This window comes from Gallinula chloropus (genome assembly GCF_964237585.1).
Source record: "Gallinula chloropus genome assembly, chromosome: 1".
Lineage (NCBI taxonomy): Eukaryota > Metazoa > Chordata > Aves > Gruiformes > Rallidae > Gallinula > Gallinula chloropus.
The window spans coordinates 106,597,703-106,669,791 of record NC_140085.1 but is presented as its reverse complement, the minus strand read 5'-3'; the positions used below and the strand labels follow the sequence as shown (position 1 = coordinate 106,669,791).

General features: G+C 42.1%; 3 protein-coding genes across 3 annotated transcripts; 2 read left to right on the top strand and 1 right to left on the bottom strand.

Annotated features, from left to right (window-relative positions):
• Window positions 1–2,146: 2,146 nt before the first annotated feature.
• Window positions 2,147–8,339, top strand: HSPA13 (heat shock protein family A (Hsp70) member 13; the record flags this gene model as incomplete). Its single annotated transcript, XM_084270844.1, has 5 exons — window positions 2,147–2,171; window positions 3,729–4,069; window positions 4,997–5,210; window positions 6,107–6,274; window positions 7,476–8,339. 5 exons carry the CDS (start codon window positions 2,147–2,149, stop codon window positions 8,144–8,146), a joined length of 1,419 nt encoding a protein of 472 aa, XP_084126970.1. The 3' UTR covers window positions 8,147–8,339.
• A 17,909-nt stretch (window positions 8,340–26,248) lies between these two features.
• RBM11 (RNA binding motif protein 11) lies at window positions 26,249–35,121 on the bottom strand (the record flags this gene model as incomplete). Its single annotated transcript, XM_084274202.1, has 5 exons — window positions 26,249–26,581; window positions 28,453–28,546; window positions 29,280–29,358; window positions 30,252–30,414; window positions 35,020–35,121. 5 exons carry the CDS (start codon window positions 35,119–35,121, stop codon window positions 26,249–26,251), a joined length of 771 nt encoding a protein of 256 aa, XP_084130328.1.
• LIPI (lipase I) lies at window positions 35,120–58,507 on the top strand (the record flags this gene model as incomplete). The annotated part of the gene is made up of 11 exons (XM_084279130.1): window positions 35,120–35,181; window positions 35,285–35,646; window positions 43,753–44,129; window positions 45,763–45,871; window positions 47,648–47,749; window positions 49,182–49,271; window positions 50,327–50,494; window positions 52,606–52,698; window positions 54,046–54,157; window positions 54,493–54,666; window positions 58,208–58,507. 11 exons carry the CDS (start codon window positions 35,120–35,122, stop codon window positions 58,308–58,310), a joined length of 1,752 nt encoding a protein of 583 aa, XP_084135256.1. The 3' UTR covers window positions 58,311–58,507.
• Between the last annotated feature and the right edge of the window lie 13,582 nt (window positions 58,508–72,089).

Genomic DNA, 72,089 nt, shown 5'->3' with positions numbered 1-72,089 from the left:
GTGTCAGTAATGTTTTTAAAACCATCCCTGCCTATCTGCATCCTGCAACGTGACATCACATGGTACCTATGTATTAAAGCACCAGATTGCTATTAACCATCAGAATTATGAGCAACATCCAGGTTACTGTATGCCCTGTTTACTCTCAACCATTTTTTTCTCTTTGCCATCCACTGACAGATAAAATCCAGCGTGCCTGGGCTTGAGTTACACAAGTGAAGAAATACTGCAAACCGCAATTACAAGTTTTCCTCCACTTAAAGAACTTACCAATGAGCACAAGTACAATGCTCCCACCTCAAGAAACAGGATTAAAGTATCCAACTCATGTATGGAAATTAGTTAGGTATGTAATTACAAAACAGTCAGATCACGAGTTAAGAAGGCTGAATGGTTTAACCTCCTCTTCCCTTAGCAAGGAGTTTCCACCTTCTCCTGCAGACCATGAACCACATCACTATGTTAACCACAAACAGAGTATGCCTATATTTTAATCTCTTTTGCTAGTACTTGCTGCTCCTTTTTCAACAGAGAAACCATTTCGAAGAAGCTCCTGGGAATTACTTTTGGGTTATCTGTCTTTCCATCACTGAGGAGAGATACCAGAGATGGTAACCGCAGTAGAACTTGGCGTAACTTTTCTTCCACTATGCTGCTTGTAACCAGATTTTCATTTATCAATAAGGTGTGTTAAGAAAAAAACATTCTCACAATTAATTTCTACCTGAAATGGAAAACTGATCTGCAAGAGCCAGAAAATTCATTACTCCTTACAAGAGCAGACCTTAGGAGAGGGACAGCTGACAAAAAGCAAACCCACACTGTACTTCACACTGCATTTCTTGGATTAATTACTACTTCTGCTCCTCCAAGATGCATTTGAGGGACAGGTACAATCTGCATTCTTCTTGCCTAAATGTCAGCTGGGCAAGATGGGAATCTCCCCTTAACCACTCATAGGAACAGGTAAAAGCTGCCACAGCGTCTCACTGTTGAACCATTGCATTCAAAGAACTCTGTTAAGATGCAAAAGTGCATCGGAGCACTTCAGGGAGAGGAGATGAAATGTTTATTTAAAAGGAAAGTGTAACCTCAGCCCAGGTGCTCTCTCCAGAGAGAGGGTGAGAGAACAGATGTAACTCAGCTTGAGGTCAACAGGTTGGGTCAAAACCCCTTGCTGGGTCCCGGACAGTCTCACTCTGCCACCAGGACTGGTAAACATCAGGAGGGTTTCCTTGGCCACCGCCAAGGCCATTTCACCACAGCACCCAGCGCTGTGACCGCAGCGGCTGCAATAACCCCCCAGCTGTGCAACGGCCGGGCCCACTGCCTCGCTGCTTATGCCCAGAGGCTGATGGGGCAGCCACCACCTTGCCCTCAGAGGGGTTCCAAAGAATGCTTATCAATATGGTGACAGGCGCTTTGTATATATATAAAAATATATGTAAGCAAAACACTGCGGAACACGAATGGCAGAAGTAAGAATTAACAAATGGACGGATAGAAAGGGGAGCTGGGGGCTGTGACCGGTTCCCGAGGCCTGGCAGCCGCAGCCCGTGCGGGCCCGGCAGCGCGGGACCCGCGGTCTCTAACGCCTCACGCCGGCAGGACGGGGCGCTGACACCGCCGGCGGCCGCCCGGGCCGAGCCCCCGCGTCGCATCCCCGCCCGGCGCCGCGACGTGCCGCCTGTCCGTGCCCCCGGGAAGCTGGGTGTGATTACCGGCCCAAACACCGGGCCGCTGCCATGGCGCCCAGCGCACCACACACACAGACAGACACACAGACAGCACCCCGATGCGTGCCCCACCACCCACAGCCCAACTACTGCTCCCAGCAGGCACCGCGCCCCGCTTCGCGCATGCGCCAGGAGCGGGGAGCACACTTCCTCCTTCGCCACTTCTCCCTCCCCTCCCCTGCTGCCGACTGACCCGCCTCCCAGCCCGTTGGCTAGGGCCCGCCGGAAGTAGCCGCGCCCCAGCGCCCCCTGGGAGATGTGGTTTTCCCGGCCCCTGCGCTAGGCGCCTGCTAGCGGGGTGGGCGGGGCGCGCGCACCACCGGTCCCGGCGTGCCGCGCGGCGCGGCGCGGCCCGGAAGGAGCCGTCAGCAGTGGGTTGCGGCGCGCGCTGCGGGAGCCGGTGCGCAGCCATGGCCGGGCAGATGGCGGTGCTGGGTGAGGACGGCCGGGGGCTCGCGGGTCGCGTCCGCCCCTCGGGCTGCTGAGGGGACGGTGCCCGGGGGTGGGTGGCGGTGGGGCCGGCGGGGCGTTGGGAGAGCCCCTGTCCCGCCTGCGGCGGCTTCCCCCCGGCAGGGCCTCAGGCGGTGGGCGCTGGCGGCGGCTGCTGGTTGTTCCGGGACTCTCTCGGGCTTCCTGCCGGCGTTGCCGCCCCGGGCTGGCTATACGGGGCGGCGCGGCTTCCTGCGGCGTGTTCCGCCTGTCTCCTGCCAGCAGGGCCGGGCAGCTGTTGTGGCGCGCTGCTGGGAAAGGCCTCGGAAGGCTCACGGCCAAAAGTAGCCCCCTTCTTTGTCACTGGTCTGTTCGAAGCGCAGCCGGGACCACCCTTCCCTGCTGAGGAAAAGAGGTTGCCCCGCGTCTTCCCTCTCCCCCCGCTCTCCCTCCCCCCGCCCCCCGAAATTCAAGCTATTTAGAGTTCTTAAGGCTTTGTTTATAAATGCTTCTCTTTTTCTCTGGTTTTTTTTTTTTTTCCCCTTCTCTGAGGCATTGCTTTACCTCCAGCTTCTGGAATTTTTTCTTTGTCGATTATATATAAAATTAAAGTGAAAAAACACCCAACCAACACCCAAGCACAAAACCTACTCTACACTTAAACTAGTCTCCCGCTTGATTTCAAGGCATAGAAAAGGTTCAGGGGTGTGGGAAGATGCTTTTTGGGAGCTATGACTGGAATAGAAGTAAACATGGCTTTGCATCTTCTAAGCTTTAGATTTCACAGAATCATAAGGTTGGAAGAGATCTTTGAAGATCATCAGGTCCAACCGTTCCCATCCTATGCTAAACCGTATCCCTAAGTACCTCATCTACCCTTTTTTGAACACATCCAGGGAAGGTGACTCAACCACCTCCCTGGGCAGCCTGTTCCAGGCCCTGACAACTCTTTTAGTAAAAAATGTTTTTCTAATATCCAATCTGAGCCTGCCCTGGCGCAGCTTCATGCCACTTCCCCTTGTCCTATCTCCTGTCACCTGGCTGAAAAGACCATCGCCCACCTCTCTACAATGTCCCTTCAGGTAGTTGTAGGTGGTGATAAGGTCTCTCCTTTCTAGTGAAGTTATTTTAGTCAGGAGCTTTTAATTTCACTGTGGTTTTGTGCAGCCTCGTTAACTAGATGTCCTTTAGAGGTCCTTTGTAGGCAGTTCCTCCTGAAAGATATTAACCTACATTTTTGAAGTATGGTGCAGAGAGAATTACTACATTCTGCTGATAATTTTGACTTTGCTGTACCTCTTGTTTAGGGTGTTGGAGTTTTTTTTAATGGTTTAGTATTTAATACATAAGACTTTGCTACTTTTCTAACCACTTTTTGTTGAATTGACCTGACTCTGCTGCTGACCTTTGAAGAAACTGAAAACTAATTAGGGTAATTAGGTAGTTGAACGGCTTCAGAGTCCAAAACAAAGCTGCAGGAGGTGTAAGGTCTAATGCTGTGTGATTTGTGGTGACTTTTAAATTTTCAGCAGTAGGTACTCTAACCCTGTGTTTGTGTTTCAGGCTCGGCTGTCCTGGCTCTCTTGTTAGCTGGCTACCTGGCACAGCAGTATCTGCCCATGCCGACACCCAAAGTAATTGGGATTGACCTTGGCACGACTTACTGCTCGGTCGGCGTCTTTCTTCCTGGAACAGGGCAGGTGAAGGTTATTGCCGATCAGAATGGGCACAACAGCATTCCCAGTGTGGTCTCCTTCACAGCCAGAGACGTGCACGTGGGCTATGATGGCCTCGAGCTGGCCGATGCCAATCCTCAGAACACCATATACGATGCAAAAAGGTTCATTGGGAAGATCTTCTCCTCAGAAGAACTGAGGAGCGAAGGCAGCAGGTACCCATTTAAGGTAAATAGCCACCTGCTTCAGTTCTCTCTCAGCAGTATTCTATCAGGAGCGTGAAACGTGTAGTAGGTGACTGGGTTTTCTGACCTTGCTTCGTCTGGCTAAGTCTGATATGCCTGAAGACCTTGAGAGTTGTTCAGAGAGCAGGGAGGAAACCACTGTGGAAGTTGCCTATCTCTGCATCGGGGCTGGCAGTGGTTTTCCAGGGGACCCAGTCCACTACTGTGAAATGTACTTCTGGGTAACCTTCCAGACCCTTCTCTTGGAAGTACATATTTCAGCTTGAAATTCTAACTGTGCTCTGCTGAAACTTCATTTTTCCCCTGATACTCTAAAACAAAGAAACAAAAACTGTAGAAGTTACATATTTTCCATCCCAGTGCATTTTTCCCCTTTCCCTCTAGCACTTTTCAAGTGCTTGCTTGACCAGTAGCAGATTTTGAAAGCTGCTTTTTAAAACAAAAGAATTGTATCAATGTAGCATAGTGTGGCATTTGCTGAAAGGAGACAGATTTTCAGGTACTGCAAGCATTCTTTGAATTCTTTTTAGGAGAAGCTGTTCCTGTACCAACCTGTTTGCTTCCTTTCAAAAAGAAGAGCCTGTGAGGAGCTTTATCAGTGGGGCAAATGATCAATCAGCATTGCTTTTATCTTTGAATGTGGTGTGGAAGGTGATTATGGGGTTGCTAGGTCTGTTTTAATGTGTCTGGGCACAGTAGATGCAACTACTTTGGAGATACTTTGCCCCCTTAAGCTGCGCAATACTTGTAGGCATGGAGTAAAGGTGATTCAGGAAGCAGGAAAAGCACATTCCTGTTTTTTCCAGAATAAACAAACTGTGTGTGAATGAAACGTTTGGTGGGAGCGGGATGGGAGAGAGTAAGAAGAGAAAACTTCTCACCTGTGGGTTGTGCTGCTTTTTCTCCTTAGATTTTCAACAACAATGGATCAGCTGAATTTTCTGTGACAACTAATGAAACCTTTCATGTCACTCCAGAGCATATTGGCTCTCAGCTGCTACTGAAATTGAAGAGAATGGCAGAATGCCATCTTGGCATGCCCATTTCAAAGGCAGTCATCTCTGTGCCAGCAGAGTTTGATGAAAGGCAACGGAATTCTACCATTAAGGCAGCTAACCTTGCAGGTGATGTGTCTTTATTCTGGAATTTTTCTGTCAAGCCTTAAAATTATCTATAGTTCTATTTATAGGATGTTAGCTGGGGAAGAACTTTTCACAAGGGAATGTAGCAATAGGACGAGGGATAACAGTTTTAAACTAGAAAAGGGGAATTTTAGGTTGGATATTAGGAAAAAGTACTTTAGTATGAGGGTGGTAGATCACTGGAACAGGTTGTCCAGAGCCGTGGTGGAGGCCCCATCCCTGGACGTATTCAAGGTCAGGCTTGATGGGGCTCTGAGCGACCTGATCTGGTGAAGATGTCTTTGATCACTGGACTAGATGACCTCTAAAGGTCCCTTCTAACCTTCTGCATTCTGCGATGCTATGATTTCATTCATGGTGAAGGCTTTGGGGAGGATATATAAACAGTCAATCCATGGTAGAGAACCTTAGAATGGATTGTTATTTTGCAGACTGTTAACAATTGCGAGGAACAGCCAAGAACTCTTGGGTACCAACAGGTGCAGTTAGATAATGCAGATATAAATAGCTAGAAGTAAGTTTTACTTTGAGAGGAAAAGTAGTCCATTTGGTAATCTTCAAATAGAGAGACTATACAAAGCACCCTTGGACAATAATTTAAATAGAGAATGTGTGAAATAAATCTCCTTGGCAAGAATCTTCTGGAAGAAATGTTTGGGCAAATCACACCCTGAAACTGACGAGGTCTTAGGTTAGGGTTAAGTAAGGAAAAGAATTCACTGAGTATTACTATTTTAGAAGCTGATTTCCTTTAGGTGTCATGTCTTCCTTACAGTAAATTTGGGTCAAAACCCCCCCAACTAATGGTAAATGTTATTGCTGTGCGAGAACTGCAGTTTTCCAACCTGACTATTGCATGTTATCTTTGCTCTTTGTAGGGCTAGAAGTTTTGCGAGTAATCAATGAACCCACCGCTGCGGCTATGGCTTATGGACTCCACAAAGCTGACGTGTTTAATGTCCTGGTGGTGGATTTGGGTGGAGGAACTTTGGATGTGTCTCTGTTGAACAAGCAGGGGGGGATGTTCCTCACACGGGCCATGGCAGGTAAGAGAAATGCTTTATTATCTCAAAAGTGGGGGGAAGGGAAGGAAAAGTGCACCTGAAGTCACCATTGGAGGAGCTTTTTTAAAACATCCCAGCCTTGTCACAAAGTGTTCTCAGCTGCCTTTCATGCAAAATTAGGTTTGTGACTGGCTTCAACAAGGAAGATAAATTCACAGGTTTTGGTTAACTTAAAGCAAGAAGTGGTTTCATTTAATCCCAGGCTATTCTGTGCTCACCAGTAAAAGTGCTGGTGTGTGTTACAATTACTCTGACTGGACTTTTGGGGACTGGGAGTGTTACAAATGTTTCTTACCTTTGTCCAAACTGGAAATGCTTGTTAAATCACTGCCAGTGCTTTAGAGCATCCTTTGCCTTGTGTTTGGCACTAGCTTAGTTGGGGCAAGGTTTGGGAGCACACATACTGTTAACCCAGAAGTGAGTTTTGTGATGTGGATATGCCAGAGTGATTCCTCGCTTGGCAGAGTTCTGGCAGTGATGTTTAGTGAAAAATACATCTGCTTTTCAGGTGACCAGGATTCAGACAGGTCTGAGATGCAATGCTAACTGCCTGCATTGTCTTGAATAAAACAGTTTTGAGGTGAGCTGCTGCCGAGTCCAGTCAGAGTGGGACACTGAGAAATATTCAGCAGCTTCATTCTGATTTATTTAGTTGAAGGTCTGTAAGGGAATTCCTCCTTTCAGTCAAAAGAAAACAGTGAAAACTGAGAGCATTGTTCAATACAGATGACAATCTGCAGGCCATTTTTTTTTTCTAAACTCTGTTGAATGGAAAGAATGAGCAGCTGTTTGAGAAGTTTTGGAAACGTGGTGCAAGAATAGTAGTTCAGTAGAAATTGGTTATATATTGCACTTTTTTCTTTTGGTCTCTCTCTGAAAGTGAATGTAAGATATGCCTGTCAATACCTCTGTGAGTTAACAGAAAAAAGCAGTGGTTGTTACAGTGTAATAGAGCAGTTGCAGGGGAAAAACATCCAGGCAGATAAATGCTAAAATAGTTGCTAAATGAAAATCTGGAAATCGCTCTTCATCTTGTGTTCTTCAGTGGACAACAGTTGTGTTTATTTTTCCAGCTCTTTGAGCTCTTGTGGCTCTGTCTCTTGAGCCCGATCTCCCAGTAAGGGAGAAGCTTGTGAAGCTTTGAAGGTGGTGTGTCTGATGCCCCTCTCTTCTGATGTTTCAGGTAACAACAAGCTCGGAGGACAGGATTTTAATCAGAGGTTGATGCTGTTTTTATATGATCAACTCCGCCAAAAGTATGGCGCTCTGCCAACAAGGAAAGAAGAAATACATCGCCTCAGGCAGGCTGTGGAAGCAGTTAAACTCAACCTGACTGTCCACGAGGCAGCGACGCTGAGGGTGTCACTGACTGTGCCAGAAAGCAAGCTTACAGAAGAACTTCCAGAAAGCGAGCTGAAAGCAAACACGGTGCTGAAAGGCCGGCCTTCGCACGAAGCAGGAGATCTAGAAAGCCTCGGGGACTCTTCAGGAGCAGAGAGAAACTTTGTCCAAGTCATCTTTGAAACAGAAATCTCTAGGAAGCTCTTTGAGTCGTTAAATGAGGACCTCTTTGAGAAGATCCTTGTCCCCATCGAGCAGGTGTTGAAGGAAGGCCACCTACACAAAGAAGAGGTGGATGAAATTGTGTTAGTCGGAGGCTCCACCCGGATTCCTCGGATACGCAGAGTGATCCGGGATTTCTTTGGAAAGGAGCCCAACACCTCTGTAGACCCTGACCTGGCAGTGGTAACGGGCGTGGCCATCCAGGCAGGAATTGTTGGTGGGTCCTGGCCCCTGCAGGTCAGCGCCATAGAAATTCCTAACAGGCATTTACGGAAGACTAACTTTGACTGAGCGTGAACTCCTTCCCCATTGCAGCCCCCCTCTCCGGAAGCGTACTCCCACGGTACCTCCTTCCCTGACGGGCAGCGGAGCCGACCCTTAGCCATACTATCTGCATTTTTTTATCCATTCCAGTTGGGTGCTGCTGGGTGCCCAGCTGTGTTACAGCTCAATGTTACTTTAAAGGTACGACTGCTTTTCTGAACATCCAACGTGTCCCGTGTCTGCCTGTCCATTGGGTATCGGGTGAAAACGCTACTGTCGGCGCACACTTTCTTGCTAAATTTTATTAGCAAATCCAGAAGGGGGGGGAGTGGATGTTTAAAACATAAAGGGAGTGGGACCAAAGGTCAGAGGTCACGTGGTACAGTACTGTAGGTATCTGCAGGTCCAGCACACTTGCTTTGAAAGAATGTGAAGCAGTGTCAATGCACGCAGCACTAGCAATCTTGGGCTTAAACTTATTTATTAAATGGAGTCATTTGAGCATCTGTGCACCTTTCTAAAAGGCACGTTGCAGCTTGAATGAGTCTTAATGCATCCGCTGGATTATTCCGCTGTTGGTAGCAGCACAGTGGTATTGCTGAGGCTGCGTGGCAAACCTGTCTGTGATGCAGCCAAACCCTACTAAGGAGTAGCTCTTGCTGGTGTCGGGCTACTCAGTGTGTCTCCAGGGGCTTCCTTTCTGCTGTGGTTTGGATGGCTGGTGTGCCAGTGCTGCCAACGTACTGTTCAACCTGCACCTATATGAAAAGGCCAACGATTCTCCTGGCAGTAGGCCTGGTCTGTGTCAGTGCCATAAATCAGTTGTGCTGATTCAGCTGTTTGCATAGCTATTGCCTGAGCATATCTTTGAAGTAATCCAATTAAAATCCTCTCAAAATGAATCACAGCTGCACACAACCATTCTGTCAGCATTGTTTGATTTCACAGAGGATTCCCAAAATATTGCTAACATCTGTTTAATCTCCCTGAGTTGCAAACCAAAGTGATTTTTTCTTTTAATTTGAGGATTATTATTTTTTTTCCATTTGTTCCTCTTGGAAAGCGACCCTGTCTCGTAAGTCCAGACAGAACTTCCAGTTATGTGTGATAGTGTGTTCAAAAGTGACAGGCAGCGAGCAGTGAGGGACTGAGATGAATATAACTGCAGCTCCTGCATTCAGAGAAGTGCCTCTTCATGGACCAGTGCTGACACACAGCACAGTGCTCACATGCGGTCGCTCCTTGGGGCCTTGCCTTGCAGATATAAATGTAGGCATTTAATTCAAGGCTTGTTCCAGTGTCTTTGGAATTACTGTGGCCTTTCCTTCTACCCTGCTGTAAATTCATCTCAGTCTACTGGCCTTGCAGTAGGTCTTTAGTCTTATTTTTATTTTAATTTAATGCACTGCATGACATGAGCAGACCTGCATAAAAATAGGAGCACATAACAGTCAAGCTGAACTGTTAAAAGCTTTTTGCAGTTTTGGGACAAGTGAGACAGGAGTGTGGGAGCAACTTTAAACTGTTACACTCTCAAGGGAAATAAATGAAGTAGGTTTGTTTGGGTTTCTTTCTCTTTCACGTATTCCTTGGCTCTGCAGGAATTAAATGTCCCTCAGTGTTAATCTGGGAACTGTAAGGGAAGTGTGAGTTGTTTACAAGTTTTAAAGAAAATAGGGTATTTATTCACATTTCTATATAGTTGGGGGGGGGGTTAGTAGAGAAGATAATGAACGTTGGATATCTCACAATGCATCTTTATTTATTGTTTTTCTGAATTCTGCAGTCAAGTTATTTATTTTGTAACTTTGATTTTAATACTGTATTTTGGCACAAGCCATTGAATTGTGAAGATGAGTCCACTGGCCTAAGTGGGTATTTCCAGGTATGCACATGCACTGCTTACCTAAAGTCTCTCTTGAAACAAACTGGTATTTGAAGGCTAAAGTTTTTCTGCCACCAGCCCTTGAATCTGAGCGTGGTTACCTGTGGTGTTAGCTGTGTAACAGATTTCTATAGCTAAAGCTTGTTTTGTGAGTTGAAATTCTGAGAGTATAGGATGCCTCACCAACTGTAAGTTCCTGAATTGTTTCCAAGTGCAGATGATGACATGCATTTTATAAAAATACCTTTTAGAATGTTTCTAATAAAAGCAATTTCTGTCCCTCGGGCATGTCTGTCTTCAGTTTCTCTTGGCACTACTGTAATAGCACTATTTCCCTCTGTCTTCCTCAAATTCCTTTGAAAGTTGGAGGATGAGGCTGTAACCCCTCAACCCCTCAAGGGGTTGCTGTATCCTGGAGTGACAGATCTTCCCCAGGAAGTGGCACAGAGAAATATCAGGTACTGGGGTAGGAGGAGAGAAAGAAAACCCTTCCTCCCCAAGCTGCAGTGTGGAGTGGGAGAACAGCACTGAGACAAAAAGTGCAGTTGGTACAAGGAAAAGTAAGGAATGACAAGGAAGAGGGAGGAAAACCCTGGTCAAAGTTGGGTGACAATGAACTCCTGTTGGGAGTGGGAGCAGTCTCTCCTTGTGCCTTTGCAGGGCAGGAACAGCCCCTTTCTCCCGTTGGTCAGCAGGGTGGGATGGAGGTGGGGAGTGGCTCCCACCACATGCAGAGTGAAGACTGGGCACAGGTCTGTGCAGAATATGAGCAAATGTGCTGTTTGAGAAGTTGTGGGTAGAGAAGTTTGCCTCAGTAGATTCCAAATTGTCCTTAAGTATTTCCAGCTGGGAGAGAGTTACAGTATGTATGTCATCTTGGGAGTCAGGCTGGGAAATGTAAGCTCTAGAGGGCCTGAACTAAAATGGTATTTCACAGGTTAATCCTTCAGCCTGCAGTTTAATCCCACTCCAGAATTTTCATGGAGTACTTTTGCCCAGAGAAAAGGCTGAAGTCTTTGCCAGTCTCTTGCTTCCCCAGTGTAAAAGCTGTCATGGTAACCCTTTGCCCAACAGACAGCCATCACCTACAGCTGGAGAAAGGCAGAAACCCCTAAGTTCCTGTGAGGGAACGGAGGGGTTTCTGCCCAAATTTGTAGCAGTTTCTCCTGTGATACTGCCAGGAAAGTGCAGCACAAGAGCTGGAAGCAGGGCTGGAGCAGGCAGCACATGAGGATACTGCCTTTGGGATTTTGAGTGCTGTGAGGAAGGAAATTGAAGCAGAGCATGAGCAGGTTGTGCTTCATGCTCCTGTAGAAAGCAAAACCAGAGCCATGGTGCCCTTCCGAGCCTCATTCTTGCTTTAGGCTCTGCCCTGGTACCTGGGCTGTCCCACTTCGCCTTTTCCTAACCAAAGGAACCCAGCTGGAAAAGGAGGCCAAGTGGTAGCTCCTCAAAGGGATAAATAGTTGGGCTCCTCATACTATCTCCAACCACATGAAGGTCCCCTGCCCAGTCAAGAGGGCCTTTGGGAATAGACCCAAGCACTTTCTTGGGAGTCTCTGCAGTTAGTGGCCCCTATGGGGCAAGAGCCCATAGCCCACGCAGGTGCCGATGAGTAGCCCCAGAGGATGAGGCTGGGACCTGACCTGGGGCACAGACAAGTTGCTCTTTGGAGGAGAAAGTGCAGGAGAAGCCGGGTATGTGCTGAGCTGACCTATCACATGGCTTTGTGCTGACAAGGGAGTGAGCTGGTGGCATTGCCTTTGGTGGCTTGTGCTGGCTACTGAATTAATAGTGTCCTTGAGGCAGCCAAGTGGTCCCTCTCTGTTTCTTGGGGAGAGGTTGCAGACCCCGGGAGACATTCTTACTGCAGGATTGCCTTTTCCTGCCTGCCCTAAGCCTGTTAGGTGGCTGACTTTGGTAAGGTACTGCTGCATGAAAACAGAAGTGTGTAATGCTCTTCATGCAGACACTGTTCTTTTCAAAGTATAGCTGCATGTGAGGAAGAGACCTCGCTCAAAGAGGAGTGGCTTTTGTTGATGCTAGTACATTTTCTTTTCTCTGACTACTACTACTAATTATTATTGTATGTATTTTGTAGCTATTACTCTGTAATGTAAGAAGACAGGTGTTCTTTTTTACCCTGACAGAGAAATCGTTCACCTTCACTGTAGCAGAATGACATGTTTGAGGAACTCTCTTCAGAGCACCTCCATCACTTCTCATCACCTTTCTACAACAGCAAATATGCTGTTGCTTGCTATCAGGCAAGAAACTGAGATCCTACTTGATATTAACCAGGTGTCAATATTAAAGTAATAGAACAGGGCTGCAGCCTGAAGAAAAGGTTTGTTTAGTTTTTCAAAGAAATTGATGGGGATCTTCTCTTAGCTTCTGAAGATAGGATTGCACTGACTGAGTGGGTATTAAATTTGAAGAGGTTTACGGACTGTAATAAAAATGAAAATGAATATTTACGTGACCTACAGAAGCACTGGCGTGTTTAACTGCCACTCTCAGTGCGTGTACATAACCTCATATTGAGGTTTGCATTAACATCTGCTAGCAAAGAGATAGCAGCACCTGACTCCTTTTCCCTGGGATTTTTCACAATGGGATTTTGGAAAGCTCAGTTACATACCGAAGACATTGTGGGAAATAATTTGTAAGTTACCTAGAAATCACAAGGTCATAAAGGAGATTAATTTAACGTGGCAAGTTTATTGCCTCAAGAATTACCTTAGTATACTTGCAAATATGCACATCCTTAAAAACAGCACCAAGGGGCACTTGCTCTGATGTCCACACAATAAGCAGGTTTGGGGTTTTTTTTATGAAATTGCAATCATAATGAGAATGTATTAACTAAATGGGCATAATGTCAGAGCAACTTAATTAAGTACCGTTTTCTAATTAAAAATTGTGTGAACAGCAACACTTACTTTTCAGTCTTTACTACTGCAACAGTTAAAATACACCATGAAAATTACTGCTTCGTTATGTTATTCCAGTGCTAAGATGATGAAAAGAAGTGATGTGTGGAAAATCAGAAAGTAATTTTAAGAAACCTGATCGATATATACAGATTGTAATTGCAGTAAACAGCAATGCTGTGAGGAGCTTTTGAGTAAGCTAGTTATTTTATGTGGAATACAATATACTCTCTCTATATATGTATGGAATGCCAGATATCTCTAGAGTGTTTACTAGAGTAAAGAATTCTCATCTTCATTAAGAATTCATTCATTAGTTTTCTTTATCATCTTATCCCAGCCTCTGCAACCATTTCAGAAAAGGCACCCTCTTGTCGTAACAAATTATGTGGTGCATCATAGTCTAGAATCCTTCCCGTGTCCAGAACAAGCACCCTACAATGCAAAAGCAAAAAGATTACAGAAGAAAAATCAGCTTTTCAACCACGTTTTCCAGTCCTAATAGAGGTGTCTCAGGATAACGGTATCTCTTATTTAGAAGAAGTATCATTGCACTAGGAAATTAATTGGTTTCTAAAGCCAAGAGCTCCTGTATTCAAAAAAGCCTTCTGAAAATGGCATTTTTGTTTAATTGGTAAAAAAAGCTACAGTACAGTCCATTTACCCTAGAGAATAAAGTGGTCTTAAAAGGAGCTCATACCTGCAACTTTGCAGGAAAATTATTAAATGAACTCTGCACTTAAAAGGGGGAAACAGAACACAGGTGCTTGGTGTTTAATTAACACTGATGCTCAAGTCTTTTGTGATACCTTGGATTGTACAGATATGAAGATCCAAAGGTAAAAGTGTAAAATTTAGTGAGTCTGGAAACTGATTCATGTAAAGGAAACCATTTACTTTTAGAATGGCTTACCAAAACTTACTTACCTTTCTGCGCTGATGACTGTACATAACCTGTGGGCTATAGTTAACATGATCATAGAATCGTAGGGGTTGGAAGGGACCTCCAGAGATCATCAGGTGCAACCCCCCTGCCAAAGCAGGTTCACAGAATCATAGAATGGTCTGGGTTGGAAGGGACCCCAGGGATCATATAGTTCCAACCCTCCTGCCACAGGCAGGACCACCAACCCCCATGCCTGGATCTACACCAGGTTGCCCAGGGCCCCATCCAACCTGGCCGTGAACACTTCCAGGGATGGGGCATCCACCACCTCTCTGGGCAGCCTGTTCCAGCACCTCACCACTCTCTGTAAAATACTTCCCCCTAATATCCAATTTAAACCTTCCTTCCTTTAGCTTTAATCCATTCCCCCTTGTCCTGCCATTGTCTGCTCTTTTTAAAAGTTCATTCCCCTCCTGTTTGTATGCTCCCTTCAGGCACTGGAAGGCTGCAATGAGGTCCCCCCTGCAGCCTTCTCTTCTCCAGGCTGAACAAGCCCAGCTCCCTCAGCCTCTTTTTGTAGGGGAGGTGCTCCAGCCCTCTAATCATCTTCGTGGCCTCCTCTGAACCATCTCCAACAGTTCCACATCTTTCTTGTATTGGGGGCCCCAGCTCTGGACACAGGACTCCAGATGGGGCCTCATGAGGGCAGAGTAGAGAGGGACAATCACCTCCCTGTCCCTGCTGGCCACCCCTCTTCTGATGGAGCCCAGGATTCCATTGGTCTTGTGAGCTGCAAGAGCACACTGCTGGCTCATGTTTTCTCATCCACCAGAATCCCCAAGTCCTTCTCAGCAGGGCTACTCTCCAGGAGCTCTTCTCCCAGTCTGTATCTGTGTCTGGGATTCTTCCGGCCCAAGTGCAACACCTGACACTTGGCAGTGTTGAACCTCATTAGGTTCACATGGGCCCATCTTTCCAGCCTGTCAAGATCCCTCTGGATGGCTTCCTTTCCTTCTGTTGTGTCAATCACACCACTCAGCTTGGTGTCAGCCGCAAACCTGCTGAGGGTGCACTCAATTCCATCATCGATGTCATTGATAAAGACAGACCCCTGGGGGACACCGCTTGTCACTGGCCTCCACCTGGACATAGACCCATTGACCACCACCCTTTGGCTACAGTCTGTTAGCCAGTTTCTTATCCACTGGATGGTCCACCCATCAAATCCACTTCTCTCCAATTTAGAGATAAGGATGTGATGAGGGACTGTGCCAAAGGCCTTGCACAAGTCCAGGTAGATGACATCCGTTGCCTTCCCTTTATCCCCCAATGCTGTCACTCCATCAGAGAAGGTCACCAGATTGGTGAGGCACGACCTTCCCTTTGTGAAGCCATGCTGGCTGTCCCGGATCACGCACTCATCCCTCATGTGCTCCAACATGCCATCCAGGAGGATCTGTTCCATGATCTTCCCAGGCACAGAGGTGAGGCTCACCAGCCTGTAATTTCCTGGGTCTTCCTTGTTCCCTTTCTTACAAATGGGAGTGACATGACCCTTTTTCCAGTCCCCAGGGACCTTGCCCAACATCCACAACTTTTCAAATATGATGGAGAGCAGCTCAGCAACCACATCAGCAGCTCCTTCAGGACCCTGGGATGCATGTCATCCGGCCCCATAGACTTGTAGACATTCAGTCTCATGAGGCGGTCTCAGACTTGCTCTGACAGTAGCTACTTTTCCTTCTTGAAGGAATGCTTTACAAATGAAAGTAAGATCTAAGGTAACTCTAAATTAGATTGTTTTACAGAAGATAAATTCCAGGCACTCTTGATTCTTCAGATTCTGAATTGTCTCTTATGTATCATAAATGCTGAGCATAAGGTTTAATTCTTAGCAGGATAAATAACAAAAATGAGACAAGGTTTAATCGTGCTTTTCTTTTATGCTAAAATTTTACTCTGCTAGAGGTTTTCAACTTCTATTAACATATTTTACAATCTCATTAAAAGTTGTGGTAGTAAAATTAAGACATCACAGATAGTAAATTTTTCAAATCAAATTAAATCAATAAATATTTTCCAAAACCACTTATGTTAAAACATTTTCTCTTTAAACTTTTATCATTACCAGCTGAAATATTACTCCTAAAACCTTGGGTTTTTTTAATAACTTACTTTCTGTCTTTACAACATAAAAAACCCACCCTGAGCCCCTTATTAGTTGTAGCATTACCTTTATTCCATGTAACATTTCACTTAGTAGCTTGACTCATTGGCTCATTTGGCTTTTCTGCTTAAAAGACAAAAATGGTTCCTTTTTCAATGAGGAAAAAAACAAAATAGGAAAGTAAAACATGGAGTGCGCTGCAGGTAATAAGTACCTTTTATGCTATTTTTACCTTGCTGAAAAACACACTAGCACTGCAGTTCTACAATTTTTAGATATTTATGTAGAGGAAAAAAAGAAAATTAATAGGATAAAGAATTAAATACATTAAAGAGCACATATCTGTATTTGTTGCCATTGTTTTTTTCCCCACTGAAATAAAATCTTATCAAGCTTCCAGTTCCCATGGTGGTCCGGAATGATAATAAGGTTTTAATCTTCATAATCACTAAGCAGACAAATACAGACTCAGTAACAATATAGTTTAACACTATATACACACATATATGAATATGTATGTAACCCTATATGGATATAAGCCAGTGTACACACATACATGTGTATATACAGAAGTCAGGAAGAAAGTTTCATCTGTAATGGATTAACAAATTGTTGTTGAAAGAACCAAGGGCAGAAATTCTGCCGACTACACTGTACTCAGGATCTTCTGCACCTCACATTTCTAAAATACTAATTAACAGCCTCTTTAATGTTTTCAGTCTTATTCATATACAATAAAGAAGTTGCAAAGTTTTAGACAGAATTATTGTATTGTCCTTTGGATTTCTTCTCTATCTGTCATATCACAGTAGGGATCTATGTGCATATGTAGCTGATGCACCTCGCCTGCAAAAGAGGTGAGAGGGTGTTTTTGGGTTTTCTTCAGTGTCTCTAAACTGCCACAGCATTACAAAAAATTAATAAAGTCCCTGAGTCTTCACTGGCTGTCACACCATCAAAGGCAGAATAAGACAGAGACTAATAACTGCCTTGAGAACAATGCAAATCTTAGGGTTGTGGGAGTTCGTTTTCAGAGGAGCTCACAGAAATTGTCACAGTAACAGGCAACAACAGTGTGCCAAGAGAACCAAGAGAACCGTAGCATCAGAGCAGCAGGAAAGAAGTCAGAACACATGCAGGACCCCTATGGAAAGTCCCAGAGTCTCAGGAGAACATGCTAAATTCAAGTCAGCGGCTTAGCCCAAATAATGAAAGTGGAAGAGGACCATAATCCTACAAAACCTCTTATTTAATGGAATTAACTCATGTAATATACAAAACCCATAGCTGTTTCCTAAATTGAGTCATACAGTAATTTTTGCTAATACAAAAATATTGTTTCAGTGTAATGAAAATGTAGGTATCCAACCTAAATACTACTTCAGCTATCAATCATACAGCTTTCTTATTGCAGTTACATACTCTCTGCCCCCACAGTGACAAACAGCGGTGGCTTGGCATTGTTTATTTGGGGTTTGATTTAGGTGTACCAGTAGTATTCTCACACACACATAACTTACCCCACTCCCTCCCTGCCCCCACTTCATTCCTGTATTATGACAACTTAACCCCTCCTTACCATGCCTGTTTAAATATCTCCCCCTCAGTCTTGTTACTTTGGCTGCAATGAGCGCATTCACAAGCATAACCAAACGAAGCAGTGCAACACCTGCTAGGAATGAGGGGCCAAGTTCTTTCCAGAGGGAGATGGCAGCCAAGATGATCTGAAAAGGTGTTGCCCCCTTGAGTTGCTGCCTATCTGCTGACATCAGGTTAGCAATTTCCCCAGTGGTCTATCTTCATCATGAGGGATTTGCTGAAGTTAAGGCCTGCAACCAGAAAACACAGAGATTACAAAAATCAACTATTTTGATGGACTAGGCTGCACAGGAGAAGCTAAAAGGGCAATAATTACACTAAAGCTGGACTCCATAAAACAGGCTTTTAAAAAGCAAAATAAATATATATAAATAACAACAAAAAAGCAAAATAGTACTCTTTCGATGTCAGAAGCCTGCATGATAACAAAAATATGGTCAGAATTAAGAGAAAAAGTGTTTTGAAATTTAACCACATATACAGACATGAAATATGTAATATTAGAGTGTCCATCTAAAGCCATCACTGTACTTATGAACTGAAAAAGCACATTTCCTACAGTTAGAAGAAAAGCTCTGGGCTAAGAAATTAATCCTGGTTTTATTTAGGCTGGCTATCAGTCTTTCAAGAAAGGATAAATATCATTTCTAGGGCTGCCCCCATCATTCATAAATATAATTAGAAAATTATTTAGTCCTCAAGTAATTATCACAGGTCAAAAAAAAACTGTATCAGGAAAGTAGAGGTAAGCTTCAATATCATCATTTACACAGACATACAGCAACTTACATTTAAGGCTGAGTAACTCCTGTTCTTTCAGAGTACTTTCAGTTGTCAAGTAGCTATTCTTTTCAGCAGGAACTTAGCTCAAATTGCAAATATTCTTACAAGGGCTAAAAAACGCTGATGTGCTTATCACAGGACAGAAAATAAGTCTCAGGAACTTTTCTGGAGCTTGTAAAAATCTGGTGGGGATGGACCTCGCTATTTCCAAAGGGCACCCAAACATCTCCCAAAGCTGTAACAATAACACAAAGTGAATTTGCCTTATGCTTGATAAATCAAGGCAAAAATAACACAGTTTCTTGCAAAGAACGCCAGCTCTTGAGACAGATGAGGAAACCAGATCAACTGGTACCTGAGTGGGAACTGGTGTTTAAGAATTCTGTGTAACTCATCTCTGAAACTTAGTGCTGCCAGAGGATAAAGAGATCTACCAAATGCCCTGCACACCATAATCCCCTGATTGCCCAAATTCTTACAAAACCTAGTCTAGCATTACGGGTTTATTATATAACAATTAATTTGAGACTTCCTCATTTAGATTGCAAGCAACTTAAGGTGAGTACATGGTAGCCATAATTTATTATGTTCCCTCTTTCACAAGCAAACACATCTAATGTCCACAATGTTTAATTACATCTGCTAGATGCACATTATTTATAGATAAATAAGATCTCACTGAGTGGAACTGAAATTCTCTTACTCTCTTACTTTGTTAAACATTGTGGATTTGGTTAAAAAAAAAAAGGATAGCCTAGCTTGAACATTTGGGTGAACACTGTGATATAATGAATGCACAAATGTCATACAGAAGCGCTACACTCAGTATACTGCCTACATTTATAGAATAAATGAAAATTTGTACTTAGGTTGTAGAATATAAGGACTGGTAAAAAACAAAGCTATTCTGAAACTGATGGTGAACTCCTAACTTCAGCAAGACCAGAGTTCGACTGAATACTCTGAATCCTTGAAACACTTTGATTGCTTGCTTTCCGTTTATGAATAACAAGTATCTTTTTCAGGTTTTCCTTAAAATTAATATACTAAATAAAGAAAGAAACAGTTACAATACTCTTAAATATCTTTCCCCACTTTTATATTTTTGAAGTGTGACTGAATTTTTAAAGAAGAAATAAGAAAAATGTTAAAAATTAGTAATGGTCACAAGACATAACACACAAAATTCTTTAAAATAACACCCAAAATAATAAATGATGGGCAGCTGTATGACTTGATACAGTTGGGCTTTATTTCACAAGAAGCAGAGGAATGTTACTGATGTTTATGAGCAGATGACCTACAGTAATAGCAGAAGGAAAACAAGCACACCTTAAAAGTACTGCTGATTATTTGTTCCTGGAGATCTAGGAAATTGTTGTATCACTACATAGAGTATAAATGAAACTTTTTTTCTTCCTATTGAAAATCTTTACACAGACAAACAGCTAATAAAAAGGATAGCCTAATTTGGCCTTTTATATCCTGCTGTCAAAATATTGTATGTTGTGACAACACTGTGCTCAGTTATCAAAATATTAGTATTTTAAATAAAATTGTTAGATAACATATCATATTACTATTACTACATACAAACAATACTCCACAAAATATTCAAATATGACTCTAAAATTTGTAAACTTTCATTTTCATACAAAAAGCTAACAGTAGGCTCAGGCTCAGGCACAAGCCAGAATGATGTTGTGGAATGTTAAGCGGGTGCTCTATAATTCTGTGAGCATCGATGAGCACCAACAAGCAGGGTATTAGATTCTCACCTGCTACTACTGAAGAAAAAACCTTCTCCTCAAGGCTGCCTTTATGTTGCAAAAAAGAAAAAGGTATCAGCACTTGGAAGACTGAAAAACGTTGGTGTTTGTTTTGGTTTGTTTTGTTTTTTCACTGATCAAATAGTTTTTAGGAGTCACTTAATTCAGAGCTATAATAAGGTCTGTTCTTTGTCACCTCCTACCACCAACTCATTCAAACTTGTGTTAGAGTGTGATGTTCTAGAACATCTTGACTTGCTGCTAGAGGGTATTAACTACCACCTTAGCTTAATTTTACACTGTTTACACATGCCCTGGAGTATGATCGCACCATCAGTAAAGCATAGGGGTTGGACTCGATGATCCTTAAGGATTCCTTCCAACTTAAAATATTCTGTGATTCTATGTCGAATACAAGCATGCTTTCCTTAAATCTTTAGACAGTTAAAATCCAGCAGGGTTTTTTTCTCCCACAGTTGGATACCTAACTACTGAAGTTGCCAACTGCTAATACCTAAACAACAGCAAACTCCTTTCAGACCCCAAGACATGACATGCTACTAACACATACTGTACACACAAATAAGAAGAACATGAGGCTGGTGGTCTGCTGCCACTTTCAGACCTCAATGGAGATGAGTGTAACGGAGGCAAATAAGTAGGAACTCCCCCATACTTCTTAAGGAACGTGTGCCCGCACCTAAGAATGACTTCAGCACACCTACTTACTGCCCCTCAGTAATTAAACCCGTAAAATAATTTCTAACCAAAGATGCAGTTACAGCTCTTCTCGGTAGGTGGTGTAAAAAATCCACCTACCAAAACCATGAAGCGGGTGGTCTGAGGCAACGAGTTTTCCGCATTTGTTTTCCGTCCTTTCAGTGAAAAGTCAGGTGATTCAAAGACAATCCAAGAAACAAAGAGGCAACAGGTACGTACGCCCTCCTGTAACAAACACATCCTCCTGAGCAAGACTCACGCTTCCTCCACAGGCATTAAGTGTGTGCCACGGGGCATTACGATCCTCACCCACCACAGCTTCGACTCCTGCCTTCTGCTGCTGAAGGGCACGGTGGAAGGTCTCGGTCACCATCCCTCCCTGCTTCAAACCTGCTCCTATTTCCACCTGTGGCAAAGTTCCCATTTCCCCCAGACAGGCCAGAAATACTGAACAAAACCCTGGCCTAAAGGTTATTCTCCTCCTTATGAACTCCGGGGGTACACTCCGGGACGTATCAGTTTGTCGCGAACTGCGTGTTTTCTGACAGAGACCTCGCACAAATCCTACACCGAACCCGCTTTAAACCCGCCACCCGCGGGAACCGCCGGCTGCCGGGGGCGGGAAGCGGGCCCAGGAGGTAGGTAACCCCTCTCCGTCCCGCTCGGTCCGCCGCCCGCTGTCACCTTCTTGCAGGCGGGACTCCAGCGCTGGTAGAAGCCGCCCTGCCTCCCGCGGGAGGCGGCCACGAAAGCTCCGAAAGAAGAGCCTCCCCCAGAGCCGCAGCCGGAGAGCGTTAAGGGCCGCCCCGAGGGAGAGGCAGGTGCCGGCTGCGGCGAGGCGAGGCTGTGCCGTGCCTCAGCCTTCCCCGCAGCATGGGCCCAGTTCCCCAGCCCCACCGGGCTCAAGAAGAGGTCCCTGTTAGCTCTGCCGGCCCGGCCAGGCCGTATGGCACGATAACCCCTGCTTGTGCTGAAATGTATTGAGAGGGTAGTGGCGGTGTGCCCACGTTACCTGTCTCATAACGGTGACTGAGCGTATAAAACCACAGCGATATATTTTTTTCCACTAGGTCTTAGCAGGATGTGTGCCAGAAGAGACGTTTTAGCGCACCAGAAAATGCCAGTGCCAGTATTGTCATCTTGCGAGGTGGTCCCGCAGCCTGAGCTGCTGGGTGAGGCCAGCTCTGTGCCCCATGTGGAGCAGAGCATTCCAGCGCTGGTGCTGCTGAATAAACCCAGCTTAAAACACAAGGATAAAACTTGGAAAGCGTAAGCTTGCTGTCAAATCGATTATTCCAGCTGGGACCGGCAGCTGAAGCGCTGGCTGGACTCTGGAACCAGGCTGCTGCAGTACTGGGAACTCCAGCAGATCACATGCCAGATAAACAAGTTTTGACCTTTGTTACTTCTCAGTATAGTTTTGCTTTGTTGTGGTTTTGCATGGCGGGGTTCTAGTGGAGAAGGGGGGTGCAGGGTGGCTTCTGCAAGCAGCAGCCAGAACCTCTCTGCAGGCCCCACAGAACAAACTCCACCCAGCTCAGGGCCGGATCTGCCACTGACCAAGGCAAAGCCCATCAGCAACGGTCACAGCACCTCTGGGAATCACATTTAGGAAAAAAAAAACAGAAGTAGCTGCTTTTTGCCACCAGAGAAGGGAGTGAGAAGATGTAAGAAACTGTGTAGGCACCAAGGCCAGGGAAGTGGGGGGAGGAGGCACCCCAGGTGCAGGAGAGAGAGATGCCCCTGCAGCCCCTGGAGAAACCCATGGTGGAGCAGGTGTCCCCCCACAGCACATGGAAAAGGCTGAGACCCCACCTGCAGCCTGTGGAGAGGCCCCGTGTTTGAGCAGGGGGAGAGATACAGGAGATGCTGTGACCTGCACTGACACAAGCCTCTGCCTCTTGCAGCCCGTGGAGAGAGACAGAGACACAGAGATGAGCAAGAGAGAGACCAATGCTGGAGCAGGTTTGCTGGGGTGGGGATGGGGGTGCTTGTGACTCTGGAGGACCAGGCTGGAGCAGTCTGGGCCTGAGAGACTGAGAGACATTCTATGATTTATGACTGCACCCCATAGCAGTGACCCACGCTGGGGCAGCTGGTGAAAAGCTGAAGCGCCATGGGAAAGGACTCATGTTGGAGACATACATGAAGGACTGTCTCCGGTGGGTGGGACCCTACAGTGCAGTAGGGGAAGGGTGTGAGGAATGTCCCCCCACTCCGCCCAGCTAAGAAGGATAACAATTCGTGAGGAACTGACCCAAAACCTCCATTTCTCCATTCCCTGCCCCTCCTAGTGCCACAGTAGAGGCAGGGGGGGAAAGAAGGGAGTGAAATCATGACTAAATGGAAGACTTCTAAGAAGGGAGGGGTGGGGGAAGGTGCTTTAAGATCTGGTTGTGCTTCTCATTACCCGACTCTGGTGTCACTGGGTGTGCAGGGCAGTGTCATAAATTAGAGAGTTTTCTTTACTTTCTTCTGTGTTGAATCTGTTGTGCCTGTAATGCTGATTGTGGGATGATCTCTCCCTGTCCTTATCTCAACTCGTGCGCCTCTCAATATGTATTTTCTCCTCTGTCCAGCTGAAAAGGGGGTTGATAGAGTGGCTTTGGTGGGCATCTAGCCTCCAGTCAGGGCTAAACCACCACATGCTTTTTGTAAGCTTCATAAGGCTTGCTCACAAGTATTTAATGGTAGGTAGGAAAGAAGTTGTAGTAGTGATTTCCATTGCTGTGGGTTTTTTTTTTCTGAACATACAGTTTTTCAAAAAGTTTATAAGTATCTTGATTTTACCCTAGTTAATACAGCACCTCCCCTTTGACTCTTGTTGACCTGGCAGATTGCTACCTTAAATGAGAATGTATCACTGACTAGACCAATACTGATTGTCCGTGTTTGGGAGATTGTAAAGGAAGTAACTACATACTGCAATCTGTATAATAAAATACAGAGAAACAAGTCCTGTGTGACAGCAGGCAAAGTGAGGTCCTGTGGCCAGCCAATAACATGGTAAGTGAAAGGCCAGGAGAAAATAACAGTAATTTAGAATCAAAAATAACATAGAATACATTAATTTCATACTCACATTTTGATAAGTGAAACAGACAGGAGGCCAAACTCAAGTGGCGTTTTTGTTTCCAGTATTTTATTTCCTAAACATGGTGACAATGTAATTAAAATATCGATGGGGCCCTGACTAAAGTGATACCTTAACAGATGTACAAAAGAAATTTAGTTACGAATAAAGTAATTTTAGCACACTCCCACATGTCCAGCTTTTCTTCTTTTAACACACTCAAGTTCTAGGTGAGTGGATGTTGAGAGGTTAAAATCTCTACCTCCCTCAGCGAAAAAAGTCCAAAAAACATGAGGAAGAAACAGAATAAGAAAAAAAATATTTCTTTAGAACTGTATTGATATTTTATCAACCATATGCAATATGATCCTCTGTAACATTCATTTTGTAGACTGTATTTGCACAGTACAGATGATCTTAACCATCCACCAGGGACGTCCCATAAGGACACATTAGTATACACAGACCTGACCACACTTCTCTTTTTGTAGGGTAACTCTGGTTTGGGCATCCAGCTGTTGTCCCTTTTGTCTCATGAACTTCACTTCTAACTTAAGCTAATGTTAACATATTCTTCCTCTACTTGATTATATTTATTTAATATAGGGAACAGGTTTAAAGATAAGCAGTGTATTGTTAACTTTTTCCATTATTGTGGCAACTTCTGTGATCAATGACTTACCGGTATAATGTTAACAGCACCTTCCAGTAGAAGTCAGATTACATCTGCAGAGCTTAGTCCTAAAATTACACGTGAGGGAAAAAAAACCCCAACCAAAAACATAAAGGGGCAAGAGTTTGTGTGGAAAGGTAGAGGGAAAAAGGGAAAGGGATTGGGCAGACTTAGCAAGTTTCTTAAAACATAAGGCATACATTTTATTAAAGGTACAAACCTTTGTTAAGCCTCTTGTAGAGAAGGTTGAATTTGATTGCTAATGATATTACAAGGGTGCCATACTGTGGCATCATAGGAGGGTCTCTCAGGCTAAGGACCCTGTGGGAATTTAAAAGCTGTCTCTTGAGAAAGTGATTGTAATAGCTGTGACTTATCAGACAAAAGAGAAATTGCTGCAAGCTAAGCTTCCTTCCGTTCAGAAACTCATATGGGCTTGTAAAATACACCAACTTTAAAGTAAACTTGGATATTCTTTCTCAATACCAGGGAAATGATAAAAAATACTCTTTTCAAGCAACTCAACATTAGAACAAAAGTAATTTAATAAAGCCAAAATCCTTTTTATTCTCAGGTTCAATTTGAAGCCTACATCTAGTCTGGACAGAAGACTTAACTTTCAGCTATTCAATACTGCTTAAAGTCAAGCTATATATTAGGATCTTAAAAGTGTTTCACCTGTATAAGACAGTACCTCTGTATCTGTCTGTAAGTTGTCAATGGCAATTCTGAAAGACAGAAAATAGGTCATTTGACTACTTCAGTTCATCACAGTAAGGGATAGTTTATTCTTCCTCTGCTAAACAAGGGGAAAACTTTTAAGAGGTAGCACTGACTCCACTGACCCGTGCTGTTGTGCTATTGGTTAGATGAGTCATTAGATTTTTCATCCATCCGTTACAATGAACATGCAGATATTCAGAATAGCAAATAAAACATGAGAGTAACTTTAGAGGAAGATGCATCTATATGGATGCAGTTCTAGTCAGTACGTAACTGCAGCCACAAAGCACATACATTCAGCTGAGTATGTATAGATACATCAGTCTTGCAGATAGTGCAAATGCCCATATTTTACCTCAAATCTACTACTGGAAAAAGCAGTTCCAATGACCATACAAGGAGAATCCTAACGGAAAGTAACAACAGAGCTAAATCAGAAAAAAGTTAAGAGGTGTTGATAGTTCAGTGATGAGCACATCTCTGTTGTGACACATTTCTAGCTGCTCACTTCTTCAGTGGCTCCAGAAAATTCCGACGTGATTCACAGAACTATATTCCATAAGAAATGGAAGTGAAACATACGCTTCAGGAGTGGCCAGAATTACCTATTTTAAAAATGTTTCTATTTTAGTGAAATAATAGCCTTCTGTGATTCTTGGCGGAGGAGGAACCAACTATCTTTTTTCCTTTGTTAGGAAATCTTTTCTCTTCTTAAATGCTTCCTATGCGTTAAGTAGTACTTTCTTCTTTAAATAGGCTGAGATTAAATAAAGTATACTTTATGCATAACACATTTCAAAAATACGAATCTCTGACATTCCTTTTTTAAAAAATAAAGTGCAAAGATGAAAGATTAAATTTCTCTCAAATAAAATGGCAAATACAATGATAACAGCAGATGATTCCAGTTACGCCATATTAATGCATCTTTTTCTTGGCTTTGCACTTCTTGTATTTTTGGCCACGCTCTCTTTGTCTCATTTTGTCATCCTCGACACTAGTGTCACTGTCACAGCTTTGCTGTTCTCTCTTTCTTTTAGAGGTGCTTTCATCCACCTGGTGCACTTCACAGTCACTTGAATGTGGCAGGACCAGTTCAAAAGAACTCTGTGCAGAGTTAAAATTTGCAACTTGATTCTGATAGGGAAAAAAGGATAAATTTGAAGGCAGTGGTGGAGTCATCTGATAGTAAGGAAATTGTTGACCCATTGCGCTCTGTACCGTGTACTGCTGTGCTAAAAAATGGTTCATCTAGAGAAACAGAAACTTGAGTTGTTAACACTGTAAAGAAGTTCTGACGAGCTTTATTCTACATGCATTATGGCTTATAGAATGTAAATACTGATAAATTATAAAACAGGAACATTGGAAAATAAATGTATACATTTTAATATATCAACTGTTACAGTTGGAAAAAGACAAATTTTTTCATGGCAAAGTTAGAACCGAGATAGGTTCTGACCTAAGGGTCAACTGCCAGTGAGACCATGCATAAGGTAACCAAACATGACATTCCTGTCACTTCATCTGTGTATTTGATAAACATTTGTAACTGCCATGCCCATCAGTAATGTAAGGACATCCACATCTGCAGGGTTTTTTTAAACCTGACTTAACTATTTTTAAACTTCGCATGGAACAAGGTATAGTGAATCCATAGATCAAAACACTTGGAACAACAGTGCCAGATTCTTGCTGCAGTCCCTGAAGTATCCCACGAGTCCCTCTCATACAAAATGCACATCCCCAGCTCAGAAACAGGATCACTAAGGTCAGAACAGAGCAGCTTTCTACTGACTGGCAGTAACCAGAAGCATTGGGGAGCATGTGCGAGCACGTTATACATGCGGGCAGACTCCAAGGGGGTAATGTGCTGAGTTCACCCAATTAAAGGTGAGGTAGATGTGTGAAGGCATACATGTGATGAGATCATTTCCTGCTGAAGCTGCAACAAACTGTAATTGGAGACATACTGCGATGCCATCCCTTCTAGCAAGCAGGGAATGGAATTAAGTTGGCTGGTCTGCTGAGTTTGGTCTCTCAGTGTTTAGGTATTGCATTGTTACTGAGGAGTGGCTTCATCAGGGAGCCTGAGGGGGAGATGGTATGCCCTGAGCCTTCCAACCACAGTGGAGGGGATGGGAAAGTGTGTGCAATCACCAGCTCTCCTGAGGGCAGTCTGAGAGGAGGTGAGGGAGGCCAGCACTGCCCCTGTGCCACAGGCAACCGACCCTCTCCATTTTCCTGCCCAGACTGCAGCTTGCAGGAGCTTTCTCTCCAGACTTCACCCCTTCTGCAGTTACACAGGGCTGGCCATTTCCCCGTCAGATGGGGTGTCAGCAGTGCTGTCCACCACTGGTACCTGACATTAAATGCTGGGTTTCTTCACTGCTACCGATGCACACTCATCAGATTCTGAAGCTCTGTGATGTGTGTGGTGAGTAGGGTTTGGCCACACCATCTGCAGACTAGCTCACTTGCCTTGTGAAATGTCTCAGACAAAAGAGGTCAGAAGAAGCACAACCCTGGTGCACCAGAGTGTGTCAGTGGGGAAGTGGAAGACACGTTCTCACTGTTTGCTGCTGTGAAAGTACATCATGAATGTGAGACTAGCAGGGGCATGGGAAGGTGGAGGCCAGAAACCTTCAAGCTGCTGTTGCCCTAACATCAGCAGTGGTGAACTGTTGGACAAGTTGGGGTTTGGGTTTAGGACGTTTCAAACTTCTGCTGGGCATTTCTGAATTGAGTGGAAGGGCAAAGAGGCTGCCTGACTGAATTAGCTGTACATGAAGAAGCTTTTGCTCGCATGGCTGTAATTTTACTGAGTTAGATTGTCTCACCAAGGGGATTGATTTGGAACAGAGCAGAGGAGAGAGGTCTGTCTGTAGACCTTGACATTTTCAGCCTCCCTAAGCTATATACATTTAAGACATGCCATCTTGCTAGATCCCCTGTTATTATAGTATAACCCTAGTGCTAAAATAAACTGACCTAACAGCATCAAAGTTAGCAGCCTAAACCGCATTTTGAGACATTAAATGGGCACCATTGTTTGCAGAAATGCAGAATACATTCAACTTCATAAAAAAGCTCCCAGATTTTTAACACTTAACACAACTCACCGCCTTTTGAAAGCCTGAGTATTCATGAGGTAAACTATTGTTCATTGGGAAAGGAGTAACAGGAAATGGAGGGTTTCCATAAGGGTCTTGATACCTAGGAAAAACAAGCAAGTGTACAAAGACCAGACATCCGCCACATACCGCTCATCAGAGTGCTGAGACTTAAGTCTTGGGATACAACAAGAACATCCAAGAGGGGAATTGAGGTATTAACAACTGGAATTCCATGAAAAAAATAATTATTATAAAACAAGGAAATTACACCCAAAGGCTCAATTAATGGGTAATTCTCACACGTACTTAAATCCAGATGAAAACGAGTTCTGGGTTCACCATAGGAGTTTAGCTTCAACAGAGCGTTCTAAAAACATTAGAACACTGGAAAATACTAAATCTGGGGTATTCAAACTTCCATTATAACAGGTTTATACCTGCACATTCTTATGTTCATAACAGCTGCTTGTACGCACACACACAAAATACAGATAAATTTTCAGTGGGGTTAAAAAGATTTTCTCCAATTGTCAGATATTTTCCCCTTTAACAACTGCAAACGGCAGTACAAATCCCATATTCCAATATTTTCTCATGGTCCTCTATCTTGCAGAAACAAAGAATGGAAAATTCAAGCTAACTGAACCTCTGGCATGCTAAATAAACAAATGATAAAATTAACTACAGCCCTTTACAAGTCATCAGTAAGGATGCGATTAAAGCATGCAGGAGCTCTTTTAATGAAAAGCCTAAAGATTGCTCTGCTACACCAACTAAATTTCTTAAGATTTTTTTAATAACTATACAGTTAATCCACAGGTGATCGTTGTTACCTATATGAAGGTGAATATAAGTCAATATAGTTCTCAAAACCATGGGTAGGGCTGTTTAGTTCTGGTGAGTGAGAACTCCCTGTAAATAAGACAAGAGCATAATGACTATTCAGTTACAACTATTCAATTAACACGTTAAAACCAGAGAAAGTGTTCTGTGCCACCTGTAGTACGCTAGTATATCTAAGGTAGCATATAAAGGTAGGGTGCCATTTTATGGCAGATAAGCTACAGCACCATTTTGCTGCTTGAAAACATTCATTTTATCATTCATTCACTTACAGAAGCATGAATCAGGGTTGCTGAAGAAATCAAGAACAGAATCATTCTGATTTCGTTACAGGCACAGGAGATGATCCTGTTCTTAGGAACCTGAGCCATTCTGCCCAAATCCAGCATCTGCTCTGTACAGCCTCTGAAGTAAGGGCTGGCACAGTGCATAATGGGAACACGAGTCCTTAATGTTTGGGCTGCAAATGCTGCCTCATCATTAGCTCTTTAGGATATTTGCATAAACATAAAATGAAGAACGTGACTCCCATTTGACTACATTCTGAGAACTACAATCCCCTCCACTTAAAACAGCTCTGATAGCTCCGTGGCTTTAGTATGGAGGCTGTCAAACAGCTTGATAGTTGCTGTGTTTACTGCATCTTTTCCTGCCAGACTGCAAATTAAAGCCATACCCTGATTCCTAAATGTAATCTGGCCTGAAAGCCTGTGTTGTTGTGTTTCCCGTACAGTCTGAGCAGTTACACTCTTCCCAACCCATCTATTGTATTCTCTTAGTAAGCAAAAAATACAGCGACTGAATCCTTCCCTATGCAAAAGCCACAAAAAGTTTCTGTTTCTTTAAAATATACAGACTACAAGTTGTTCCAACTATCAATCTTTACCTATGTAAAAGACTGTAGGATTCAAAACCAGTCATTTAAAAAATAAAAAGTTAGCCGTCCAGACTGCTACACGTACCAAGCCGGTATTGCACTTTAATTGGTCTTCCATACAAACGGATTCCATTCAGCAAAGCTATTGCATAAGGCACCGATTCTTTGTGCTTAAAGCAGACAAATCCAAAAGATTTAGGTTTTCCTTCTTTGTCCTTACAAATCGTCACTTTGGTTAATGGCCCAGCCTGAAAGAAATTTGTATTATTGTCTCACGTGAATTAAGAGAGATTGACACTTCATTCCCTTTTGAGAATTTCATAATGACGTGTATTACACGACAGTCACAGAAGTTTTGAGCATCTCAGTCTAAGAATCTCTACTTAATTTTGAAAAAGTCTCTCCACATTCCCCAAGCCCAAATACTGAGCCTTATACAAACAAAAATCAGCTCTAAAAACGTTAAAAGAGAATGAAGCATCAGTCCATGGCTGTATAGTCTTTAACAACCAAATTTTTAATTTTTAAAAAAGATATAATGATGGTAGCTGCTTCATGGGGGAAGATTTAATTTACTGACTCTGTAAGAAAAGCTATCTTACATATGTACAGCTGGTGGTACAATTATTACAGAGGTTTTTTTGCACAGCCAACATAACTAAGCAGATTAATAATATAAGCTATGTAAAAGTGACCTACTCAATTAATGTTTCCATTTTAGTCTTGATTAAATTCCTAAAATGAGCAGCATCAACACTGTGGGAAAGCAAACCCAAATAGAGTAGTGCTTCTGGAGCCACCACAAACCAAGAGTTTTCTGTACAGCCTAACCATCATCACAAACTGCACAGCAAGGAATCAAGAGACCCTATCATCTCATTAAAGATAATGTACTGTTTCTGCCCCCATCCCCCCCAAAAAAAACCCAACCAAAAAACCAATAAACAAACCAAACCAAAAGCTCACCAACAAAACAAAGCCCCAAACCACAGTCTTTGGATGGAATATCTTCACTGAAAAGTTCCACCTCTGCCTACACGTACCATTTCAGTCACTGCATAGTACTTCTAGAACCAAATTAAAGCAGTGAAATTCCATAAATACTGGCTCCATTTTCAAGGAAACTCATTTTCATAACAGATATCAAAGATGGTGAACCTTCTCTACACAAGAAGGGATCAGTGTATTCGTCACCAAATTAAGAGTTTCTCATCCAAACGAGCTCTGCGGCTGCACAGCTGATGTAACGGAGTGAAAAGCCGTGGCCAGCAGCAGCCTCTGGCACAGCTCAGGCCTGTTAAGGATGCAACAGCTTAACTTGGGGAGGACAGAATACCCAGGTCAGTGATGAAACGAACACAAGTTACAAACAAATTACCGACCATCTACATTACTGTGGTAGATGGGAGAAGTCATTGTTCTGCACCACAAAACAGCACTCCTCAGAACTGGCTTCCACGGCTACTACTGATGACATTATGCACCTCCCAGTAAAAGTCGCTGGGAAGTCATCTGCAGCTCCAGGCAAACACAAGTCAACTGGTAACAGCTTTACAGCAATTAAAACAGCACAAACAGTTAAACACCAAAATAAACACAGCATATGCTCAGATGAAGAAAATAGGCTGTAGAAAGGAAGCTACTTTATTATTCTGCATTTTCAATTATTACTGTCAAACAACAAATCTGCAAGTTGTCTGCTGTGAGTGTTTAGAGTGATGATGTGGAGCCATCTCCCTCATTATCCCCTCCATGTTGTCAGGCTGCATATATTAAGGATTGTCATCTGTTATAATAATGTCTGATTGCTGCATGCTTTTGCCAGCTGTGTATAAACTAATCCTCAATTAAATAAGATATTTTTCTTGAAAAATTAATGCACTCTCCCTCCCCCTGCGTCCCCCTTCTTCCCCCCCCCCATTAAAAGTAGGGAAGACAAACACAAAGGATCAAAAATGATGTACTGTTCTTTATTGTTGGTGCAGAGGGTGATCAAGCTATACAGCAATGGATACTGCCTACGTTGTCCTGTGGAGACAATCTTCCAGATGTTGATCTCGTCTTCCCAAATATCTTGAAGGTGGGTGGGTTTTTTTTTTGTTGTTTTGTTTTGTGGGAGTTGTTATTTGTTTGTGATTCTGTTTTTTTTAAAGAAGGGATTTCAGTAAGACATTCTGGGCATGATTCTTTTTGCTCGAGTTGATTCTTTAAGGCATTTTTGTTGTAATTTTTAATAAAAATGACATCTATCCATCCAGTCTTCTGATTATTTGCCTATCGAGGAGAGGATGTGGTTATTAAAGAGCCAAAACCAACAATCTCAAGTCCTTGGCAGATCAGGCTTTTAAACAGGTGGTCTTCTTTTTCATAAATAGAAATATTAATAGTTCAGAAGTGATAGAAGATACTTACTCCTAACTTGATGGGGGAAAAACTACAGGTCAGGAGCGTGAAGAATTGCAGAATGAGTGTTTCTGTGATTCAGGAGTGCATCATTATGGCTATGCCATAGCAGGAATATTGGGCTGTGTACTTTCCAAGGATACTACTGCAGTAAGAAGCATATGCTGTTGCAGCAAACGACAGAGAAACCCGAATGAGAACTGAAGAGAAGGAAAAAGATCAGTAGGTGTTACTGGGATGACCTATGTAGCCAGAAAAACGTCAGCAGCTGGATGGCTGCTGCAGATTATGCAGAGGAGTCATGCATTCTGAAAGCACCCCTTACTTTTATCACTTTTGTACCAGAATTTATATGGCATTGCTCATATCCCCCAGTAAGGCAAGCTTTCTGAACCTAGCATTTACAGGTGACCAACAGACTAGATTTTAGTATCAGAAGCAGGTCAGAATGCTGCAGAGAAGATCCGAAAGAAAACAAAAAGAAACAACTGTTTCTTTGATAATTTAGAGAAAAAATAAAAACTGAAAGGGAAAGATGGGAAGAGCTAAAAACTCAAAGGGCTAAATACACCAGACAAAAAGGCCTTTGAATGCAAAGGGGGTCGCATGCTTAATTAACAAGAAACAATCAGTGGAATCGTACTAGTAAGTAGAAATAGTTATTAGTAAATGAAATAGCAAGAGAACAGATGATTCTGCCCACCTCTTTTTTTATGCACTCTGTATTTTGCAAACACACCAGAAGGAAACAAGATTCATTCTGAGCCCAGGGAAATTACTGGATTAGTAGGTGAAAGTTTAATGCCATACTGTTGGATGAACTGTCCAGTCAGAGTCTAGGACCTTTTAGGTTGACCGAGGCTGACTGGATTACGCCAGGAAAAAAAAACTAAACCACCAAAATACTAAATCAAACCAACCCCCAAACAAAACAAAACAAAGAAACCCCAAGCAAACAAAAATCAAACCAAAACCCAACCAAACCCAAAACCACCGTAAACTAATCTAGGAAAAGCCCATCAACAGCAGCTATTGTCAATCCATCTTGAAATTTTGATAATTGATGCTTGCATTAGTGATCAGTTGGAGCAAGTCGAGAGGAAGCCACAAAGATGACCACAGGCCTGGAGCACATCTCCTATGAAGAAAGGCTGAGAGAGATGGGCTTGCTCAACCTGGAGACGAGAAGGCCCTGGGGGGACCTAACTGTACTTAACAGGGGCCTACAGGTAGTATGGTGAGGGACTGTTTATCAAGCAGAGTGGTGACAGGACAAAGGGGAATGGCTTTAAGCTGAAGGAGGGTAGATAATAGGTAGAAATTCTCTACTGTGAGGGCAGTGAGGTGCTGGCACAGGCTGCCCTGAGAAGCTGTGGCTGCCCCCTCCCTGGCAGTGCTCAAGGCCAGGTTGGATGGGGCTTTGGGCAACCTGGGCTCATGGCAGGTGCCCCTGCCCTTGGCAGGGGGGGGGATTTTAACTATGGAAAGATGGTCTTTTCAGGGTCCTTCGTTTTACCTCATGCTCCCTCCCGTCCAAATCATCTCCTTCTCTTTTCCTTACTACGTTCAAATTAGTGAGCCTGGCTTAGCCAGCATTGCTGCCAGTGGGAGATCAAAACTGAGGCCAAGTCAGGGCCTTATCATTTTGTGGTTTTGCTGTTGGCCTTTCTCTTTGGCATACCTTATTTCCACAGAAACAATTAAGCTCAGGTCCAGCACCGTAACATTTTCCAACCACCTCCCTGAAAATCCCACTGATGGGATTCCTAATGCCTTCTCAAACAGAGACACAGTCATTTTTGCTAGAAAGGTCATTTACAGGTGGAAGCCCAGAGCCCTGCCTGCAGATCATGCACAATGCCTCTCCCACCGTTCATCATTTCAACCTCGCTTGACGCATTTTCAGGTTTTATGCTAACTTTTCTCAATCAAATTATTGATCAGAATCTTCTTCCGAATATGGGGTTTTTTTTTGGTTTTAAGGGTAAAAAAAAAAAAAAATTCTTCCTTGGGAATTTCCACACCACCTTCAGACCACTTAACTTCCTCGCTACCCTGGGGCCCGTGTGCGGCACCAGAACTCGCACAGCTGGGAGGAGGAGACAAACCCGAGGCAGGGAGACGGGCGGGACGGGGCCCGCTCCCAGCCCCTGCCCCCGCCGGCAGCCGTGCGCGGGAGGCTGCGGGCGGCAGGCCCCGGCTGCCGCACCCCGCTGCTCGCTGCCGGCAGGCACCTGTCCCGCCCGGCCGGCGCCTTCGCGCTTTCCGGCCCCTCGCAGCGCGTCGCTCCTGCGGCGGTGGCTGACCGCGGCCGCTCCCCAGCGCAGATCCCGGAGCCGAGCCTCGCCCCTTGCCCGGCCCCGGGGACAACACGGCCGCCGCGCCCGGGTGCGGCCCGCCAAGGCCTCCGCCTGGCGGCCCCGTCCCGCCCCTGGGGGCCCGCCCTCCACCTGCAGGAAGAGCTCGTAGAGGATCTCCTCCCGCACGCGGCTCTCCAGGTTGCCCACGAAGAGCGTCCGGTCCGCCTCCTCGGACCGCCCCGGCGAGGACATGGCGGCGCCGCCGCCGAGTCCCACCGCGGGAGGGAACGGGGGGGGAGAGGCCCCGCTGCCGTAAAGCGCCGGGGCGCGTTGCCAGGGAGCGGGCCGGGCGCCCTAGCGACGCGGGAGCGCGGGCTGCAGGGGCGCTGTGTGCGGGGGGAGGAGCGTGGCGCAGGGACGGGGGCGTCGGACCGGCCAGTGCGGCGCGCACGGTTGCTGCGGCAGGGCCAGCGTCTCGTTTCATAGCGGCCTGGGCAGCCAGTCGGTGCCGTTATTCCGTGGAGCGCCGTGAGACGCTTATTTCGGTCTTTCCTGGGTGCGCCCCGCGGAGCGGAGGAAACGGACGGTCGCCGCTGTCAGGCCGCCAGTCGGGAGCGTGTACCGCACGGAAACATGGCGGCGGGGGGAGCCGTGCGCGCGCCCCTCCTGCCTGCGCCAAACCGCCGCGCGAGCAGCGGAACGCCAGAAGAAACTGCCCAAGCAGAGGGCAGCCCCCAGCTGCAGAGCCCAGGCCTACCCTGGCGCCCTGCTGGGCTGGTACGGCTGGGTGGCAGGTGCTTCGAAACCCTTGAAAGCCCTCAAGTGTTGTAGTCAGAAGTGTGAAGTGTTGCGGTAGTGTGGTGGTTCGGCCCTGGCTGGAGGCCAGACGCCCACCAAAGCCACTCATATCGCTCCCCTTTTCAGCTGGACAAGATACATTGACAGGCTTAGTAGTCAAGAACGGCAAGAGATCGTTCCACAAAACTCACAGGCAAAACAGACTCAACACAGAATAAAGGAAAGAAAGCTAATTTATTACACTGCACGGCACACCCAGTGACACCAGAGTTGGGTCATGAGAAGTGTGACCACATCTTAAAGCACCACCCCCCAGCCCTCCCTTCATAGGGCACTTCACTTTAGTCATGATTTTACTCCCAAATTCCCCCCTCGTTGTGGCACAGGGAGGAGCCAGGAATGGAGGAATGGGGATTTTGGTAAGTTCCTGGAGAGTTGTTTTCCTTCTTAGGGGCAGCTGGGGCATTCTTCGCACCCTTCCCCTGCTGCACTGTGGGGTCCCACCCATGGGAGACAGTCCTTCACGTACATCTCCCAACATGAGTCCTTTCCCACAGGGCTTCAGCTTTTCACCAGCTGCCCCAATGTGGGTCACTTCTATGGAGTGCAGTCATAAATCATAGAATGTCTCTCAGCCTCTCAGGCCCAGACTGCTCCAGCCTGGTCCTCCGTGGGGTTACAAACCTCCCCCCCAGCAAACCTACTCTAGCGTGGATCTCTCTCTTGCTCACCTTTGTGTCTCTGTATCTCTCCACGGGCTGCAAGTGCTGGCAGAGGCTTGTGCCAATGCAGGTCACAGCGTCTTCTGTATATCTCCACCTGCTCCAGAGTGCAGCCTTGCCATGGGCTGCAGGGGCATCTTTCTCTCCGGCACCTGGGGAACTTCCTCCCACCCCTTCCCTGGCCTTGGTGCCTGCACAGTTTCTTACATCTTCTCACTTCCCTCTCTGGTGGCAAAAAGTGGCTGCTAGTGTTTTTTTTCTCCTAAATGCTATTCCCAGAGGTGCAGTGACTGTCACTGATGGGCTCGGCCTTGATCAGCAACAAATCCGGCCTTGAGCTTGCTGATGTTTGCTCTGTGGGGCCTGCAGAGAGGTTCTGGCTGCTGCTTGCGGAAGCCTCCCCTGCACACCCACCTTCTCCACCAGAACCCCGCCACACAAATCTACAACAGATAGTTACTAATAAAGCACATAATTCAATTGTTGGATGTTGGCATTTCTCAACATGGAGTATGATTGCTGAAGTTATACCTGCCTGTTGCTAGAAATACATATACTCACATATAAGCACATAACATGGGTAGTGTTAAAACATTAGTTTTACAAAGGAGCACATTTTCATAAGTTGTCCTGATGACAGCAGTGTGAAAAACATTATTAAAATAGATTTTTCCCCCCAATTATAGTTGGTGTGCTTTGCCTCTGTGTTCAGTGTTCTATGATGGAGGCTTCCTTACTGACTTGTCTATGTAGAAAGAGATTATAGAACCATAGAATTGTGTTGGTTGGAATGGACCTTTTAGATTGTCAAGTCCAACCATCACTCTAACATGTCATCCACTACTAAACCATGTCCCTCAGCACCACATCTGTGTTTCAGATGCCTCCAGGGATGGAGAGTCCACCATCTCCTTGGGCAGCCCATTCCAATGTATAACAACCCTCACTGTGAAGAAGTTTATCCTAATATCCAATCTAAACTTCCCCTGGCCTAACTTGACGCCATTTCCTCTTGTCCTAATGTTTGTCACCTGGAAGGAAAGGTCAGCCCCCATCTCTCCATAACTTCCTTTCAGGTAGTTGTAGAGAGCAACTAGATGTCCCCTCAACTTCCTCCGGGCTAAACAGCCCCAGTTCCCTAGCTGCTCCTCATAACATCTGTTCTCCAGTTTCCTCATCAGCCTCATTGCTTTTTTCTGGACACACTCCAGCACCTCAGTGTCTTTTGTGTAGTGAGTGGACCAAAGCTGAACACATGTAAATTATCAATTTACAGCAATTAAAAGCTTCAGTATAGAGCACATAATGAGTCTTAAATTTCTTCAAGCCAGCCAGGGGTTTTCCCTTTGTAATCTTTAGACATAGTTAAACATACTGCATTGCAAAAGCCAAGTGTGATTTTGTCTTGCCTGAAAGGGAGCAGTGCTCTTCAGCTAGTGGTTAAAAAGGAATCTTTACAGAGAAATGGCTTCTTTCATAAGAGAAATGAGAATTGTTATGAGAATGGGATTTCCCAAGATTATGAAATCCTTGGGGTAGAGAAAAGATTAGAAGGGGAAATACACTTACATGTGACCAGTGATCAGGATATCAAGGCTTGTGCAAGAGTTCGATCTTAATCTTGAAAAACATGACGTAATCCTCTTAGTTGTTATTTTATGGGAAACTTTTGGGAGTAAATGGAAGTGCAAAAGTGCCGTCCTGTCACCTGTAAAGCCTAGTAATATTGTACTGCAATAAACCAAAGTTTTTATTAATTCAGTTTCAATACTTGGCCAGTCCCAAGGATTGTTTAATAGTTGGTGGACTGTGAGCTCCCCCAAAAGCATGGGGGTTCAGTCAGGAAGTACTGCTGGTGTGGCCCTAAGTGCTGTGGGACGCAGTCGGACTGCTGAAGGGGTTTGTGTACTTGCCTTTGGAGTAAGTACCTCTGAAGAAGTCTGTGAGAAAAGCAGTGGACATAACAACAGGCAGCGAAGCAGGATGGACAGTGCCTGAACGTCAAGGGTCTCATATCTGTTTGTGACCCTGTACCTGGAACTTCAAGTGCCTGGAAGGATTTACCTGACAATAGGATGTCAGTAGAAACTTCAGTGTAAACAGTAAGAATAGTTAAGATTCATGAGTTCATGCATAAAGTGCCACTCTTGGTGAACAAAGTCCCTGTGTCATACATCAGAGGTGAGTCCAACAGGCACTAGTTCAGCATTCTGATTAATACCTCAGAATTTTCCGGGCATTGATTCAGCATGGGAGAACTTTCCTGACACTGATTTCAGAGGGCTTTAAAACTTCCATAAATTGATATATTGACATGGCTGGTACAGTGCTTTACTTACACGCGAGCTGGGCTTACTGCTTTTCAGTTCAAGAGGGAGCTGAACATTTCCTTTCGTTTCCCCATTCACATGTAAAAGAGCATGGGTTTATTTATTCACAACTAGTGGCATTAGGTATATGTAAAAGTACAAATGTAAGATTTTCTTCTAAGATCAGCAGACTGGCTCTTGGATAAGGACAGATGTTTTACTACGGCTATTACAGGTTCGGTTTTAATGGTATTGAGGTCTCCATGCTTTAACTTGTACTGCAGCACATACTGCATGCAGAGTGCATGCAGAGGCTGGCTAACTGGTAGTTGCTGGGGTGCACAAGTTTTTGTTCTAACAGTAATCTGTATTAAGAAGTGTGGAAGGGAAAGGGCCAAATTTGCACTATACCATTACTTATTCTAAGGAATATGCAATGTCAGTAGGGCTGTGCTTTTATAATAATCGTTGGGCAACATGTGAAAGAGATCATGCAAAGGAGTAACAAGAGCTGCCCTAGTGAACTTTACTGAGAATAGGGTGACAAGTCTGAGAAATGGAAGCAAAAATGTAATAAGAGGTCCCTGGTTAAGCTGAGTCCAGTTTCATAGGAGTAGGCATACTTCATCTTCTCCATGTGGCTGCATTCAAAGGGGAAGAGACTTTGAAGTGACCTCCTAAAGACTATCTGCTGCAGAAACCCATGTAGCACAGCCTTGTTGAGGTGCTCAGAGTCACAAAGCCAGCAGGAGAGTCTGGCCACTTAAATCTAAGTGATGAAATACATGGGCAAACACACTCTCACACACCCACATTCCCCCTTAAGTGTTATGGCAGGAACTCCTTTTCCTTGTGTTTAGAAGCACTGTGAAGGATGTGCTGTCCCCACTTCTGGGATGCACCTGCCTCCTATTTCAGTGCTTATGATACACTTTTCTTTCTCCTGCAGGGGAAGTAATTGGGGGCCAGATACAGGCAAACCACATGTCCTGACATCTCATTTGAGTAATGTGGAGTTTATCTGCCTCTTTGCCTCACACTGAACTCAAAGAAACTAGAGTTTGTCCTCTTGTATATACCCAGTGAATTGCTTTGTAAAGAAACCTTCGCAAAAATAAATGTTTCTTCATCTTTCTATAGTTTGGGAAACAGAAGGAATGAGGTTAAGTGACATAGTGTCAGTGTCTGAACGAGATTTGTGGGGCTCTAAGTTTCATCTGTCTCCTGTATAAAAGTGCCTTCGTAGACCTCGTATGGATTCAGACCAGAGAATGACTCCTTTTTGCTCAGAAGATAACTTTGTGGAAAAATAATCCATGGAGACACAGTTCATTGCATGATTTGCAAGTTCTTACAGAAAAACTATTTTGTCACCAGAATGACTTTTTTTGTCCCAAGTTTCTTCTGCCCATCCCAGTCGTTGAGGGAAGGGTTTTCAAACTCTATTTGTGATTGATTACTGCCTTCTAATTGCAGCTGAGTGATGCTTTTAAAGGTGGGTGTGTGATGTGATGTACCTGTAGTTACTCTGCCTCCTGAGTTGCGTGTAACAGATGTCAATAGTACCTAACATTGATTGCTTACGTGGAAATCTGCTGATAGCCAAAGAGAGAGGGAAATAGATTAAAAAAACAGTCCCAACCCTTAAAGACCAGAAACCACCCTACCTACTGAAGTCATTCAATAGGAGGAGCCCTGAATTGCAGAAGCTTGAACACAGCTTTGCTTTCTGCTTCCTATTCTACATGTCACTTACTTCATTGGTGGTGTTCAGTTAGGTTAGCAATCTAGCGTACGGTAAGGAAACAGTAGATTTGCCATTTGTCTGCGGATATTCCCTATTTCTCTTCTCCATTTCCACATGCTGAAATTGTGTTTCTTCATCTGTTTGATACACTGGGTGAAATCAGGTAAGAACCATTAGCTTATTCTTTGCGGTGTGGTCTCTTGGCTTTATTCATGCTTTTAAAAGAAATTAATATTCCTTCATTTAACTTGGCAGGAAGATTAAATGCTTGTGAATTATGCCTAATGAAGCAGATGATTAGTAAAGAGAATTTGATCACTTTAAAACTGAGACGTAGGTTTTCATTTTAAAGTAAATAGAACTAATCCTGATACTTTATCTCTGGCTGTTCTTTACACAGAGACACACTCAGGTATGTGCACTTTGTACAAAGTAAAGAGGTAATTGTGAAACAGTTTTAGTGTATTAAGATAAGTTTATTGCTTGTTGCTGATCTGTTAGGTTGACAGGTTTTCAAGTTACGTGTTGTGCTTTAAATAGGAAGTAAAGTTTAGTTACAAAAAAGCCGGCGTGCACTTAAGGTTTCCTCCTTTACTACCACAGAAGGTGCCTAAAATGCTTACAGATGAACACAGGAAAGTAAGAATTATGTATCTTCTGAGTTAAACTGCACCCGTAACTGCCCAATGCCTTTCTCTGTGTTCTGGCCATAGAGAGGAATGTGTGGGAGTTCTCCCACAAGTGTGTGCAGAGGGCAGCCGGGTATTCATTCCAGTAATCAATCACAAATTGAGTTTGAAAACCCTTCCCTCAACGACTCCTCGCCAGAGTATTACATCTATAAATCTATATATAGCATGTATCTAATCTCACAGTAAAGACATCTTTTCTTTTTTTTTCTTTCTCTATTTACTAGTCAAAGAATAACTTCTGCCATTTCACAGCCATAAGTAAACAAGTTGTTTCCCTTTGACATTTCCCAGCTAGTAAATACGCTTTGTCACATGAAATAATTTCCTTGTGTTAGATTTCTCACTTCCGTGGACTAGACCCTGTCTCTGTTTTATGTCAGTGTCATTCCACTGGCTTCAGAAGAATTAGTTATTATTTCTACCAAACAAATTATGAGAAATAAGAACATTTGAATGGATATGAAGGAACACATCAACAATATCTTAGCATTAATCTTTTCTACGTTAGATACGTGGGAGTGAATTATTAGGATCAGCAGTTAAACTTGGATTTAAGAATGGTACTAGGCAAAAATGAAGGAGTTCCATGTTGTAACTTTGAATCTGAACAGCAGAAATTTAATCAAGTGACTGCTTTTTATAATTTAACTTTGTATAAGACATTTGCATTATAGAATATCTCTTCAAGTTTTGTTGTCCTATGTCATCATATGAAAATTAGAGATTAAATGTGACACATTCTATTAACATCTCAGTATCATGTCACGTGTATGATATTTTGCCAGGTTCTTGAAAACTGTTTCACTATATTCAAGGCAACTAAACAGCTTTTGATTTCAGAACAACTTCTGGGCAAGTCTTAGCAATGAAACTCAGTTGCTTTCCTGTACCCTTGGTTAGTTAATAACCTGTCCAGTAATCACAGTAAAAGTTACTTAAATTATTCAATGTCAAAATGATGAGGACAGTGATATTTATTTTGACATATAGGTAGTTCCAGCCTTTCCTGGAGGTAATAACTGTAGCTGTTGCCATAAGATGATGATAGGCATGAACAATTTGAGACAGGAAGCTTCAGGCAATTTCTAACACTTCATGGCTTCACCCCTCCTCTGGTTTCTAAATATCCATTATTTTTCATGGTGTCCAGTCTGCAAGTGGCAAGTTGATTCATTGTAGATAGATGGTTTGTCCTACAAGTTATTGGTCTATTTCCCTAAGGGAATTAGTGTCTAAACTGCATCTTTAATGAATCTTAAGAGCTGTATTTCATATTGTTTAGCACTGTTTAGATCTGCACTGTCATATAGCATCCATTTTTCAGACACTTTGTAACCCCATCGCACTTGCTTGCCCCTCACAGCTTTATAACCGGTGAGGATTCGCTGTCCATCGCAGGTGTGCAAATGTGGTAGATTCAGTTCTGCCTGCTAGGCGCTTGTGGGAAAAGGAGAAGAGCTAAAACTGCCTCTCCTACAACTCAAAAATTCTGAGAATTTCAGGTTACTATTTTATTATTTTTTAAGGAACTGAGTAGGTACTATTTCTCTTCCTGCTTTTGCTTTCTAGAAGTTGACTGGGTCTTGTTTCACAAAGTTGTTAATGATAGGAAAATTGAGAAAGTTGCCATCAAGTATCAGACAAAAACCTTATTTAAAGTTGCATGGCCTACTAGAAGCCAAGAGATTGCCCAAAATTTCTTTGGCCATACACAAGCTAATACCAGAGCGAAGGTGAAGAGGTCATACAAAAGAACTGTGACAGGTTTCAGCATTGTGCCCAGAATCCTGAAGTGGCTTATACATGCAACATGACTTCAGGAGGCAAAAGATACTTTAAATTTAGAGAATTAACTTTTAACATTGATAAGCATACAGGGAAAAAAGGTTTTTAGACTTTTTTGAAAACCTCTATCCTCTTGCTGATCCTGACTGATCTACAGCTTAGCCTTGTATACTGTAACTGCCCAAGAAATGCTAAATACTACATTTTTTTCTTGTGCCATTCTGTACATTGATTTTACACATTTTTTTTTTTTTTTTCAAGTTCAGAACAGGAACCTTTGTTTCTTCTTTCCCTATTTGTCGGTAATGGTGTCCTTATGGTGACCCAAAGCTAGGGAAGGGTTCTAGATCATCTCCGTATGAATAGACAACTGTTTCTCACTGCTAGATCAAATAATAAGGTCTAAGGATTAGCAAATTTGGCACCCTGGCTGAAAGAGGAAGAAGCAACCACAGCACTCTTCCTGTTTATACAACTAGCTGTGAAAAAATTCTGAGAATCTAAATTCGATGGTTAAGCAAAGGTTCTTATCAACACTGACTACAAATTTGTATTTTTTATGGAGAAAATTTATGGTTCAGGAACAATTAGAGAGGTTAGTTTTGTATTTGAAGGGTTCAGAGGAGCACAGTGGCATCTGCAGAATCCTTAGTTAAACTGTGTGTCCTTGTTCTTCAGTGTGTGTTTGGGCACTGCATTCCAAAGGTCTGAAGTGAAAAAAATGCAAGTTCTTCACTTTTAGTGGAATAATGTAGAAAGAAAAGTGAAGAGGTGGTATTTCAGGTGCTCTAACTCATCAAATGACTGTCTAACATTTTCATCTTTTTCAGATGAGGAGAAAATATGTCCTGAGTTTACGGATCTTAATATAGGCAATGCTTTGTCTGGGACAGAACTCCAAGTCCAGCTGCTGCTACACACACGGGAAAATCCAGATTGTTCTGAGAGACTTATTGAACATAATGTTACTTCATCCGAGCATCTTAATACATCCAAGAAAATTGTCTTTGTTATTCACGGCTTCAGACCAACAGGATCTCCACCAGCATGGCTCAAGGACATAAAGGAGCTTTTGCTGCTCTCAGAGGATATTAATCTCATTATTGTTGATTGGAATCGTGGTGCTACAACTGTGAATTACATAAGTGCTGTTGAAAACTGCAGAAAAGTTGCAGAAATACTGAAGAATTATGTTGACCAGATGTTGGTAAGGAAGACAGTTACATCTGTTCTGGCAAAGATTAAATACCCTAGTTTGAGTGGGAATAGATATTTAAAATATGTCTGAAGAGATGCCTGTGCACATTATTAAACAACATTTCTTTTCCAAAGTATTTACTAACTTTGCATGCAGTTATTGCTGCGTATCTATAAGTTCACCCAAGTTCTTATTTCCCTTTCACTTAAGTATGTCTGAGAGTGAATCTGATTTCTTTAGCCACCTGGAAGCTTTAGGCCTTCTGGAATGAGTGAAGTGGGGAGGTGGAGAGGGGTATGTTCAAATGGGATGCAGCATTAAAATGTTACAAAAACGTTCCCTTACTCCTTTTGCTATTCAACTACCCTAATTAAATATTTTTAGCTAAAAATAATTTAGTGATACAGATAGAAACATTGGTGTCAAAATGACACAAACATTCTAGAGGGAGTTAGTTGCTGAAACAGTTCTTGATGCCAGTGGTATTAATTGGGCTTTAGATTTATTGCTTAATTACATGAACAGAACATGTTATCATCTAATTTATGGCATTGTTACATTTATCACTTGATTACTTTTTTTTCTCACCACTTCTTTTCCCAGCCATTCTCAGAAATTTTGATTACTCTGCAGTAAAAAAAAAATCATGTGGAATTTGAGTAAAAAACTCAGCATTTTGAGAAAGGATGAGGTGAAACAAGAGAGACACTATCAGAATCTGTCCTCTGGGACTAGATTTAGTGATACCAGTTCATAATTATAACAGTAAATTAGTGCTATGAAATAGAAAAATAAAACAGGACTATAAGAACAGCCACCAGAGTGTGTTAAAAAGGTGTGCTTTGCGAATTTCTTGATGCAGATTTTTGGTGAATTGCTGGTTATGGATCTGCCTGGCAAAGCCATGAGTGCAGGTCATGCTTGGGCTGGTCTTGTTAAGTGTACAGTGGTGCAGTATGTTGTGTCCCACAGCTATCAGTTTCATACTTGCAGCTGCTGCGAGGCCTTGTTCGTTCATTTTGAGATGAATTAATATTTCAGATCCCACGTATCAGCCCTTCCCTTTGCAGAGATTCTGGCAGGTCTGCTGGTACTAGTGGAGAAATCTTCCATAGCATCTTCTTGGTTGTTTTTTTTAATCCCACCTGCTTTGTAGAGTAGGCATCTTAAGGCTTTCCTGCAGGTGTGCATTTGGCACCATTATTCAGCAGATCTATGGTGTAAGTGTTAAAGGTATTATGTTTTTAAGTGCATTTTATTGGAGGAATAAGGCAGGGGGACGTAGATTATTTTTTTTCCTAGTTCATAGTTTTGGTTCATCATTCTGGTATCTGGTAAATGTCTTCCTCTTCCCACTCTGAACCTCTCTTCTAACTAGTGCGACAGTTTGGAAGAAATGTGACTCAAGCTTCCTTTTTACATGTTTTTAGTCAAAGGCCTTCATAATTAAATACAATGTTTAGCTAGTACAGAATGTCAGACTGAAAATAACCTTGTAATTTACATTTGGTTTTAAAGTTATGAGTTAGAAATATAACTTTGAGTGCTGACAAAATACTTGGAAACTTAAATCAGTCTACTGATGTATGTTCATTTAACCTTGAGTGTGGTTGTGCTTTGTGGGTTTCTTTTTCCCTGATAGGCAAATGGAGCTTCTCTTGATACCATGTATATGATTGGTGTTAGTCTTGGGGCTCACGTAGCTGGTTTCGTTGGCCAGAAGTATAATGGCAAGTTGGGCAGAATTACAGGTAAGTTGTTTAACCCCAATAGACATGTTCTAAAGTACTTTGTGTTGTCATGGCTGTGAATCACGTAGGTGGTAGTACTGAAATAGTGACAAATTAGAACTGAGTTTTTAGTAACATGCACAAGGCAAAATTTATTCCTGATAGAAGTTCAGAACATTGTGAATGTCTGCCTTTGGGAAGTAAGTTTCAGTTGAAATTTTCCAACCTGTTTACCTCTGCTGTCTCAAATGAAAACTGAGTGCTGCATCCCAAATGCCACTTAGGTCAAATGACATGCTACCCGAGTTTCTGTCAGGATGGAGAAAGTCAGGTCCCTCTGAAGGGAAGTTCAGAAGCTCTTGGTCAGACCACAGGAATCATGCACAAGGACTCAATTTCAGTTTGAGTTATCTGAACATGGTGCAAATTTTAGTATGTTGAGCTGTCTGCTATCCAGCCTGTGTATGGACACTGCAAATCTTACCTCATACATTGTTGGCATCATCTGCAGGAGGTGCCACATATAGTGAGAATTGGACTGCTGTCATTTGGGTATATGTTTCAGGACCAGGGTTGCACAAAGTTTAGGATTAACTTCTAACAGTCAGTCAATTAACCGATGTTAGCTCCCAGGACAGAAGCCACAGGGTTAATTTGGGAGCACAGGATCCTGAGACTTCTTGTGGTGAAAGAGCAAAACTCACTGCAGCTAGGGTGTTGAGAAGGAAGCTCACTAAGCTAACTGTCAGAAAAGGTGCTAAGGGGTGAAGGGACCATTGGCTCCTGATAGTGTTTTTGATTTAGGAGAGCATCTGTTTTCAGACTGAAAGGAGGTGGTTACCCTCACCCCCCATTCATAGCTCCAACACTCATCAGAGTACTTAAGTAAACTTTTCCTGGAATGTCAGAGGAGCCAGTAGCCAGCCTTAAAAGAGGCAATTAAAGACTCCTCCCTTTCTAGTACAGTAATCTAAAAGCTGGGGCATAGAGTGTGTTAGGCTTCAGTTATATTCCTTTATTTATGTCAAGAAAATAAGAGAAGATGAAACCTCAGCTAACAACTTTCCTGTGAAGGACAGAAACTACCATCATGAAAACTATCAGTCTTCAGGGGTACGCAACATAATTCCTTATCCCTAACATGAGTGAGAATATTCAGTGTTTAATCTAGAAATACTTTGCCACCCAAGTCCCGTCCTCTTTCATATGAAGTGTTTTTTGTGGATCTGAGTTGGAATCTCTTCTGTCATAGCTGACCTCCTTTAGGTGAAAATGTGGTCAAAAACTATTTCACTTAGTTTTTTATAGCAATTGTTTTTCTATAACTAATTTCAGCACCAACTGATAAAATGATTCAGGCAATTCTGAAATTGTCTCAATCCAAGATGTCTTCATCTTGTGTTCTGGTGGTGAGAGCAGTTATACTGTGCATTTCACTTTTATGAAGTACTTAGTAGGTAAGGTATTTTGTGGGGAAAAGGACAAAGTTAATACTCCTGATTTGATCCCTAATGTTGTTGTCTTATGATTCATCTGGAGAACTTGGAGATGAGAACAACTAATGAAAGAGAGAGAGAAATTCAAAGATGTGGGTTGATCAGTCTTGTGGTTGGAACCCTTGCTTTGCTTAGCAAGTTGAAGAACAGAAACTTGAGAATTGTTCTGATTTTTTATTTTTATCCAAGGAAAATGAACAGCTAATGATAAATTATGCTCAAATGCCAGTCTCATATATATCTGTAGGTATCTGTAGAAACAGACCCCAGGATTTGCAATTCTAGCGTTGTTTCTGTTTAGGTCTCGATCCAGCTGGCCCTTTGTTCACTGGAGAACCACCAGAGAGGAGACTGGATCCTACGGATGCACAGTTTGTTGATGTGATCCATTCAGATACTGATGGTAATGTCATAGCCATAACCTTCCTATTTCAACTTAAGGAAAGGCAGGAAGGCAAAAGAGAAGGGATAAACTGTTTCAGTGACATCCAAATAGTGCTGCAGAAATGTATTTGTGTTATCAGGTAGATTCCTGTGCTGTGCTTTCTAACAGTGCCTGTACTTTTGAAATCACACTTTATGTTATTCATCAAGAAATTGAAACTCAACTTTACTAATGACTTAGGCAGTGATGGGCCGTTTTGTTCAGTTCTGGCAGAGCAGCTGTGTTATGGAGTAGGTGAAGCTTCATGACTGAACCCAAGAATATTAAAATAAATTCTGTGCCCAACAGCATCTGTAGATAGCTGTATAGTCACAAGTCCATTTAATGACATGCAAAAGTAATGAATACACCACTGTCATTTGTGTGGTTTGTTATAGTATATTCCTTCTGAATGTGAAAAAGTGAGTCTGCACATTGATTAAAGCATGTTGCATTGACTTCTGATGCTTCTGGATATAAGTTAGGATATTTCTGAAGTAGTTTACCATTAACATACTTTCACTGTGCTAGTGTGTATGAACAGAAGAGGCTGTAAGCATGTGATTATCACTGAATTAGTCCCTTCTGAGAGGGCCAGTCTCAGCTGTGTCACATTAGCACACAACAGATGCACTGCTTAAAATTCTACATCACATTACTATAAGGCTAAAATTAAGAACATTGTAAAATTTGCTTCATCCATGATAAAATCTGTTTTTTGGCTTTTTAATCAAAACCATAAGTAAACCTTTCAAACCTAACACCCTTATCCCATTATTTGTGTAGTTTCATATACATTTCTTTAATGATATTAATAATTAAAGCATTTTACTATACAAATTTATATGCAAAGCTGTAAAATTACAGCTTATAATGCTCCAATTATGTGAATAAAGATCATGTGCACTGAAAAGGAAGGTAGGTCAGAGCTAAATCTTACTCATGGTCATTTATAGGATGGGTACAGATTTTTCTACTTTGATATACTGCTTACATTAGTGTAGCTCAGAATCCAATGTCATATTTAAAAAATGTAAAATCTTACTCTAATGAAAATTACATTGGGAAAGAATTTTGGTTGCTGCAAACATGAATTTGATACATTTCTTTGTGCAAAGAATGTATCAGCTACAGCACTGAATAGTTATTTTTGTTCTTTCCTTTTTCTTTTGTGGCAGTAAGAATCCTATACAAATTTACATAGATTTGTGTAGAGCACTTTACATGTGTATAATTTTCATTAAAAAACCCAACTGATTCTATTTAACTCATGACTTCCATTTAAATAATGAAAGAAACAGTAAAATTGCAAAAATTTTCTTAAAGACCTGCATTTTTTTTGTAATGAATGTAATGATAAATATTTGACTGCATAATTCTGGTTTTTTGATTCATGATGTTTTTACTTTAGCACTAGGTTTCAAGAAACCTTTGGGAACCATTGATTTCTATCCAAATGGAGGAACGGATCAGCCTGGTTGTCCAAAAACAGTATTCAGTGGTAAATAAAAATGTGTTCAATTAATGAGAAAAGAGTTTAAAATTAAAAAAATGTTAAACTGATGTCAGTGAACAGTGCACATATTCAGTAATATGCAAACTGGGGGCATTGTGTTCTTTCTTTTCCATCCCCACACAGCAAATGAGAAAGACCAAAGGCATTTGAAATAGTAATTTTTGTTATTATATTACGTATACAGTCCGCATATAGTGATCTTTATTTTTCTGTGTTTACATATGGCTTGGCATGGGGAAAGGTATGTGTGTCCAAGTGGTTTGGACAGGATCCCTTGCATACGACATGGAAAGGAAGACTTTCAAGTCTTCGCTGTGTCTTAGGTTCCTCCTGATTGGCAATGATGAACTAGGTTTTCAACAGGTCCTTTAGGCCTTAGGATGATATCAGCTTTACAACATGGTCTTTTTGCTGCAGAATTTTGCTTATTTTAGCCTCTAGAAATTTTAGGCAGGGTTGCCGCCCATTCTTTTGTTTTGTCTGTCTATGTTTCTATTACTTATCTGCATGGTGCTGCTATGAAGTAGAGCCACTGGAAAAGCTTAGGGCTTCCACTTGTGTGTCTATGAGCATGGGAAAATCCCTTAAGACTCGGGATCATCACCTCTACAATTCTCACAGAATTTTGTGAGCAGAGTTTGTTTTGCTTTGGTTTATTACCCCCCAAAATAGAGAAGAATGTCTGAAATATTCCTCATGGTATATTTTTTGCCCAAAGGTTCTTCACTGGATGCAACGGGGCAAATTTTAACTCAAGACTTATGCTTTCTAACAAAACACACTGTCAATTTGAAGGAACTTAGTAAACTATTTCTTACATATAAAACCCTGTAGACTCTTCTGTATACCTGTAATATCCAAAATAGTCTTCAGTTTCTTCTTGGATATGGGCATTCATTTTTTAGTCGACTAACCAGAGAATAAAAGCATGGCTAACTAAGAATGACTCAAGTAAATAGGATTACTTTGATAACACTTCTTCTTTCATGAATAAAAATTACAACATATTCTTTGTATATTTCTTTTTTTCTTTCCTGAAGGACTTCGGTATTTTAAGTGTGACCATCAAAGATCTGTCTTCCTCTTTTTATCGTCTTTGAAAAGAAAGTGTGACATAATAGCATATCCTTGTGACTCTTACTTGGATTACAAGAGAGGAAAATGTGTTGATTGTGACGCTTTCAAGCCAATGTCCTGTCCAGTACTGGGTAAGTGTTATCATATCTGCTCTGGGTTGGGTGAGATTACCCAGGAAATCCAGACTAGCTCTTCCTGGGGTTACTCCAGAGATCTGTAGTATTGTGTTAAGGGATCTGTAGAGATTGATCAAGTGCAGAGGTGCATACTGTAGTTTAAGTCTATGGCTTTGCTTTCTAGTTCTTTGTTAGACATAAGTGCTCAATGTTCTTAATCTTTGATCGTTAGGCTTTCCAGTCTGAAATGGATTCACAGTGTATTTCCTTTCCACTGAGAAACTCCTACTTAGTTCATCACTTCAGGCTTCCACAGTGGGTTATCATCCATAGAGTACCTGTGGTTTTTATTTAGGGGTAATGATGTTTATAGCAACTTCATGGGTTTTCTGGATCTTATTTTGAAATCAAGCTTTTATTTGGAGGGGAGTGTAGTTGTTAAGGGTTTTTTTACATCCTTCTATTAGGGTGTACAATCTATATTGCTTAGATCAGGTTTGAAGAGAAAGCATAGACGGATCTATATGCTATTTTATAATAAAACCTGACCATAACGGGACATTATAGTAGAGCAGAAAGACACCAGGACGTCCCCAGCATGGTTATACACTGTGCCTGATGCACTTACACAGAATGCCCAAGCTAGTGGTGGAGAAAAATTTCATCAGTCAGCTGCCAAGAGGACCTTTTTGTTGCAGTTTGTTTGGGGTTTTTTTTAATAATCAAAACACCTATGAGGAGGTGTCAGGCAGTTGAATCAGTGAACTGAGAGGAGAAGCAGAATCCTTCTACTGCAAGCTTTCCTGCTTGCTGCCCTGCAGTGGCAGCTTTGCAACCTGGAACTAGCCCTTGCTGTCTACTCTAGGCAAGGAAATCAAGAAGGAGAGAATAGGATCAACCGTTTTAGATACAAGGACCATTATCAAGCCCAAAAATATAAACCAAATGTTCTTTCTATGTTACATCAATAAGCTTAGGAGGTTTACAGAGTATCTAACATTTTACTAAATAATATCCACAATTATAGACTAAAAGTTTTACAAATATTTACTGTAATGATTCAAAGAATAAAGGAAGAAATTTTACCTAATGTGAAGCTGTTCTGTAACTGTTCTCTGCAAATGTGCAGGCCACTTTTTGGGTTTGTTGCTATTATGTCTGCAGGAGTTTATAAGCAATATTTCTTTGGAGATAGTATGCTAGACTAAAAAGATTCCAACTATTACATTACAACAATTTTAGTGATACAAATATATTTGAGGAACAAAATGTTTGCTTAATACATTCTATTGTACTTAGGAGATTCCTGCATTTTTCAAGTCAATTTACTTTCTCAGACAATATTTAAGAAAATTAAAGCCAACATGAAGGGCAAATCGTGCCTAACAAATCTGTCGCCCTTCTCAGATTGGGTAACAGAGTTGGTGGACAAAGGAAGGGTGACAGACACCATCTTCCTAGACTTGTGCAAAGTATTTGACACTGTCCCACACAACATCCTTTTCTCTAAATTGGAGAGACATGGATTTGACAGATGGACCATTTGGTGGATAAGGGACTGGCTGGATGGTCACATTCAAAGAGTTGTGGTCAATGGCTCAATGTCCATGTGGACACCAGTGATGAGAGATGTTCCTCAGGGACTGGCACTGTTCAGCATCTTTGTTGGTGACATGGACAGTGGAATAGAGTACATCCTGAGCAAGTTTGCTGACAATACTAAGCAGGGTGACGAGGTCAACATGAGGGAAGGAAGGGATGCCATCCAGAGGGACCTTGACAGGCTGGAAAGATGGGCCCATGTGGGTTTATTAGATGTTAGGAAGAAATTCTTCCCTGTGAGGGTGGTGAGGCGCTGGCACAGGCTGCCCAGAGCAGCTGTGGCTGCTCCCTCTCTGGCAGTGTTCAAGGCCGGGTTGGAAGGGGCTTTGTGTAAACTGGGCTTGTGCAGGGTGTCCCTGTCCATGGCAGGGGGTTGGAACAAGATGGGCTTTGAGGTACCTTCCAACCAAAACCTTCCTATGATTCTGTAAAATTTGTCACTTTGGGTGAGTTTTATTTGTGTAATTATATACATATCATGATTTCTAAATGTCTGAAATGAAATGTATAACTTCGTATTTCAGGTTATTATGCTGATAGATGGAAAAACCTGCTAATTCCAATGAGTTCACCAACAAAAGCTTATTTTGACACCTCTGATAAAGACCCATTCTGTAGTAAGTGACGGAATACCTGTGTAACAAGCTCTTTATGAAATGTTATGGGTGTTATATTTTAGCTGCTCGTGTTGAAAGTAGAAAGTTAATGTTAACTGCTGTGTAATATGGTATATTAACCATGAGCTAAGTGGCAGTTCACAAACTGGAGGAAGAAGTATGATGATTGTGGCAGAAGACTACGCAATATGTGAGATGAGAATTAAAAGTAATGGAATGGACTGCCAGAAAAGGAGAACCAAGTGACAGGGAGAAAGCTGGACTGAGAGAACCTGTTTTGATGGGGTCATTGCTGCCTTTTTCAGAGAGCAAAAATGGGAGCCATTGGGTGCCCTGGGTGGGGGACCTAGCTGACTGTTTCAGGGTTGAACTCAATGGGAATGACTTCTCATGGCATGGGTTTTAGCTGTAACAGGTTAGATATCTACCTATCCATGTAGAGGTCCGGATTAGATTCTTATCTGATTTCTGTTTTTATTAACAGACTTTACCACAGTAAGCAAATGTTATCACACTCAATTTGTTATGTTTAAGGTTCTTTGGTTTGGGGTATGGGGATAGGTTTACAGGGAATTCAAGTGAAATTAAGTCTTCTCATTAGCTTTTCCTGTTGTCTCAGCAAGCTTTGTGATCAGGGACCAAATATCTAGTTTTTATAGTGGTAATCACGCTTACTTACATCAAAGAGAGGCTGGAGCACAGGAAGGCAATCAACACTCCTCCTCCATCCTTCCTCAGTCTTCCCCATGAAGTTCTAATATCAACAGGTTTTAGCAAGTTGACTTCTCTGAGGGAAAGGTGTTTGGACGACGTACTATTACACATGCTCAGGCTGGGCAAAGCAAGGCATGGGAATTAATCAGCTTTTACCACCTGATTAATCTGCTCACCTAGCTAATTGCTCATTTGGCTTCTACATACATCTTGTGGCAGTGCTGTTCCTCCTCTCTCCCTGCCTGTGTACCTCAGCTGGCCCTCATGTCACTCTTGTGGGTAACTTTAGTGTTGCTACACTATATGAAGGTACTAGTTAGGACTTGATTTGTGTGTTTTTTCTGTAAGCAGGCCAAATTCTTGATGCTAATTCTGATGGTAGCTTTCTGATGCAAATCCTTTCCGTGTAAGAATTGGAGGAAATGATGCACTAATGATATAGAACCCCAAGCAGGCATTTGATAGAAGCTCACTTTTCTCAATACCTTCTTATTCTGCTTTGAGCTGGTAACTTTGAATTAAATAGTCACTATTCCTGTCATCAAACATTGAATACTTTTAACAGGGGGATAACAAGAACTGTATCTGGTTAGGTCATTCTTTGAGTTTTATTATTTCCTGTTTCTTTTTCAGTGTATAACTACTTACTGGATATTGCTACCTGGAATAAAAACATTAGGAGAGGTTTCATTCGAGTTAAAATAACAGATTATGCTGGAAACACAGTAGAATCAGAGGCGAGTAGGTATGTTGTGCTTTGTCTCTAAATCTTTTTAATCACTTTATAGAGAGTTCCCTAAACTTTTACCTTGCTTGTTAAGAATTTGCCACAGTTCCTTTTCCTGGATATGGCTCAGTGTCAGAGGTAATGCTTCTCACGCTGAAATGATCCTTTCTCCATTTATCAACTAACCCAAGTCATTGCATGGTGCTGGCTTGAGTCCAGTTCTCAGTGTCCTTGTTCTGAACAGTCGAAGTCAATACATCTTTCAAGATTTCTGATCTTAAGAATAATGCTTGGCAATAATTAATATCACTCAGCTAACAAAACCCTGATTATAAATAATATTTTTTCTTTAGTGAAGCTTCAACATTTCAGCAATATAAAAAAGTCAGGATACTAACTGGATTTTACCAAGACCTTGACAAAATATCAAAAATTTCCTTGACATTTTCTACGAAGACTTTAATAGGCCCGAAACAGAAGCTTAGGATTCTCCAGATGAGACTGAAATCCCTTAATAATCCAGAAAGGTAAGTGCATGTCACGTATCAAAGTTGTGTATCAGCTAAACTGATCGGGACGTTTCCTCAGAAATGTGTCTTTCCCTCTGTTTTAAGTCACGTATTCATCCTTCTCATCCTACCCAGAGGGTCACATCTGTCACGTGGCAGAGCTGCTCTGTGCGTGTGTGTTGAGTGCACAGCACCCTTGCACGGATAGGTGTCACGCACCGTGCTTGCTTACAGCCGCCTGCGTCTGCTGCTGCTGCCTGGTCACAGTGGGTTTTAAAGGACTGCTTATGTGGAGCAGCCTGCCTTGCACCTGCATGGTTAAGTTCTCTGCCAGAGGATAAATTTTATTACATGCTTTTCTGATTGTAGTCACCTGTCCATACACACTCAGATACAGAAAGGAGCACTTCAGCTACTTGTGTGATGAAAACAGGTTTTTGGTCTGGTTGCTGAAGATAAGGGCCTTCAAAGACCAACACAGGCTATGCTTGCCTGCACTTAAAATGAAATAATCCATGTTTTTTAGCAATTAAGCATCATTTTAAAGGTTTTATTAATTATTTCTGGTTTAAAACACTTGATCAGCATCGCCATATGTTTGTTTCTTAGACCTCCAGTTGCTTGTACAATAGCACACTAGCAATTAAATTGTACATTTGCATCTTGTGAAAATAACATATTACATGGAATAGATAAGAAATATATATCCAGGAGGAGCAAGAGTACTTTATTGAGTTATGTTTGTTTCGTATGAATGGCAGATTCACCGGAGTCAGGATTTATAATAACATCTAAATAGTAGTTATCAAGTAAGCATGAGTAGGAATATTAAGATAGGAGTAAGTCTTAAGTCAGTATCATCAAAGTTTAAGGCTTTCTGATTTGGTGTGTGGTAATTGTCTGGTAGGAATAGGGTATGATACTTTGTAAAAACAATTGTGAAGCCTTGTTAAGTTAATATTTACTGGGAAAGAAGAGAAGGGCAGGAGAGACCTAGGAAGTAACAGAACACTCAGTACCTTTGATGCAAGCCTGTCAGCATTAAGGACTTTTTCAGATAATGATCTTGCAAATAAGGAAGATTTTCAGTGAACAGCCCTTACTGGGTTTGAGTTTTCATTCCTGGTACTCTGACTCTTGTTAGGATTAGAGTAAGATGCACTTGATTTGCTTTAATACAGGGTCCATTAAAGTCCTTTGTACAGAGCCTCATCAGATGGCAGTCATATAGGCATATTAGATGCTTTTAGGCAGCAGTGGGAAATAGTGCATTGAATCAGCATGTGAAAGCAATTTAAATGCAGATGTTACAACACTATTGGTTAGCATAATTACATAATTACTCATTGTAATTATAACTACCTATATTTACCTTATTTTGTTACATATAATTACAACAATTATGTGAATACATGATAATCAACTAGAAACTATATTAAAAATGTTTAAATTATTCATATAACAGAGTAGCAGGTAAAAAACAAGGAACAGGTGCAGGGGTAAGAGACAATAGGAGTCTCAGTCTCTCCAGATCTGTGTTAATAGCAGACAGTGGGAGTGTGGGTGATACCATTGACAATTGTCTTCTGCGCTGGTTGGTTATTCACACAGATGGTGTGTGAATGTGGGAATGCTAAAAGGTACCTATAATTTTCAGACTTTTCTGGTCTTTGAGGTAAATCATTCCTGCTCACCCATAAAAGCAGAAAGCTTTCCTAACTTGTGTGTGTCCAGGTGTCAGTTCTCCCAAAAAGCTTTGGAGCCTGTCAGTCAATTCAAACTCAATTGATGGGGGAGGTGAATGTCTTAACCCAGCCACCTTTGGGTTTTTTGTAACCAAAACAAGAAGTAATAAAAAAGACAACCTCTACTGAACAAGAGAGTGTGGCATGCCCTTACTTTTTGGTGGACAGCAGAGAAGCCACAAGGGGAGAGGGATTATAAAAGCCCAACCTAACAAAAAAGAAATTGTCTTTTGCTCCTCATTAGTGAAACTCAGGGCTACTCTCCTGTAAGGCATTCCTGGTACTCAGTAATCACAAGCTTAGATGTAATACAGTTCAAGTGATACACGATATGTTGAAAACTGTATGGTTTTATTTCTACTATTCATCATTACAGTTTGTCTAAGTATTGTATTAGATAGAGCCCTTCCTAGGTGATGACTGCCGTTGGAGAAGTGGCTAGGCTAACACTTTGTGCTGCTGTGGTGGTGGCAAATGTGCTAAAATAGAGTGTTGTACTGTTCCGTGAGATATGGGAAGTCAACTTAGGAAATCGATACATGTAATAACCTTGCACAGTTCTGGCTGGAAATTTGTCCAATGAATTCTTTCACAGTCTTGTATAAGGACTTCTAAAATGCTGGCAATTTCTGTGCTTCTATGTCTTTTTTCCTCCCTCCTCAAAAATAACATAATAGTAAACCATTAAATTTAAATCAAAACAAATTGTGGGTGGACTGGATGAAATCCTGTGTTTTGCATTATACGGAGCACCAGAATTTCTCTTGAACTTCTTAGTCATAAAATGTAGTGTCTGAGCTTTGAGGGGCCCTTAAATTCACATACGGAAATCTGACAGTCCTTTCACATACAGACAAGTGGAACCTTGACTGGGTGGAGATCTCACGCTAATGGGCAACAGCAGAAGTGCCTGGTGGGATGTTCTTTCTCAGGCTTTCTCCTTTAGCTGTTTCACTCTATGCTACATCCCAGACAGGGGTGGACTGTGTTGTGTAGCCTCATCTGTGAGTTGAGAGTAATACAGAAGATCATTTTAAATAAAATAAGTATCAAAGTTAGTGTGTCCTTAGAGGTGCCATTAGAAGATATTTGCCTGTTGAAACTAGCTCTTGCTGTCTATCTATAACACTGTATAAAGGGCAAAGCTGTGACCTGTCTCTGCCCTAAAAGGCAGACCATCTCTGTTGACCTCAAAAAGTAAGATTGTGTGTGCCTGTGAGACTGCTTTTGTGACTTCTGTATGTTTTTATATAGTATTGTGCTGTTCTGAGTTTTCTAGGTGTTCAGATGATAAATTACTCTCTTGTGTGAAACCTTCTTATGCACGCTGTCATTACAGCTGAAAGAGTTAGAAGATATTATGATGTGGTTTTTTACTTTCCTCTGTGGACTGAAAGCAGAGAAACTCTCAAACCTAGGGAACCCAAAATAAATTATTCAGGCCCAGTGTTAACAGGAATCGGGCTGTTCTTGGGTTGTTGTTCTAAAGAATTAATTTCAATGCAGATTAATAGCTTTAATGGATGAATTAGTGTATCTTCGTGTTTCAGACTAATGTGATATGCTTCTTACTCATCATATTTTGCACCATCCAGCTGACGCCCTGGTGGTTGTTCACAGTCTGGAAAAACTGCTTTAGTGATGCCTCAAGTAAGACGTAAACTTCAACAAGACATTACTTCTTGTCCTGAGTACTCTCTCTGAGAGGTTGTAAATACTGCAGGTTTAATAATTCAAATACTTAAATATTTCTCTATTAATTTTAACTTTTTCTGATGTGCACTTTTTTTCCTTCTTTTTTTCTCCTTTTGTAGACCACAGCTTTGCAGATACGACTTTGTACTGTTGGAGAACTTTGAACTGACCTTCAAACCTATCCCTTGCACAGAGAGGGGTACACAAAGGGAGAGGTTGTAACTTAATTTCTCCTGCAGCAGTGATGTTTTGATTCTTCCTCAGGATAAAGACTGCAGTGAGAAAGGAAACAAGATAGATTTGTTTTCAGGAGTCTACCTGGTAATATGCATTACATGCTTGGAGTGCCGTAGGGTGAAATTAATTGAAACTTCCAGCTATCTGTGTATTTGGGAAATTTGAATAAAGTAAATGCATCATGGTGGACAACATGCAATGGTCTATTTGTTATTATTTGTTAGCAATCAAGAAACTACTGAATTAAATATGAATTATCTGCATAATCCTGGCACATTATTTGTCAAGTCATACATATATTTAATTATTTATTACTTGTAATGGCTTTTGCATGGAAACGTAATTATCTGTCTGCTAAGTGAATTTAATATACCGTACGTGTGATCTACGGATCTAATACCCAGCAGTTTTGCTGTGCTGTGCTCCCTGGATAAATGAATTCACATTTTGGCATTACATAATGTCTCAGTCTCAGAACTGGAACAGTCAGATTGGTGAGCACAGACGTACATTTGCTACTTAAATCAATTATCTTTATGCTCATCATAGACCAATGTTATTGCAACCATTCAGACTATTTTATTTTTTGTGTTACAGCTATGGATAGGGCAGCAGTGTTTCAGAAGTGAAGTCATTCTAGGGCCTGTTCTGAGGAGAATAACTTCAAGATGAAATAAATGCATTTGCTTTGTTTCTGTTTGGGTCTCTTGGAATTAGAGCTGCTCCTCAGTTTGAGACTCATGGCAGCTTTTCACCTCTTGGAATGTGAACAGGAATAAGCCCTACATAAAGATTTCCTCCTCCAGTTCAGGAAAAGGTTTTCCAATGCCTTTCCTGGTTGTACTAACTGAAGAAGAGATATGTTTATTTTTCTTCTCTAAGGTTGCTTTATGTATTTAACCCTAGTTTATCATGTAAATGTGTCCTATGCACATCCTCTTTCCGGTGTCCCCACTGTCTCCAGTCTTGACAGTGATACTTGGTCGAACCTATTAACCAATGTCATCTGAATGTCAATAGAGCAGGATGTCCAAACCCTGTGAATTTTATTGAAAGTCAACAGCTGGGTTAGAAGGAAGATGGAAGGCATCATCCTAAGGAAGTGAAAGCAAGTTATAACTTCACCTTTTTCATTGCAAGAGGCAACTCCAACATGTTGGTCAGTGTGTGCAGAGCTCTGAACCCCAGAACTGCAGAAAGAATTGCTCTTGGACTGACTTTAAAAAATACATTTAGTCTATAGAAATAATAATAATTACATTACCACAGGTTTTCTCAAGTGGTGTCGTAGCTTTATAATAACATAAAGGGTAGATATACTGCTCTTTCCAGTAATGGAATGGAATGCTTGTTTATTATCACAGCTATTACTGATGTCCCCTTCTTTTGTGCCTTGTTTACCTGTATGAGCTTGATTTTCAGTATCTTACTGTTTAAAATAAGAGACAAATGAAAGCCTACCTTTTCAGCATTTGTTAGGGTTGCTGCTTTCACTATGAACTCTGTCTTTTGCTGTGTCCTTGCTCCCCAAGTTAGGGTGGAGCTCTGGTAATGCATCCATCCCTTGGAAATGAGAACTTGCACTAATATATGCTTTTAGGCAGTAGCTGTAACTGTTATAAAATGGACTCCTAGCCCCCTGCATCCTTTTCTACTGTGTAAACATACTGGTGGAACGGTGGTTACACAGGCAGTCGCGATATGTCGAGTGACAGGGTAAGACAAGAGCAAGAAAATGTGCAGAATTGAGGGCTGAGGTACCTTCCTAGAATTACTCAGTTATAAATACATGGAATGAATGGGGGGTAGTCAAAAAGATACAAGGAAGCATACAGCATGGCTAAGAGTGTTGCACGGCAGGGAGGTATAAAGGTAATGCTAACATTTTCACACATTTCAAAAATACCTATAAAAAGTGTAGGACAGGAATAGCTTTGTTGTCTTGATTTGGGTAAACTTGGAGTGAAAAGGAAAGAAGCAGTAGGAGGTTCCAATAAACAACATGAAACAGAAAGGAACTTCCCCCCCACCCCGCCCAATTTCCCATTTTAGTTGGTAATTTTAATTTTTCTAAGAGGGACTTTTCCAGGCAGTGCATTTCCAGGACATAATTGCACTTCTCGAGTGGCTAAGCACTTGGACTGCAGCCTTGTGTCTCCCAGCACCAACAAAAATGTGCTGTAATTGTTGGGAAATGCATTGCTTTTCATGGCTGGCTGCCACATGCTACTTTGTACTAATTCTGTCAGCCCCCTCAAGCGCAGCAGAGGATGCCACAGTCAGGCAGAAAATTAAAATCTTCCAAGGAGTTCCCTGCTCTGGATCAAGTGGTGATGGATGCTCAGAGGCATGTGCTTCTGCATCACAGATGAAGAGAGCTTGGACTCATCATAGTATTGTTTTGCATTCTCTGTCAGGGTACAAAATATCCACTCTCATTTTCCATGTTACTGCAAAAAAGGTGTATGTATGTCTTCACTGGGAAAATGCAGAATGAGCTGAAAACCCACCATCAGTTTCCACTGAGAAAACCTAAAGTGGAGATACAAGTCATTTCACACTAGTTTGGCTTGGAATGAAATTGCTCTATATAATTGCTACCCTAAATGCTCCCATCTTCTCCTGGTTCAGTATCTGGCAGTAAGCACTGGCCTGCTGCATGGCCTGGTGATACTGTCGTGCTTTAGTTTTTTCACCTGTAAAATGGAAAATTTTCCAGTCAAGAAACACTTCCCAATTCTTCATGATAAAAGTTGTTAACTTTATTTCAGACGTTTTCTTATATCTAATGTGTTGAACTGTAAGCAACGATCTCTGTACATGTGACAAAAGATCTATCCCATGAGGAAATGTAGTAGGCTCTGTAATTAACTAGTATATTGTAGTAATACCAAAGGGATCTCATTAGTATAGACTTGTAGTAATGAACTCTAATTTATTTCTATCAAATGCAACAAGCTTGGGAGATTTAATGTTTTATGTATGTTTAGTATTTAGTCACAAGGAGATGAAATTGTTAAGTGACAGGCTTATAAAACTGAGATAAGGTGTTTTTTCCTGCTTGTGTTAGACCTGATTTGTATTTGATAGCATCATCTTTTCTTTTAACTATGCTATTTCAAATGACCTGACAGTGAGGGTATGTCAAGAAACTCGTTAAGAGGTAGACCTAACTGGAGAAAGCAGAAGCTTACTTAGGCAAAAGACAGTGTATAACACAGGAGATGTTCACTACATCACTCTCTTCATTCACAGTAGTTTGAAACTGTCTAGATTAAAGGTATGTAAAACAAGACCGTTTGCCAGTTTAATTTGGGATGGCTTTACTGATTTCAGTGATGCTAGATACAGTTAAGGCTGTGGTATTTATGATCTCTGCCTCAGATGCAGATTGATTTCACATTTGGATTACTTATTTGTGTAAGGCAAAGTGCAGATATATGTTGGTAGAATTCATGGCTAAGTTCATATACAGCTAAGTTGAAAGCAATTTAGCAAGGAGGTCAGATTTCTTCTTAGGAAGAAAGCCCTGTAAAAAGATCTGCTTTTTTAATGCAAATTTTGTAGCGTTATGGGTTACTTCTAAAGGAGCATTTCATGGTAATTAATAATCACATGAGATACAGCATGGTTGATACGACTGAGGAAGGAAGGCTACAGATGTGGAGATGTAAAGAGGTACTAAACTGGGATTTATGCTAGATCCAAAATCATCTACTGCATTTGACAGCTGCCCCGGGCAGCACTTGGTGGGTACCTCAACTTATTTTTTCACTTTGAAGTTTCCAAGATTTCTTCTGAGCCCATCCAGATGTGCACATCAGTCAGTAGTGAACAATTTGACACTGCCTCTTACCTAATCAACATCCCAAATCTAAGCATGCTTACTCGTTCCCCCTTCAGACTGCTGGACAAGCCTGGTGTGCGTACAATGCTTTGAACTAAAGTCCACACAAAAATTTGAGACAGACTGTCTTCCATTGAAGAAGTGTAAGGATGCTGCTGCTGCCTAGTAGACACAGTTCAGAGACCCCGTTTGGACTGCAAGTCCATGGCATCAGGGAGGTTTGGGTTTGTGTCTATGGATTCCCAAGGGAATGCTGGTGCCCTCATGCTCCAAGCCCTCCTGGGCTGGGCACACTTTTCCCCCTCCTCTGGTAAGTGTGCTGGTGTGCAGGATGGGACTAAGGTTGACTGGGATAGGGAAAGTACAGGTGAGCTCAGCAAGGGGAGCGCTTAGTAGGAGATGGACTCTTGGGTGACAAGCCTTACTTCAGGGGCTGCAAAGTGGTCAATGCATAAAATGGGCTTACTCTTAAAAATCTGTGTTCAGTCATAGTTTCAGACCTTGCATCTTCCTAGTGCTCTGTAGGAGTATAGCAGAGAAACACCAATTAAGAGCTTTATGACCTGAAGAAGCATTGTGGTAGCTTTCAGATAAGCTCAGCTCTTAGGTCCCTGACCTGCTGTGATTTCACTGCGGCTGGAGACAGTGGTTGTGGCCGTCAAGTAGCATGACCCAAGGGGAGAGGATTAGCAGCCTTAACTGTTGATGTGAGACTTGATTACTCACCATATACTCTAGCTCCAGCAAATCCTCAGACAAGTGCTGTTCTGGTCCCACTGACTGACTCCCCAGCACTGATCAGAGTGGATGAGGTGTGCTCCTGGAAGGCATCTTTTAGTTTAATTTCATGTGAAAGCAACCCACTCCACAGGCTCTGAGACTGCTCTGCAGTGCAAACTAGGATGTAGTAACTCAGGATGATCCTGATTCGAGGTATAAGGCATATGCAGCTACTGTCAAAACGCCGTGGATAAAGGTATCCATACAGTAGTTGTAGCCGAAAAATGGGATGATGACCCCTGCTCAGAAAGTGGAAGTGTGGCCCTTGCAGCAGTTAGTGTTTCTAGCATAGCTCAGAGGAGCAGACATCCACTTGGTTCTTGCTTGACTGAGTAATGGAGGGGTGGTGACTTCTCACATGTTTATCAACTGCCTGCAGTTTGCACATTCATTACATAGTGTGTGTAATGTTCTCTTACCTAAATTGCTTATATCATTCTGAATATGAGTGTAAGGAACAGGGACAATGGCCCCTACCAATACAGTGTACCAAGAAACAAAGGCTGAATGGGGATGAGAAAAATATGTTCAGATTTTAGAAGACATGATAGTCAGAAGAGGGCAGCCTTCTCACATAAACTATAAACCAACAACAATACAGAAAACCTCTTAAATTATTCCTTTTGCTACAGTTAAGCATGCCAGTGAGGGGTTAACCTTGTCAAGGAAACTGCAACCTACGCAAAATTCGATCACAATAAGAAGCTTCTCTCCTGTACCACCTGATCTTCAAAGGGTAGAGGCCTGGCTTTGTAGTGGTAGTTTTTTGGCTGCTATGCTCAGACAATAGAGTTAGAAATTATGAGTCATCAAAGGGAAACGTGATCAACCTTTATTTTTTTTTCTTTCTTTGGTAGCTAAAGGCAAACGAACGCTTAATACTTTGGCTATTAAAGTCAAAATACACTTGCTTAAATATTATCACAGGGAGGTGAGCCAATATTTAGACTAAGAACTAACAAAGAACTAGCAACTTAAAAGAATGATGCTTTTATCACATCTTCTTAATCATATCAATCTGTCTCAGTATTTATTCAAATACAATATGTAGCCACGAAGGCTGTTTCAAATAGTGACATTTTTACCATACGCAATTGGTAGACTACACGGGTTTTGCACAGAAGTTGTTGCAGTTTGTAGACTCCAGCTGCAACTAATCTGTAACCATTCTAGTGAACATATAACTCTAGTGGAAAAAGAGAAGCTCTAGAATGGGAACAGACTTAATTTGTGAACTGATACAAGAAATTATGATGATGTTGTACTTGTTTTAACTTTTGGTTTCTGGGTGGAAGGAGTAGCCTTGTGGCTGTATCTTTCTGAGAGTAGTTTAGCCTGGACTAGGTCAGGACAATGGAGCTGGAACTCCCAACCAGTCTAGGTAAAGCTTTATGAAGACCAGAGGCAGCTCCTGGCCAGCACCTCAGAGCAGCAATGGAGGGAACTCATCTACCTAGAGATGGTCAATCTATTGTATGTGGAAAGGGTAAAATGCAAAAGATACAGGGCAAAGAGGAAGAGTAATTAACTCTGTAGTTATACCTTAAATTAGCAGAGTTCCTTGAACATACAGGGATTTATACCAGGAGAAAGTAACTCAAATGTTTTTGGACCTGCTGTTCCAAGCAATATATGCACAATATGTATTTGTTATGTTCTAAGAATGGGAATGCCACCTGCTAGCTGTGCAAGATCATGAACTTTGAACGCATTTTATCTGCTGAAAAATGGGAAGGGAAGGAAAGGGATGGAAGGGAAGGCAACTGGAGTATTACGAGTTTTGACTTTCCAGAGACTTAATATGCTTTCATATATTTTATAAGGCAACTTGTCCATTTTGAAGTGCTTCTAATTCAGGTTATTATCTCCTTTTAGTTGGTGAGTCAATGAATCCCTGCAAGGTGTAAGATAACACAGCTGCTTCTTTCAAAAATCTTTAGTGAATTAAATTCTGCATTATTTTAACAAAATTGTCTGCATTAGGCAATTGTTGCAGTGATTTTTTTTATTTTATTTTTTTTTTTAAGAACTGACTAGCAATAGCTCCTGCACATAGTGGTATTAGGCTTTTCCTGTTCTATATTGCACTTATAACAGAAATAATATCCTAAAACATATTTTTAAATTGCACAAATGTCCTGGTTCTGGCTAGGCCACAGCTAATCTCCCCAAGCAACCAGCACAGGTGAGCTGACTCAGCCCAGGCTGTTTCCACACCACCTGGCATCACTCCCCCATAAGAGGAGCTGATCGGGGAGGGGTGCCCCTGGTGCCTCTAGGGTAGTCTGAGTGTGGCAGGGGTGTTGTGTTGGTACAGTACTGTGTCATCACCAGGTGTGAGTGTAATTTGCCATGGTCTGTTATTGTTCCCCTTAAGTAACTGTCCTTATCCCAACCTATGGGTTTTCTGGCTGTTTCTTCTCTCGGGCTGAGCAAACCGTGTGTGGTGCTCAGCCACTGGGGCTGAACTACTGAAACCAACTAGGAGTCTAATGGACTTAGTTTGATGTTAAAGCTTTTTTTCTACCTCAGAATGCTTTATTTGTCAATTGGGAAGAAAATTTCATGAACCAGAGTAGATTCTTGTGGCCTTCTGATAAGCAAGAGGGAGTAGCAAGTGATTTCCAAGAACAAATTAAAAAATCCTAGGTAGGTGATGTAAAGAAATGTATGATATCAAAGCAAGGCTAGTTTGGCTTTGTTCAGTGTTTAAAAACAGTCAGGTGTTGACCAAGCCAAAGTGAGGGTCCCTGAACCTCAGAAATATCTGCAGTGAAGGAAACTATAACCTTAGAATTATGTAGCTGGAAAGGCAGTGGGAATGAAGGAGGCAAAACCAAAAGAATAATCAACCTTATATCTGAATGTTTATTGATGTCATTCTGTAACGCCAACTCTCTTTCGTGTCAAACATTAGAAAAATCCTCAAAATTTGTTACATTTTGGAAGCCTATATTGAGTGGAAATTTGGGTCTAGGCACTTGGCTGAGTGAAAACTCAACTTCAGTTAATGAAGTTTTTAGACCTTGATTCAGTAAAGCACTTCAACTCCAGGTGATTTAAGTGGTTGTTTAAGATGAGAATTCAGTAAGTGCTTAAAAAGATTCTACCTAATTGCAGTCTCAAGCAATTAAATATTTTTTGCTCAAAGATCAAAGAATTTCTTAGTGCTCAAAAGTGTCCTGTAATATTTACTTTGTGTAGAATATGCATGTTATGCCTTTGTTCTAATTAGGAAACAAACACACAGCAGAAGGAAGGAGTAAAGGATGTCTAAACGCTCTAGCAATATTCTTTCTCCCATCCATCTACTCCATGCTCATGGATGCTTCTAGTTTGTAGCATCCAGCCTTCAGGAACGTCAAAAGGGAAGGCAGAGGATTAATCACAGCATGTCATACTGCTCAACATGAGGTGAAGGCATTGTCATGTTCTGGATGCCAAGACACACCCCTATTTCTATAACATACAGCGAGGCATCTTCACTGTGGATGCAGAGCAGATGGGGCTTTAGCTTTTCAGTTCTTATTCTAAACAATTCTTTCACTTTAAAGCCTGTGATTTTCCTTAAAGGAACAGAGGGCTGTATGAAAGGTGTCAGAATTGGTGGGTTTATGGTTTGAAGGTGTTGTGGTATATATAATGCATATTATTGTATTTTAAGATAGCTGAATTTTGGATGTTTCCCAATGTTTTGACTACCAAAACACATGGGATCCTGGTAGGTCCACACTATTGAAGAGACACGTATAAACTGGAAATTTTCCAGAAACAGCATGACTCTGCCTGTCTGTTAAGATCTGTCTCCTTCTCAGCCTTGTTGAAATGGAGATAGTAGGCTTGTACGCTTCTCTATGTACATGCATGCAACAAAAGTTTCATCCCCCATGTAGGTTGTTGTTTACTTGTCAGTAGGATCCTGAGGCTGGATCTAATTTTTAAAAGTGGGCTTTTCCCACTTTCTCAGTTTTGGTCTGAAATAAAAGATCAGAAAGACTGCTCTGGTCAGCAAAATTGCCAGACTTACTTTGAAATCCTATGTCTTATTGTGGAAAGAATACTTGAAAAAGATGTCTTAAACTAGAAACAGTTTTTAAACACTAATATAATATATAATGTTATGGTGTATAGTTCTGTTAAGTGAAGGACTTGTGCTGATTTGCATTGTACCTGGTTTGTCTGCCTTAACCTCTACAATCAAAAGAGTATTTTTTTTTAATATCTCTGTGTCAGGCTCTTTTCCCCTTTGCTATTACTGCCTTTCTTCTTGTTCTCTGAGGTACCTACATCTATATTTTATTAAATACAATAAACTGAGGAAAGAAAAGCAATATTATTGGATGAAGTGAGGCCAGCAGTTTCACCAAGAGAGGCTTTACCCAATATGTCCAAATAGGTGTTGAGGCTTGAACAGAAGCTGAGCTCAAGTACCTCCCTGACGACTGAAAGATGAGGCAGAGCAATGCAGACAAAGCGACGTCAGTCTTTGGCAGATCCCTCCTTGGGATCCCACAAATGTAATCGCTCCCCAATCTAACACAGTGTATTTTGACTGCTATCAAAGACTTACTGTTTAAATTGGTCCAGCTAAACTGTGTCGCCTTTATCAGGACAGGTTAGGAAGCTTGTAGATTTGAGGACACAGTAACTACTGGAAGGAGAGTGATGGTGTGACTCAAAGAATGCAGCCAGAATGAGGCAAACTGTCTAACTGATCGGCAGTGTAAAGTGAGAGAAATAGAGGAAAAAATGCAGGAAGAAAAAAACAAGCTCTGGAAGGTGCTCAGGGAAAAGGGTGGAAATTCTGGGGGTGCAGTGTTATCTGAGAAAAGAATTTTGAATTGCTGAGAGCTGTTCACCAGGAGGACTTTGTTCACAGACATAGATGCTGGGCCAGATGGGGCTCGTTGTGGTACAGATGAGTGGGCTTTAAAGTCAGACCTGGATCCTGAACTGTCTTGTCAGCTGAAGAGCTGCTGCCTACAGTAAGCACTGCTCACCACCCTGCTCTGCTCTTTGCTGGCAGCCATGCCACCCAAACTTGGCTCAGCGGGCAGCTCCTCCTTCCCCTGCCCACTCATGTAGAGAACAAGAAGTCCCCATCCCTGGAACTGCCTGTGAGTCTGGCAGCTCCCCCATTCCCGCACCTCCCTCCAGCAGCAGTTTTTCCTCCCAACAAAAACAACGCACAGGGCTGCAAGTGCTGTTTTAGTGCTTGGTTACTAAAGGTGATGCTCAGTGACCGAGCAAGCTTTGTGCTTGAAGAAATAGAAGCATACACCTCACACACACAATCCCAGTGAACAGTAACATTGTTTTTCTTTTCAACCTTAGCCCTTTGAAGAATGAAAGTAGAGGCATTACAGTATCTATTCACAAATGGCTTTCAGGATGCTGTTGAAAGACTGTGGCAGTGTGATAGCTAGTGCCAGTACTCCACGCTCCCTGCTTTCTCTGCATATCATGCAGAAGGCTCCAAGTTTTTTAGGTTGCAAGGTACTGTACTTATTTTTTTGTACCAGGTCTTGAGGTATTTGGGGGTCAGTGGAAAGATTCCTGCTGATTGCACTGGGCTTGGGTCAGCCTCCCCACCTCTCTAACCCCTAAAGAAAAAGAAAATAAGGCATTATAACTGCTTCAAATATAAAGCAAATCAGGGAGAAGGGGGGGAATCTGTAAACACTTTCCTACATCAGGTAGGTACGATGCTAATGAAACTTTGAAAATGCAATGCATTTAAAAAAAATAAATATAACTAAAGCTCTTTCAGTAGTTTTATCCCGTTATCTACAGGGCCATAAACATTGTACTCGGTTTCTGTCTCATGCAAGACTTTGAAGAAGAGATAGTGCTTTGTGGCATACAAATCACTGAAAGAAAGATCCAAGATTAAATAAAATAAGCTTGAAATTATTCTCTAGATGGAGATGCAGCTTTTGCCTACAGCATTAATATATTACAGTTTGGCATCTCTAAAATATAGCTGTGAAGAATGCTGTGAACCTGCTAATTAATAAGACTCTCTTCCTCAGACATTTCATTAACCTAAACTTTTTAGTTTTCTGTAGATTGAATGCATGCATGCCTGTTTTTAACCTTTGTACAATGGCTCCTAATGTTATAACTAATTTATTCCCACTAGCAAGAGAAGAATATTGGGTTATAGAAGTAATCCTAAATGAGTCATGCATAATTTATACTGATCAATATTGTCGAGTATAATATTTTATTTTCTCTGATGACTTTTCATTATATAGAATAATGTATTGTCAAAAATATGAAACTCTAACATTTCATTTATCGTTTAGATTTAAACAAAACCCAGACAAATGTTTAGAAGGGTCCCAGGGAGGCATGAACATAAAGAGTTCAAAATATATTGCTGGCCCAAGTAAGAGCTCCAACTACCTGCACTATGCCCAGCATCTTCTAACAGCACCCTACGTGGTTGCCTTTTTATTTATGTAGCACAAAAACCGAGTCAGGGTTTTTTGGCAGAGAGGTCACTTCTGACTTCTCCTGTTGCCTATCTGCTGTGAAGGTGAGAATAATTGACTCAGAATGTTATCCAAGAGCTGGAAAAAGTCATGTCGTGCACAGTGTGGGTGCGGCAATGACTACACTCGGTTCCTTTTGACCCTGCTGCTCCAACACTGCTAAAGGCCAGCTTCCCTCCTCGCTTCCTCAACTCTTGGGCCAGGAGTGTGTTTGATGATTCATGATGAGGACTGTTGCACTCCATGGGGAATTGAAAGGGAGCAAGAAGGAAACTTTCCTTCCCCACAAGGCTGGGCTGGTCAAGTTTCTTTGTTTTGTTCTGCTTTGCTTTTCCTCCACCCACATCCACAACAGGTGAAAAGCCATAAATGTTTGGTTTTCCAATAAACCAGGTTGGAAATTGGCTTGCAGGAAGAGCATGAAGAGCATCAAAATACCTGTGAGGCCGCAGGGTAAAAAGTAACAGTCACCGGGTCCCCTTTCATTTTTAGCCAAGGAGGAACTGAGGGATTGCCACCAAGTCAGTGGGCTGATCAAATACCCTCCCAAATAGATTGGGGCAATCAAGGGAGGAACAAGTGACAGCTGAGAAGTGTTCTCAGATTTAATGAAGCAGCAGCCTAATTAAACTCTTTCCCTTGCATCTTGTCCTTCTTCCCTTTTACCTTACTTTCTTCTTTCTTGGTGTTATCGCTGATGCTATCACTCTGCAGAGTGCCAGGAGAGGAATTTGCTAGTTTGTTAGCTACCTGCATTCAGAGGTACTGAAAGGTTGTATGTGGGGTTGCCATGCTGATTCTAGATGAAACAGTAGTACAGTTCTGTAAATAACTCACCTGTCAAAAGCCATCAGCTAATTCGCACATCTTTCATTAATGGCTAAGGTTTTGTTTCCTTTCATAGATGTGGCACTAAATTTAACTATCTGGGTACTTCTTCAGCAGAGATACCAGCTGATATGAATTTTACCACTGCTTTAATCTCTTGAGAAATTTTATTTAAGTCCTCATGAGAACAAGGCCTTTATTTAACAGGCAAAGTAAGCAAGAACACTGTGTTTGGGAAAATGAAAGACACTTCTGCAGCAGTAATTGTTTTAGATATGGCAATTAGGAACTTAATGCATTAGTAAAAAAAGAATGTGGAGGAGATGGACTGATACTAGTTAGAAAAAGCCTGTAGTAACTGTTTCTGATCCAGGTTGTTGCTCTTAGTGTTTTCCATACCTGTAATCAGGTGAGCCACAAAAAGAAGACTACTAGTAAAACTGTAGGTAAAATAAACCCTATTTCTTCTTGTTAACATAGCTGGTTAGTGTTAAAGTATTTGGATTCAATCATGTCAGTAAGTAGACCTCAGCTTCTTATTTTAGAGTGCTCTTACAGTATCTTAATTGGAGAATTTTGTAACAAGAATATTGTTGTTAGGGCATCTTTTTCCCCTTCCTCAGACCAGTTTGGTAAGGAATAGTTTTTCAGGTACTCAGTTGTGCACAGACTGTTTTGAATTCATGCTATTTTTCAGTGTGCAGATGGCTTTGGTTTTCCTCCTTTAGTATTCATTTTGTTATTCCCCTTGTGATTGTTCTGGCTTAATTGGTGTTTATTATATAGCACTCCCCTAATTATATGCTTGCATATTGCAAATTTTAGGGGTTTGGATGTCTATTATGTGCCTATTCTGTAGCTCTTCATAATTTTTTCAATATGCTTTGACACCGTAGCCATTCCGGTGAGTATCATTAAAAGTATCCTTAATGTCTTCTAACTTGCTAAGGGTGGCACTTCAAGTTTGTTTGCTTTGCCATTCTTATTCCATATTTTCTTGTCTAGCACTTCGTCAAAGTGAAATGAAAATTGCAAGAAGAGTAAGCAAGCCAGTAATTGTCTACTTTGTAGGCTTGTGTTGTGAAGTGTTCCAGTCTGAGCATTTCAAAGATTTACAGATTCATGCTTAGTCAGAAGTATGTAGGGTTATAAAAAACTTTGCCTAATAAATGCTCTTGTGCCTGCATGGATCTGCTTGATTTGGATCTTGCCTCACCTACTCTTTTTGAGTGATTAAAAATGGAAGAAGCTGAAATTCCCATCTCAGTGATACTCAAACTATGGCTTCGCATAGCCAGATTAAATTGGGAAACAAACTGCCTTGAAATTGGTAGCAATCAAACTAGAGAAGACACAGCTTAATTCACAGATGTAGTTCATAGCATACCTTCAAAACCAGTCATTCTAGCTCAGCTGACCCCCTGGCTGCTGTGACTCCAGCCACCAGCCCCAAAGCTAGCTAATTTCACCCCCATGCTGCCACAGCTGTTGAATGCACTGTTTTACAGCTCCTTCCAGCTGCGAATCCCTGCTGTGGTTGGAGCAGTCTGCAGTGATACCTGTTGGGCCAGGGTTTCTGCAGATCCATCTCTTCAGCACTTGAGTTTTCTGGTCTGACTGTTTTTCTTAAACTGAGGAGCTGATCCAAAATCATCCCATCTGCTGGTCCGAGAACGATGTCAGTGGCTGCATCTGTCCTCCAAAGGTGCCATCATCCAGTAGTGATTTATCAAAGACAGAAGGTAAAAGTTGCACCCTGCTCCAAAACACTGTCTGTGCAGCATGGAAAACTCTTTAAAAAGAGTATGGAAA